The 71,375-nt window shown below is 48.3% G+C and overlaps 2 long non-coding RNA genes across 2 annotated transcripts; one reads left to right on the top strand and one right to left on the bottom strand.

Annotated features, from left to right (window-relative positions):
* The first annotated feature begins 6,073 nt into the window (after window positions 1-6,073).
* LOC136993282 (uncharacterized) lies at window positions 6,074-7,047 on the top strand. The gene is made up of 3 exons (XR_010885538.1): window positions 6,074-6,262; window positions 6,735-6,870; window positions 7,018-7,047. It is a non-coding gene; the product is annotated as an uncharacterized lncRNA (long non-coding RNA).
* Window positions 7,048-36,029: 28,982 nt separating this feature from the next.
* Window positions 36,030-36,989, bottom strand: LOC136993286 (uncharacterized). The gene is made up of 3 exons (XR_010885546.1): window positions 36,815-36,989; window positions 36,207-36,342; window positions 36,030-36,059 (listed from the first exon to the last, which is right to left on the bottom strand). It is a non-coding gene; the product is annotated as an uncharacterized lncRNA (long non-coding RNA).
* Window positions 36,990-71,375: the final 34,386 nt, after the last annotated feature.

Consider the following 71,375-nt stretch of genomic DNA (forward strand, 5'->3'; position numbering starts at 1 on the left):
TTCCAAATCCGACCCCCCAGGTAACGGGCAGTGCATTCGAACTACAGAGCTAACTGCTGCAATATGCTTTTCAACATGAAAAGTATTCTCCTTTTTTTTCCCTTTTTTTTTTGGAGGGGCAATATCTCAAGACGTAATGCTTAGCTTTATATATTCTTGGCCAACAAAGCTTGACTCACTGGATGTTGAAATATGACTTGAAATCCTTCCCTTTCCATACCTTTAAAAGTGTGCAAATCTTCAGATGCTTTGCTGCTTTGTTCACAGGAATTCCCTTTTCTGGCTGATGTTCTAAGTAGGGTGTGGAAACACAGAAGACCTTTTTTGGCCTCCCAGCTTAAGGCTTCCTCCCCAGTGCTTCCAACAAATTCTGGGAGGCACAGTCCAAGAGACTCCAACTGTGGCAGGGAGAAAGACAGGCTTTGCTCTCAAATCTGTCTAAGACGGGAAGTGTTTTGGTTAGGAGGGAAGGCCGCTTTGCTTTCACAACAGGGGCTGTCATGGGCACTTTTCCATGTTTTTGTTGTAGCTACGTAAATCTCTTTTTTTCATGTTGCAGAGGCTGTCTGTTCTATGGCCCACCAGGCACTGGAAAGACACTGGTGGCTCGAGCGCTCGCAAATGAATGTAGGCAGGGAGACAAGAGAATAGCGTTCTTCATGAGAAAAGGTGCCGACTGCCTCAGCCAGTGGGTGGGAGAATCCGAGCGACAGCTGCGCGCATTATTTCAGCAGGTAAGGAGGAAATGCGCAGTAGGCTGGGTCAGAGTTGGACCTCTACTTTTCCGGGGTGGACGTCTTGCAGGAGGACTTGGCCTCTTGGGCAGTTTGGCAGTGTCTCCTGTTGAAAAGGGAACATCAGTGTTTCCTTTTCCCGTGCCGTGCTGCTTTGCCTGAGGGGCTGGAAATCTTGCAGATGTTGGGTCCAGCACAGTGCCAGTGCCTTTGCAGCCATAATGTTTATCCTGCATGTTCTCGCTGCGTGGTGCTCGGTTTCACATACGTCAGTATGCCTGCGTCTGTACTTCCCTTCCAGGCCTATGAGATGCGGCCTTCGATTATTTTCTTCGATGAGATCGACGGTCTCGCTCCTGTGCGCTCCAGTCGCCAAGACCAGATTCACAGGTACTTCCTTTTGCTTCCATTTCCATGTCATCTGCTTCATCTCTAGGAAAAGAAGACCCACCTGCTTCCCTTTATAGGACGCACACGCACACCCACACTCTGAACTCCTCGAGTACAATGACACAGAGCTTCATAGCAGTTTAAAGGCAGGAGTTGAAATCAGGTCACTAAGCTCGGTGTCCAGACAAGGTCTCTCTCGAGACCTTGCCTCGGTTTTTCTGTCTTACCATGAGTCCTTTCGCTAACAACAGCTCATCCAGAAAAGCTTATCCTTTCTGAGCGACGTGACTTTGGAGAAAGTCGTGCCAAAGGTAACAACAGCTACTAACCCAGGGAATCCAAACAACATTTTTTTGGTAGTTCTATTGTCACAACGCTCCTGGCGCTTATGGATGGCTTAGACAGCAGAGGAGAGATCGTGGTCATTGGAGCCACCAACAGGCCAGACTCCCTGGATCCTGCTTTACGAAGGCCTGGACGCTTTGACAGGGAGTTCCTTTTCACCTTGCCAAACAAAGAGGTAAGGCTGTTTTGGCAACCTTCCTGCTACCGGCACAAAGCCTTGCTTGACAAGAAAACCAGCTTGCCCCACAGCATCTCCGAGAGCGAGCAAGGAAACAAGTGGCATACATGCTGCACACCTCCCAGTTCCCCACAAAGAACTGGCAGGAAGGCTGCAAACAGGAGTTTCACTCTGGCTGGAGCACATGGACATTCTTCCTTGCCCAAGGGCTTGCTCTTTGCTTAGTTAGTGAGTCCACCTAGGCTCTTGCCTTCTGAGGTTGCCGCCTTGTTCTCAGTTCTCCAGCTGGGAAAGCCTCGGGGGAAAACTTGGGCTTGAGTGTGGCCGGGCTGGGAATCCTCGGAGCCGCCCAAAAGCATTTAGGGAGCTGACATTGTTACTGGTATTAGCAGGGAGCTCGGGCTCTTTTTCTTTTTCTTTTTTCTTTTTTTTTTCTGCCTACCCCAGATTCTTTTGTCTTTAGTTCGCATTTTGTGGGGAAAAGGAGAAAAAGGTTATTGGATTGAAGGCTAGGAAAAATGCACAACACACTATACTGGACAGAAACAGGAAACACTTCACTGAAGCTCTGGCAAAGAGCAGCGATGAACATAGGCACAGCTTGACATTTGCTCGTTCAAGGATAGCAGCTGGAGTCAGAATTCTTGCTCCTGCTACTCTACTTACTCTTCCTATCTACTTGAAAAGTACTGAGCTTTGAAAAGCAGGCAGTGTGTTACTAGAATGTAAACATTTCTTAATTTTAGCAGAGGAAGACAAGCAATTACGGGAATGTGACGGGGGGAGGGGGACTGCGCATTGCTTATTTTCTTTTTGAGAAAGAGGCTTAAGACAAACCACAGTGTGACCACCTGGTTTGTAGGCTCGAAAAGAGATTTTCAAGATCCACACCAGAGACTGGAGCCCTAAGCCCCTGGACGCATTGCTTGAGGAGCTTGCTGAAAAATGCGTCGGTAAGATGAAAAAACACACCGGGTTCCTGCCTGCGCCTGGCTCCTGACAGCGTCTGAGCTTGTGCCAGGCAGTACCCAAGCTGCTTCTGTCTCCTTGCCTTCCCTTGCCTCTGAGAACATGGAAGGCTCTGGGGGGCGTCTTCCTCAGGAGCTAAGGTTGGCTCAGAGGCCTACTTCCGAAGCACAGGCTGTAGGGCGCTGGGCCTCCCGTAATGCAAGCTCCCCATCAGGGCACTGCTCTGCAGTGCAGGAACTCTTTTGCCATTGCCCATGAAACTCTTCCCCTTTGGGCCACATGCAAAGACTTTGAGAGTGTCCCTTTGCAAAGCCTGTCCTTGACTCCCTTCTGCTGCCTGAGACTGACATCCCTTTGGATTCTGCTCTTGTTGCTCAGGATACTGCGGGGCCGATATTCAAGCCCTCTGCGCTGAAGCTGCCCTCTGTGCTTTGCATCGACACTATCCGCAGATCTACACAAGCAGTCACAAGCTGCACATCGATGTTGCTGCCATTGAAATCACAGCAACAGATTTTCTTGTGGCTATGCAGAAGACTGCACCAGCTTCACAGAGGGCTGTGGCTTCCCCTGGACAACCACTGCCACCTCTTTCCAAGCCACTGCTTCAGAACACGCTACAGAGACTCCTAAGAGGCGTGCAGAGGGTATTTCCCCACGCAGCACTTGCACTCCAGCAGGACCAACAGCCAGGTAGGGCTTCACTGCCTTCACCGCCGTAAAACTCTCCCAAAGCAAACACTGCTAGTTTGCGCAAGCAACAGAAAAAAACCTTTCAGTCAGGATGAGGTGAAACTGAATGGTAGAGAGGGCAGAGCCGGGAACTCCTCCCACTTCACAGTACAGAACTCTATGTTCTCCACTCGAGCATCCAGTTTCTGAAGGCTGTCAGCATCATCTTTCCCGTTTGCAAGGAGAAAAGGAGCTTTCACCGCTAGCAAAACATAGCTTGCGCAAATCCAGACACTTAGGAGAGCTCTGTAGAAACTGAAGGCTTTGGAAAATGGCATTCAGCGTATGCCCCTCAGACGAAGAAATACAAGGCCCCGGGTTTCAGCTCACATTTAGAAGCTGTCTTAGCGCAAGAGAAGGTTGCAGACTCTTCGGGAAAGTTAACAAGCCTCTCTTGCCTTCTCATGGTACCACTCATTTCTTAGAAAATGACTGCATGGACAGTGATGAGGAGTCACCTTCTGGTCCTGAAGATGAGCCGTTTCCTCCAAGGCCTGGCCAGCAAAAGCAAACCTTCCTTAACTGTAACAGGTAACTGGCCGTGTCCTTTCATTGAAATTCTTCTGATTGCTGGGGCTTTCCAAGCTGTCGTGGCTGTTGCAAGTGGGAGGGGCGTTAGATGAGGGAGGACAGAAGAGTTAGTCCAGGGTGCTTTGGTATCAAAAACTGCAAGCAGGAAGCACGGAGATATAACTAGGTGCTACAGTTGTAGGAAAGCAAGTAGCTCCAGCCGATCATCCGGAAGGAGCCAGCCTCCTTTTCCTCCACCAAAGACATCCACAGACAATTAGGGCATGCTGATTTCATGCATGCTGTTCTTCAAGGATTCAAGGCCAAAGAAATGTGTTGTCTCTCCTCTTAGCTAAAAAAATGCAACGTGGGTTTGTGGAGTCACCTAGCTTCCCAGATTGGGAATGCAGGAGTGACTCACTTCGTAGGAAGAAAATTGAGGAATGGCCGGCTAAAAGGGCATAATAAAAACCCTGCAAAAAAGGGCTTCATTTGCGATCTTTAAGCCACTATGCTTACATTCATATTTTGATATTGCAATGTGAAAGTAATTCAATCCCACAGTGGAGAAGTTAGCTTTTGGGGTCCCAGCTGCATCAGTAGTTTTTCTCACTCTCTCTTACTGTGCTGCTCAGGAAGGTTTCTGACCCGCAGAACTTGGTCCAGTCTCTAGGCTCCTTGGCCTGAGCCAGAAAAGGTCCTGCAGTACTGAGATGGCCAAAAAAAAAAAAAAAAAAAGAAAAGAAAAAAAAAGGTGCTATTCACAGACATATTCCATGATAACAGAGCAAAAACCACGAGAAAGTTGTATTTGCAATCTAGGAGACAGCACACAAGGAAAGATGAAACCATCTGAATGAAGGAATCTGATAAATATCCTCCAGTTCTATGGACTCACAGGAATGTTTTGCACTTTGTTAGATACAGCTAAGGCCTTTCAGAGCCCACGGCATTTCTTTTCCCACAAGGTTCTTCTGCTCCTTCCTGACCACCTTCTCCATTTCCAGTGGACCCCTTGCACCTAAACTTGACCAAGGCAGAGGCCTCAAGGCTGCTCAGTCAAGACATAATGAACATAAGAGCCTCACGGCCGGGGGGAAGAGATCCAGACCAGTGTGTGCTGGACAAAGAAAGATACTTTTAACATCTGTGTCTTGATCGATCACTTCCTTTGCAAACTTCTTGTTTTGCAGTTACGCTCCTAGCAATGCTTGTTGCCAGCCAGCATGTCACAGGCCCAGGTTCTTAATCGCTGGAGAGCCCGGGTACGGGCAAAGTTCCCACTTGGCGCCTGCACTAATACACGCGCTGGAGAGGTTTGCGGTTCACGTGCTGGACCTGCCGGCTCTCTTTGCTAGCAGCACCTCACCCGAAGAAAGATGCGCACAGGTACCTCTTCTCTCTGCAGTCTCACAGGATGAATAGACTCAGGGGAAGCAGGCAGACCTCCCGCGGTTAATGGTGGTGGCCTGGCTTTCCTCTGCTTCCTGTGGTGGTTATTTCACGCTGAAAGAACACTTTTCTTGTACGCTGACCAATGGAGAAGAAGGACGTTGTGCATGAGCATCTTTTCCATTCCAGGCTAAACAGTAAGGACGTTGCTAGCAGCTCAGGGAGCTCCAAGATGCTCTCGATAAAGCCCTCTGCATGGCAAGAGCTGCTGCTCATGACAGCGGGCTCTCCAGAGCTGTTTCCCTTGCCTCTTCAGGCTCTGTAGCTCCCAGGAGGCGCCTCTGCCTCAGCCTGACTGCACGTCCTGCCCTTTCTCTAGCCTCCCTCTTTATAACACTGAAATGCAACCCAGGCTTGGGAGGGGGGAAGAAAAGGGTTTCTCTTCTCTCATCGTACCGCAGGGAAGAGGCAAGAACACGCTTGTTGCATTCGAGCGGTGTAGCAGTGGCCCCAGGCTGATGTGGACCCTGCTGAAGGGCTGGGCCTGTTTTTTCAAGCACACTACCACTCGCACCGGGCGTGAGGCTCTGGGCGAGTTACCTGACATCTAAGCAGTTTGGAAATCAGGCAGAGATTCAGGCCTGCCTCTCGCTGTGGAGAGGCTGAAGGAACTGGCTCCAAGCAGCAATGTTACCTTATTCTTGGTGGCTTGTTTGGACACTTTGTGCACTCCCGTTTTGCAGGCAATTTTGATTGATACATTGTTGTTCAGCAGCAGCCTCTGCTGCCCGCTTCAACAGTCTTCTCCAAACTTCCTTTTGACCAGTTGATCCGAGAAGCCCAGAGGACAGCACCGAGCATCCTTTATATTCCACGTATCCATGCCTGGTGGGAGGCTGCTGGACTCACCTTGAGAGCTACGCTCACAACATTGCTAGAGGGCGTTCCAGCATATGCTCCAGTGCTGTTGCTCGCTACGTCGGATGTTTGCCATGCAGATCTCCCGGCAGAGGTATTTCTCTCACTGCCTTCCCGGCTTCTTTCAGTCTCACGTTAATTTATCACTCCATTAAGCACCGAAATACTGTGCTCTCCTAAGCCATTCAACACCGGCATTACTAGGGCACCCTGCTGGCATCTCTTCCCTCTGCAGTTGCCACAAGGCTTCAACCTGAAGGGCAGCAAGGCAAGTAAATCCAAAACAGGCAACCTAGGAGATGCTCAGTGTCCTCCCTTGGAGCACTGGAACCTCGGGTCGCTTCACAGAGCTTTAATCCTAGAGGTGTTCCTTAAAGAAGATGCCCTAAGTTGCCCTGCCGACCCACTACAATCTCGCCTTTAAGGCCAAGAAGCAAACTTGTTCTAGTCTCTCCCTTATTCAAAGCATTCCTCAGCTTCACTGGAAAAGGCATTCATCTTTGTGGAGCAGAACACAAATTTGCGGGGGGCTTACGGCTGCGCTGTCTTTTCTCCTCCCACCTCAGGTACGAGCTTTATTTTCTGAGCTTTACGGAGAAGTTTTCCATGTCCAGTCACCTAGCGAGGAGGAAGGGAGAAAGTTTTTCGAGGACTTGCTTGTCCAGCAAGCTGCTAAGCCTGCTGCACCACAGAAGAAAGCAGGTGAGGCTATTCTACAAACACAGAGTTGCTATCTCTAGCTTAGCAGCCATTCGGCATTTGCTTTGGTAATAGATTTCCTGGCACGAAGGTTTACTCTGCTTGTGTCTGAGTATCATCACTTGGCTAACCTTTTCTGGTTGACTGAAGCTTGTCAGGCACGGGAAGTCCTCCTGCCTGCGGCATCACCACCTGAGCCTCGACTGCTGACAGAGGAGGAAGACAGGCAGCTCGAGGAGCAAGGGGATGAGACATGGCCAGCGGTGCCTGCAGAGTCCAGTACACCCCTCTCTACTGGCAAGTCCTTTCTTCCTTTTTTCTTTTTTCTTTTTTCCTTTTTTGGATAAGGTGCCAATGACATTGATATCTTCCCTCTTGTCATGGCATACCTGGTTTTGGTGATGCCGGTGGCTTTATGCCAAAGGCATTCCATTTCCAAATTAGGCGCAGCATGTGAGGTCAGTCCCCAGGACAGTCACTCAACGTGCTTATGAAATAAAGCCCAGCCACAGAGCTTGGCTCACACTGTAAAACACTGGCCTCGATGGCCCCGCAACGGCTAACTCCTCAAATGTAACATGTTGTTTAGAGCAGTTGCTGAACACTGCACAAGTTCTTATGGTAATAGGAAACAGTGAGGATTTTTCCTTTGCTTTTGCTTCCTTTTTCTCTTCCTCTCCCTCTTGCCTTCCTGCCCGCCACCCCCGCACCAAGTAATTGCCGTCTGTCTGTGAGGCTTAGGCAACCTCTGCTTTTGGAACACAGGAGAAGGAGAGCTTGTCTCCAAAGCCTTTTCTGCTTCTCACCTCTTTTACTTCCTGTGATGAGAGACGAAGCCACCTGAGCTTATGACCTTGCTTTGTGCTCATGCCTTCGGTCTACAGTCTGCTCTGTGCACAAAATCGTCAAGGGCATTCTTTTATGCATGATATAATCTAATAGTTCTTGCGCTTTTTAATTCTAATAACAGTTGGGCCCCCTTCACTTGCTGCCCTCTCTCCTTCAACACATGCATGTAGTGAGCCAGCACAACGGTACTTCAGTCCCTCTCACCACTTCCCTTGTGCACCGAGTAAGACGACGGTGCTAGATTTTGCAGACAGAACTGCTTAGCTAATGCTTTGGCTTGCTTTTTCTCCTATCTCTGTGCAGCTGCCTGCAGACAAAAGCGAAGGAGGAACGCATCTCCCTCAGAGAGCCTAGCAGAGAAGAGGAGGAAATGCTCACCCCCTGCTGAGAAGGAAACCAGCATCTCCCTCAGGGTAGGCTGGAGCTCACTGATCCACCTTTGCTTCCCGCTCTGCTGACAACCCTTGAGCTATCCGTTCTGCCAGCAGAGCTGCAGGCATGGGCAACATTCAGCTAACGGGGAGACAGAAGCACCTGAGGAGGCTCCCACTGCCAGCTGGCAGCCCTCTTTCTAGAGGCTCTGTGGCCTCTCTTCAAAAGATGCATTTCGCAGGGCCCTGCATTGCAGCCACAGAAGCTCATCCAAGGCAAGAGGGGCTTTGCTGTGGCAGCCGCTGTCCTTTACTACAAAACGGGCCATGGCAGTTCCCGCTGTTCTCAGAGAAGTTCACTTGCAGTTAGGATCGTGGAGGTGACTGATAGCCTGAGGAGCAGCACAATGCTAGCTGAAACTGGAGCCTTGCTTTTTCTCGCAAGTCGGACACAGGAGCTCATTTCCTCCATGGAAATCTGCTGCGATATTTAGTCTGTTCTTGGACGTTTCACTCCTTTTTCATTTAGCCATACAAGGAAGGAGGATGCGAGTTGTGTGGGACCATCTTCTTTTGTGTCTGAACACATCGAGAGCCTATTCAAATGATCTGGTGCTAACGTAAACTTGTACTGTCTCCCTTTTTTCTTCAGCAACTGCTGAATGTCGTTGGCGACGCAACAAAGGGCTGCAACATCCGCCACCTCGAAAAACTACACCTGGTGCTCAGCCAGTGTGTTTTCCGCCATCGGCAAGACGATGACAAAACGCAGTTGATAGAGGTACTTTGCTTACACAGCACTTCCTGTCACTGTTCTGCACTTCTTCCTTGCGCACTGTGGATATCCTGCTTATTCGCTATTCCTCTCTTTCCTGCTTAGCAGTCTGTGTTACATACGAGTTGCTGACTTCCACCTGGAAGGCATCTACAGAGACTTTCACTTCATACAAAGCAGCTAGCTACAGGATTTTACATTTCTATTCCAGCTTATAGCAAGTTTGCCTGTGTTTAGTTGGCAATTATTATTCCTTTTTTATCTTTTTTTTATCTTTTTTTAGGAAATGAAGGAAGAAATTGAAAACTTCTCCCGTGCTCAGTAACAGGAAACGTGCTTCTACTCTGCCATTCTTTTTCATTATTTGCTGTTTAGTCCTCAGTGCACAATTCAGTGAAGAGAGCCTGTAGTTATAATATAAAGACATCTGTTTGTATATATATCAAAATATAGCGAGGCTATACCAATAAAGCTCATATAAATCCTTTTAAGCTTTCTTACTGGCTGTTTGTTGCTGTTGGTGTTCCAAACCTATTGCGTATACATACATGATCTGTTGAGATCGAGGCGTTCAGCCTTCCTTTCGCATGTGCATTGCCTGAAAGTCTCGTGCCTGGCTTTTTTAGGAGACCAATGGTCATCAGTGCCTTTGACCTACACACATCTGGACGTCTTCCAAGTAATCTCAGTGCCTCTCTCAAAGCCTCTCTCAAAAGAAAGCAATGGAAAACTCGACCATCTTTGCCCAAACGGTGACAGGCGGTTTTTCTGGCGCCGCCTGTGCTACTGCCTATGCCGTTGTCTATTAGGCAACGTTGCAAGGCAGCGCAGAGGTCATTCTTCTCCGGACCTGCTCGCGCCCCCAGGGATTCTCAGAGAAGGAAAACAAGCCTGCAGCAAGCGTCGGGGAGGAAAACTCTTCCCCAGGCAGCGGCACTTTGCTGTGCTCGGGGCGCCCCGCGCCCGGGCACGTCTCAGCCCGCAGCGCTGCCTGCTGCCCGCCGCCCCCCCCCCCCCCCAGCAGCTCTCCTCCGCCCGCTCGGCGGCAAGCGGCGCTCGCGCTCTCTCGGCCCCTCGCCTCGGCCCCGGCCCCCTTCTCGGCCCGCCAGCGCCCCCGGCAGCCGCTCCGCCGCCGGGCACGGCTCTCCCGGCACAGCTCTCCGCCCGGGCGGCCGAGCCGAGCCGAGCCGAGCCGAGCGGCGCCGAGCCGAGCCGAGCCGAGCGGCGCCGAGCCGAGCCGAGCCGAGCGGCGCCGAGCCGAGCCGAGCCGAGCCGAGCCGAGCCGAGCCGAACCGCGCCCAGCGGCGCCGAGCCGAACCGCGCCGAGCCGAGCCGAGCCGCGCCGTGCCGAGCTGAGCCGAGCCGAGCCGAGCCGAGCCGAGCGGCGCCGAGCCGAGCCGCGCCGCGCCGAGCCGCGCCAGCCCCCGGCTCCCCCGGCGCCCACCCCCGCCCGCAGCGCCCGCCCGGCGCCCACCCGCCGCGACCCCCAGCGCCGCCGGCAGCCGCGCTCCGCGCCGGGAGCCGCCCTGGCGGCGGGAAGCGCCCCCGAGCCCCGCCGAGGCTGCGAGCCTGCCGGGGGCTGCAGCGCCCACGGCGCCGGCTGCCCCCGCACCCTCGCCCCCGCCGCGCCTGTCGCGCTCTCGGCTCCGCGCAGCGGCCCCGCGCCCCGACGCCTCGCCGCCCGGCGCCCGCGCTCTGCCCCGCCGCTGCCCCGGCCCGCCTCGCCCGGCCGCAGCCTGTGCTAGCGCGCCCCGCAGCCGCGGCGCTCCAGCCCAGGGCGCTGCTCTTCCCCAGCGCTCTCCTGCTCGCCCCGCCGAGGCTCAGCGCCCTCGCCACGGATGCGACCAGCGTGTTCGTTGCACTGCTTTAAAGGCTCGCGTCTGGCATTGTAACACAAGAAATCGGCTTGGGGCAATGGTAACTCCCTTGCCAGGCTTGCTTGCCTGGATCGGCAGCGGTAATGGGCCTTCTTCCCGACGGAGAGCTGCCAGAGGCTGGTCACAGCCTGCCCTTCTGAGCGCAGATCCAAAAGCTGCCCTGGCAGATGGCCGTTGGCAGACGTCCATCGCAGAGCAAGCGGCCGTGGGAGCGTCGTCTTTCTTTTCCTGCTTCTGCCCGCTGCAAACAGAAATCAAGCAAACAGCAGGCAAGAAAATCAGGAGGAGAGAGCGCTCCTGCCCTTCCCCTTTGTGCAGTGCAGTGCTGTGCGATGCAGCAGGAAGAGCCGAGAGCGAACAGCTGAAGGCGCCACACACAATTTACCCCAGACTTAGGAGAAGCTCCAAGGCAGCTAAGCGCTTACGAAGGAAACAACCACCCGAGCTGTAAAACTGTGAGCATCCCTCAAGGGACACAACCTTTGCTGATCTGGTTTTACATTTGACTCACTGTGTCCCCTCAGAGAGGGCTGCTGCCCAGGCGCTCCTGCTCCTCTGCATCTTCTACCCTTTCACTTGAAAAGCCCTCCCTCCTGCTCTCTCTCCTTGCTGCTAGCACTGGTGTCGAATGGTAGTGCTCCTACGAGTAGGGCTGCTGCTTGCCTAGGTGCTTGCCCAGCACTCCCTGGCAGGGCAGCGCTACCCAATGCAGTGCACTTGCCCCGGACGACGGGAGCATCAGTGCAGCCCTCTTTGGCTTCAAGAGGTTCAGAAGCCTCTTAGCCTGGGCTTTGCACCTGCATCTTAGGAAGGAGAGTGTGCTGGGAACTGACAAGTATGGACTTGGTGGTGTGGCTGTGTGTTTCCTTCCCCTTCGGAACGAGCAGAAGAAGAGGACGGTGAGCATAATCACGGTGAAGAGCCTGCCTGTTTGGAGGTGCTGGGAGCTGCACTTGACTTTGAGGAAGAGGGTGAGGCTGAATACCAGCATGAGGGGCGTGCAGAAGAGGAAGTCCAGGACTCCAATGGTGATGAGGAGTATGTGGCAGTTGCTAGAGAGGCGAACAGTGCTAGAAACTTACCCCAGCATGTTCAGCAGCAGCAGCGAGAGGCTCCAGAGCAGGCCGGAAATGATGCCGGACAAGTGCTTTCGGCGATGGCTTCGGCACCAGATGGGACAGAGGACAGACGGGCACCTCTCAATGCTGATGGCTGTCAGGAGATACAAGCCAGTCCCGTACGTGAAAAGATCCAGGAAGAGGAATATCCCAAACTGCACTCCCACATTGAACTGCATCAGGTACTGAACTGTTTCGATGGCGATGCAGAGCAGGCAGTCAAAGTCAGCGGCAGCCAGGTTCAGGATGTAGACAGTGAAGCGGTTCCTCCAGATGCAGAAGCCGAGGTACCACAGGACCGTGCCATTTCCCACCATGCCAGAGGCAGAGCTGATGAGGCAGAAGCTCTCCATGAACTTGAGGAGAGCATATGACGGCTCTGCCTTTTGCACAGTCCCACTGTAATTAGTCCCTTCAGCCAGGCTTGAACTGCTTTGAAAGGAGAGCATTATGAACTGATCAGTCACTATGAAATAACCAAAATGGAGAAAGTTTCTTCTTCTCTCTGTTTCTGCAAGAGACAGAGGGGAATTTAGTGACTGATACACTGCTTTTATACTTACAGCCTTGTGGCCTGGGACAGCTATCGCTCACGGAGTATGCATGGCTGATGTCTGGGAAGGTAACAGCAAGGTGCTACATATTGAGGAGAAGGCAAAATCATGCAGAAATTTGGAGAGGTTGAAGCAGGAAGACAGGGTGAGGCAGTTCAACAGAGTTAAAAAAAAAGAAGCAGAAGAAAACATTGCTACTTATAGAGAGGGAGGAGCAGGAGATGGGGAGGGGGTAACTCTACGCAGTGATCGTGTGTGTGTGGATGTCTGTGAGAGAGGACATGAAGATGGAACAGCAGAGACAGAGAACATCCCAAAGCATTAATGATGGCAAGGAAATGCTGAACCTATCCCACAAATGCTTACCTTCCTGCCCCAGTGCATTGGAATTGACTGCTCAGAGAAGCTGGGACCTGGCATCAGCTCTAGTGTCTTTCTCTTGGTTTCTGATTCATCCCATGGATCTTCTGGGAAACATTTTCTGTGAAAAAGACAAGGAAGTTCTTTCAGCCTGCAGATTCAGTTTCTGTCTCCTGTGCGTAATGAAGCAGGTGTTGTCAGGAAGGAGTGTTTTCACTGTACTGAGGAGGCTGGGACGAAGTCAGCAGCAGATGAGAATGGGGCTCTCTCATGTTGTGAGGCAGTTTCCTATTTCTGCTCTACTTCTCTGGTTGCTTTTACAGTAGGTGGGGAGAAAATTACCTGCCAGGGATTCCATTCCCAGGGATGCTGTGGGATTTTGCATGCATCTGTGAAAGGCTCTTGGTGCGTTCGTACTCTGGCCAAATGCTGTTATAAAGGAGATGTACAAATGAGCAGTCAGTAGAGATTGCGGGAAGTTTTCAGAGTAACTGTATTCTGTTTTGTTTTTTCTTTCTTGGAATATGAGAATCAGCTGGAATGGGATTATTCCCGAGGAGGATGTCCCTTCTTCCAATGTTTCCTTCAAAAATCACTTCCTGTGCAATGTCTCGCCCCAAATCCTGCCAAGACCCCCAAAAGAGAAAGGGCTTGTCTGCTGCGCGTGGGGTGTGAAAGGGAGATCAGACATTGAGGCCTTCACAGCCTGGGTGCTAGGCATCAATAATCCTCTTTGGGCATTATCAGCCTTTGCCTGCCTCCCCGAATGCTTCTGGGCCTCCCTTTGACAACATGTGTAAAAAGGTGACTATTTCTTTCTCCTGCAGATAGGAGGAGTCTCCCCAAACTGCACAGGGCTCTAACAGCATTTGATGACCCGTCGTTCACCTCTGGCCCCAGAGAATTAAAGTATTTTAGCAGCTTGACCTGAAAGGGACTTTAGAAAAATAGTAAACACAGCGATTTATTCGCAGTAATACAACAGAAACCCTGCAGACCAGAAGTATGCTTGCTGTGTGCCACTTACTTACAAAACGAAGAGGAAGAAAAGAGTTTTAACAGTGTGATTGTGCAAGCTTCAAAATGGGCAGGTGTTGACTCCAGAGGGACAAATCTCACTCAGACTTTGGGTATCACGTGGTGAAGCAGCAAAGGTCTCTCTCTCTGCCTCTACAGTCAGGAATTGTCTTTGATTAGACAAATTAGACCTATTTTGTGATATTGTGACTTTTGTTTGCTACTTTTGTTTGATGTTTAAGGTAGGCTGAGGTGAGGGAGAGAAGAGGGTTGACCGCAGTAGGAGCTCTTGGAGTTGAGAAGGGGGTAGCTGTGGGAAAGGAAGGGTGGGGATAACTACTGAGGGCAGAGGCTTGGGAAAGGGAAGCAAATCAAGTCTTTTTAGAGTTTTTCTCTGACCCTTCTGCATGTGGTGAAAATTGGACTGCTCTGAAACACGCATATGCACCTACAGATTCCTTCCTCCAGGCCTCAACCACATTGCAGAAATACCAACAGTACTGTGAGTGCCTTATGTTGCAATCAATGAGAAAATAAAGACTATTTCAAACGCTGGTGTCTAGGAGCTCTTGTGATGAGTGGAGTCAGGTTTGCTGCCCTCAGGGTGGCAGGTGTCCCTTGCAGGCACCTCATACCACTGGTACATGGACTATGTTGAGGAACACACTCAGCACTAACATCCTTGGCTGCCTGTCTCCTTTCAACCATCCCCAGGAAAGCAGAAATGTGGTTTTTTTACAGGGTGCTGGTGGCCCCCGAGGAACGCATTCTTCTTAGCCATGACCACTGACCTTCTAGAGTGCTCTGTGTCCTGGCATCTTCCCAGAGAGATACTGAGCAATTCAGAGGACAAACATAGCTCACTTGCTGAGGGCATGCTCCATGGTAGGCTGGGCTGGCTATCTTAATGTTAGTTCAGGGCAGAAAATTCTGCATATGATTCCTATTCCTTGCAGTCATCCTATCACCGACTTCTTTTGGACCACAAGAAATATATTGCAAACATGTGGCAGATGCCACCTCTGAGAATGCTTATCTCTTACTGTCAGTGATTGAGAGGGTCTACGATGGTGGTTTACATCCTCTGGAGGTGCCTCTCTCTCCATTGGGCATTCAGGGAATGTCAGGTGATTAGCTTTCTATCTAAGGCATTTCAAACAGATTTCATAATGTTAAATAGCATCAGCCTGGGCCATTGATATGTACTGTCATGTACTGTCATACTGGTTGTAGTGGACGCCCTGTGGAGATATGCCAAATCATCAAAAACTTTGCATTCCATATAATGCAAGTGAAGTAACCATCCTATGACTTCCATAGACCATGCAAAAGCATGCTGAAAAAGTCCCTCACAGTTCTCGTATATCTATTATAAGGCTTTGGTAAGATTGGTCTCTTGTCTCCAAAGCATAGTCAAAACCTGAGTCTACTTCCTTAATGAAACTAATTAATGAAAGCCTGCATCAAATAGCAGCAGCATAGCTCTAGTTTCACAGACCTTGCAGAAGATGCTCTACTGCTGCTCAGGGTCACACAGATTGAGAAATTGTCAGTCCTCTTCCCTAATGCCTGCTGCTGATTTCACAACCTCCCTCAACACAACTTCTCATTCCCCAAGGGTCCACTGTCACTGCAGAACCTCCCTTAGCACACTCACCACTACCGAGTGTCCTCTTCTGACCTCAAAACCTCTCCCAACACAAGTTGTCACCATACATTGTCCCCTACTATTCACACTACATGTTCTACAGTAGGGTCTCCTTGAACTCTGTAGCCAGCCTTATGACCCCTCAGCAGCCACAATTCTGCAACCTCTCCTAGTGTTACCCTTCAATACACGATGCCCGCTTCTGATGTCACAAGGTCTTTCAACACAGCTTAGCACCCACAGTATTACCTGCCACTTCATACGATCTTTCAGCACAGTCCCTCACCGCACCTCAGGCACTTCTGATTTCACAAACTCCATGAAGACAGCTCCTAGCCATGTAGCATCCATTTCAAGTTTCACAACTTCCCTCTACACCGTGCCTTGTCCCCATCCTGCCCATCATCAAATTCACAACACACATTCACCATGGCTCTATCAGCAAACTCCTTGCCAGTATTCACTATGCAGCTGCAAAACCTCGTTCATCTCACCATGCACAGTCCCTCCTTGTCCAAATCACAGCTCCCCTGAGCATGACCTGCTGCCATAGTGGTGTCCAGAGCCAGGTGCCAAGGTAAGTGGAATGGAAATGGAGAAAAGACCTTTCTCCTTTGCTGGCACTAAGCACAGCCCTACGGGGAATTATTTTGCAGCAGGAGGTAGCAGCAATTCTTCATTTGGACTTGTGCATTAAGTCACCTCTGGTAGTCCATTTGGCTAGGGAAACAAAAGGACATGAATACGATGCTAGCCAAGTTGCTGCCATGTGTGCCACTGGGTACAGAAAGTGGCAGGCTGATTCATACTAGGTTAGCAGGCCAGATGCTATTGGCCTGATCTCTGGCTTCTGTCATCTGTTGTTTCTCTTCCTTTCCCAAAGATTGTAAGACTTTGTTTACCTTCTTACCCAATACTCCTTTCCTGTAGTGACTACTGATAACCCTCATTAAGCTGCCCAAGACTCCAGGTGACAGTAAAAGGATATTTAAGTTAGGGGACTATTTTCACCAAGACATTTCTTTACCAGTATTTATTCTCATTAATTGTAGGATTTCTGTTTTCACTCTGTAGATCGCTGGCATTCTGTGCAGAGGAGATGGAGACATTAACTATGTTGCTATCAGGCCATTCCACATTTCCAGAAATTTCAGCAAAACAAAGTAAAGGACAGTAGCTGAGACAATGTCTTTCCTGACATCCGGGAGGCATAAGCTACAAATACACAGTAGAGTTCAGAGCCATGATGAATTTGACTTGGGCCTTGGTTGAGATGATATGCTGATATAAATCAGCATGTCTATTTGCTTCGTTTGTTTCATTTCATAGGTTCACCTTTGACTGCAGCTGTTCAGGTTAAGAAAGATGGAGCCCATCATGACAGTGAGATTTGTCCGCCCTCAGTTCTGAGGTAGATCAGATGCATCTGCCTACAGAGACATTCATTTTTTTCCGCAGAAGAGCCTAGAGTGACTAAGTCAGGGTTAAATTTGCTGACTTCCATCGGCATTAAATAGGTGACGTCCTCCCTCAGTTTCCCAATTCGTAAATGAAGGATTTTTTTTGACTGACTTTGTAATTCACTGACCTCTGTTAAATCATGCAAATTCTTGCAAAGAGGCTGGATTTCCAGTGATGAAATTTCTGGTGAGATAGGACTTGGAGGGTCATCAAGAGGTCACCCAGGACATCTTCTGTCCCTATAAAAGCTTAATCGTAACCACTCCTGAGAGAAATGAGCCCAACCTGTCCTTAAAAGACTCCTGTGATAGGAACTCTTTACTGTCCCTGGAGGATGGTGACTCTTCCTACAGCTTGAGGTTTCTTTCTTTTTTTTCTTTAATGAAGATTTCTCTTTTACCTGTTTTTTGGAATACACAGAAGTTAAAAAAGGAGAGAAAATATCTAGATTACAAATGGACTGTTTTAGCATTCACAATGCTAGGAAGCCAGAGCAGTGGACCTAATGGCCCTTTACACATGGGAAATCCATAAAACTATCAGCTTGGAGTAAGGAAGAACTCCGAGAAGCGTTAACTGGATAGTTCCATGCATATGCTTGTCCAGTTGAATACTCAGCTACTCCTTTGACTGTTATTTCTTATGGAGAAACCCTGAAATGCCTTTGTGATATCATTATAAAAGCATTGACTGACAACTGTTTCTTTACAATATATTTACTTAAACTTTTCAGTCAAGACAGAACTCATTCTCCTCCTTTGACCCTTTCTTTCACGCCTTCCCTTCACCAAGCCTCCACACCGGCTTCCTGCAGCCCCAAGAGCCCTTCAGGTGGAAGGTTTCCTGGGAGAGGGTTAAAGGTTGGTACTTAAATGGTTTTCTTCTCAGCCCTTTTTGCAGCTGCTGGGGTATGAAAGCATCATTCAGGACACCCAGGCCACATCATCCACACAGCCCATTAAACCACTTCTCACATAGGCAGGAAACATCAAGATACGCTTGTGACACACGAAAGCAAGTAATAAATTAGATGGGATTGGATTATACACTAACAGCCACCTCCTAAGCAAGTTTTGGAAGCTTTCCAGAAGCCATTCTATGTTCTTTAACATACCAGGGAAGAGAGAAGTTGAGGAGATAAAGTTGTACAGCCCTTACACAAAAAATTAGATCTCTAAACACAGGCGAGGTAAGTTTTGCAGCTTCTCTGGCTTCTCGCTTTGCTTTGCTTTGCTTTGTTTTGCTTTGCTTTCCTCTTCCTTTTCCTTTTCCTTTCTTCTTGCACAAATGTGAAAATACAGAAAGAAACTGCCACTGAAGTTATCAACTGTCTCTAGTTATCTTTGGCTAGAATCATATACAGAGCTAGTTCTACAGCCCCAGATTAGATTGCTTCGATATTATTCTTTTGTTTCCCATAACCACCTGAGATTTTAGGGAAGAATGCATGCAGTAAGGAGATGGTGCAATTTCTCACCCTTTTTGAGATGTTAAGAGTACACATGAGACTCATTTTATTTTGCAGCTGATTGCATTATGTCATATACCTCAGGTCTACCCCTGCAAAGGCACTAAGAGATAAGCCATAACTGGTGGGAATCCTCTACTGCATTAGTCATTCTAGTAATCCTCTTGGAGTCAACAGTAAGAAACGGGTACCGGCAGCACATGATTCATCACATCTACAAGTAGACTGGTCAGGTGTAATATGCCTAGCTTAGGTACAGAAGCCTACATGACTTAAGTCGATGAGATGAGATCAGACAGATGGGTAGTTTGTTAAATGCAGTTTGGTGGTGATGGAAAGCAAGATACATGGTCGAGCTGTCTGAATTGTGAATCGGTCCTTTTGTAGATGCACACCTTGTTTTTAGCTCAGGAATTTGCCACCTGCTGGTATTCAGGCATATAGTTTCCCCTGACCATTTCTCTCTTGGTCACTCCTTTCCAGCTGCCTAAATATGGTCCTGGGATTGCTGTGGTATGCTTCCAGTCATGCTCTGGCTTGGATGGAGCCCAGCTATTTCTTTTGGACTGGGTACTGCACAGCCATAAAGGTGTGCCCATTTCATCCCTGTCATTTATTTTGTTGAGAAGTCTACGTCATTGCTCAGTAGAAGGAAGAGGGGTAGAAAGGATCACGACTTGGTAAGACGAGGGAGAAACTGACCTCACGTTGTTCTTACTGATCCTTCTCCTTGTAGAAATATCTGAAAGGGAACCATCCGTGTAAATTTTACCCTTCTGCTTGAAAAACTTTCATCTAGTGTAAGTACAACTGTAAGCATAGGAAAAGTCCCTAACTTTGCCCACTTCCTCTCTCAGCTTCACTTTGTGGGTTTGAAAGTAATCTTGGGTTTTCTCAGTTTCAGTGTTTCCTGTGGATGCTTGATCACTTTGTGCCTGCACGAGAGTTTCTGATTATGCTGCAGATGGAAGTAGTTGGTAGATAACTTGGCTTAACTGAATCATTCCACAGATTTGCTCACAGATCACCAAGACAAATGAGAAGACCTGGTTGTGGTGTAATTCTGCAGGACTTAAAATGGTGCATTTTAACACCAGCTGACTGGGAATGTTTTGATACTAGAAGGAAGCCCATACAGTGGATATTGTTATTAAAAGAGTGCCTGCTTTTGGCTGACCTTAAACTCTCTGTGAAGAGTTTAATCTGGTGGTTCCCAGACTTCTTTGACCAAGGGAATTCTGGTGGTCTGGGTGCATAAAGGCAAGCTAGAAACATTACATTCTTTTTAAAGATGTAGGCTACTCATTTATTAGTGACACGTAATGCTCAATGGGTTATAGCTGGAATACAGGGTGAACCAAAGAAGTCCCATGTTTATGCTGGAATGTGACCTTGTCTCGAGTGAGAAACTGTATGGATGTAGAAATGCCTAGGGACAAGGAGCTCAGCCATAACCTAAAACAGGTGGATGGCATTACAAAAAGCTCTGAGCTACTTTCAGGGACCAAAAGGGATTATTCTCTAAAGTTCATTCTAACCTGGTGGTGCTAATTTACTTAAGCTCCTCATAGTGAATGGGGGAAAAAAGGGTTCTGCAATGGACCCTAATTTAGTCTTTCTGAATCAGCCTATAGAGAGACTTATACTGGCTGTTGAAGGAGTTTAGTTAGATTAGCTTCATTAAGCTAAGTTAACCCTTGAAAGCATCACGCAGAGCGTATCAAAAATCACACTAGGTAAAATCAGTACAATGCTGGGACAGAAGATCTCACAAGAGTCTTTCATTCTTCCTTCCTCTGATAGAAGCAATGCTGAGATTTAGAACAATGTGAAATACTACATTAAGTCATATGTGCAATTTTTTTCCCCTCCATGATAGATAACCTTCCCAGAACTCATTTTTCAGCCCGTGACATTTCATATTTACGTTTCAAAATGTATATACACAAGAGAGTTCTTTTCTCTGCCTGTGGGTACGTTTCCCTTCTAAACAAGAATTCAAAGATCATGTGTACTTATAAAAGAAATCATCATTCTGAGCAATATTTCCAGGTATTCTTAAAGACACCCATTTTACAAAGATTGCTGTCAGGGACTTTGTCTACCCTGAGGGCAAACATGCTGCATTATCTGCCTTGTAGTGCCCAAGGTGAACACTCTGGCCTTGTCCTTAGTGCATGGAAGGCTACCAGCCATGGAGACAATCCTTCAAAATCCTGGAGGACCAGGATTAAGGAACATATCACAGAGTGCACCTATCTCCATGCCACCAAAGCCATGGCAGAAGTTTTGTACTGTGGAGAATTAAATAGCCGTTAAAAAAAAATACATGACAGAAACTAAACACTTCATAAGCTTAATACTAATGCTATATCTTTCTTGGTTTGTATCCACTTCTGATGTAGAACTCATTATTAGTAATGAAAAAAATGCTGATGAATCATGTGTCTGTCTTTGTTTTCCCAGGTGTATAAGCTGTATATTGCATATTGGCACCCGACTGATCAACATGGAGAATGTAAGCAGTGTGAAGGAATTCATTCTCCTGGGCCTTTCAAAGAACCAAGGGGTGCAGAAAATATGTTTTGTGGTGTTTTTGTTCTTCTATATTGTTATTGTGGCAGGAAATCTGCTCATCGTTGTCACTGTAATTAGCAGTCAACATCTGAACTCCCCCATGTATTTCTTTCTCTGCCACCTGTCCATTGCAGATCTTTGCTTCTCTTCTGTCACAGCTCCCAAAATGATTGCTGACTTCCTTGTTGAAAAGAAAACCATTTCCTTTGGGGGTTGCATGGCACAGCTATTCATGGAACATTTCTTTGGCTGCATTGAGATCTTCATCCTCACAGTGATGGCCTATGATCGCTACTTTGCCATATGCAGACCCCTCCACTACACCACCCTCATGACCAGGCGTGTGTGTGGCTGGATGGCGATGGGTTCATGGGTGGGGGGCTTTGTGCACTCCCTGGTGCAGACCCTCATAACCGTTAGCCTCCCTTTTTGTGGTCCCAACAAAATTGACCACTACTTCTGTGATGTCCATCCCCTACTACAACTGGCCTGTACCAACACCTATGTTGCGGGCGTCATTGTCGTTGCCAATAGTGGAATGATTGCTTTGGTTTCTTTCTTCATCCTGGTCATTTCCTACATTGTCATTTTGTTATCCTTGAAAAGGCGAACATCCAAAGGGCGTTACGAAGCCCTCTCCACCTGTGGGTCCCACATTACTGTGGTGATTCTCCTCTTTGGGCCATGCATATTCACCTACATACGCCCATCCAGCAATCTCTCAGAGGACAAGAGGGCAGCTGTGTTTTACACTGTCATCACGCCCCTGCTGAACCCACTCATCTACACGCTGAGAAATGAGGAGATGAAAAGTGCCATGAGAAAACTGTGGAATAGAAAAGTCTGGAGTGAAAAGGGTGAGGTGGAGAACTGTGGTAACATTTTCTCAGGAGCTGAGAAAATCAAGTCTCTCTCACTATAATTCCATTTTGGAAAATTTACTGAAAGCTCCCTTTTGAAGAAAAGCTTGGTTTTAGCTGTTGCAGTAATTAGGAAGACACTGAAAGTTCATGTTTTGATTGGAATGGCATTGCAAACTCTGCGACTAGCAGGGATTCCCTTTATGTTCTCTTTTTGAATAGCACAGGCCCAGGACTGGGGCTTCCAAGCACTGCTGAGACACCAGCAAATAAATAAATGAATGCTATCAAAAATACTAAAATGTGTTCCAGGCAGAGCATCCCGTTAGTCCGAGCTCTCCCAGGTGTAAACTTTCCGTCAGACAAACTCCATCTATTCTGTAATCTACTCAGCTAGGAAACGATGGACCAAGGTGCCTGCAAGACCTGGAAGGTCACCTGCTGCTGGAAGCAATTGTGCCAAAGGCTTCCTTCCCCTTTACTTTGGAGTGAATGCCTTCTTAGGAGTACTGCATTGTCATATGCTGAATCCATGGGTTAGCAATTAAACTGCTGATATTAGATGCTGGCTGAGTCATTTGCTGATGCAGATGATATGAGGAGAAGCTTCTCCCCTTTCCATTCCAGTGCAACTCTCTGCCTTTCTGCAGTAGTTCACCTATTGCTAATGCCCTCCTTCCTAACCGTCCCCTCTGCCCTTCATCTCTGCCTCAGATTTTGCATTTTACTGTTTAGACTAATAGAGAATCAAAGATCCAAGTGGAAGATAAATTGCTCACCGTAGGAAATTGTCGCCACCAAAGAAAGCATTGGGGGGCAAAGAAAGCATTGGGGGGCACAATTTTATGTGTCAATGAAAAAAAAGAGTTATTTGGGAATAATTCCTGTACGCAGGATAACTCCTAGCCCAACAGGGCACATCTACAGGCCCAGGCAAAGGAAGACACGTATTCCAAGGGAATAGCTGGAGCAGCTACTACTGCAGGAAGGAAGAGAAGAAATGTGAAGATGGAAGATTAAATCATCTCAGAGCCAGCCAAAGCTGCCACAGGGAGGTTAGTTCTAGCAGCTAAGGTTCTCCACAAGGCCGAAGGAGCCACGAGGAGCCACAGGACCCTGACTCCTACCTTGCCAGGAGGAAAAGAGCAAATCAGCTGTGTGAGGGAGAAAGACATCTGTGTAATGCACTCCGAAAGTAACTAAAGCACTTTCTTTTTTCTTCCTTCACTTCACGTTCCCTATAAACACTTGCTTGCACTTGTGTTGCACCTTAACATGGCTTAAGTGTGATTCAAGATAAGAAGGTGTTCCCTGCACAGGAGAGCGGCAGATCTACGGACCAAACCCTGGGACAATGTCGGAAATGCTCTGCTTCCCCAAATGTCCTCTGCTCTATGCAGGGGGTGGCAGAGTGGGTTCCCATTTCGCAGGCACGCACCAGCACACTGCGGACGTCTCAGTGTCTTCTCCTCACCATGGTGGGTTATGTGGCTGGCAGCCAGCAGGACGGAACTGGGATAAACCCTGATTCTCAAGGCTTAGAGGGATAGTGTCCCTCAGGCCTGGGCCAGCATGTCCTTCACCCAGCATTCACACTCTGTGGACACAGCTAAAGGTGGGACCATCCCCACCTATTTGTAGCAGTCTAAATTCTTCATGCAATGAAGGACAGTTGTCTAGCTCAGCACCATCGTCAACAGAGAGGGACAGGCGCCTTCAGAGGTTGGTCTGTCTCACCGTAGGTGGGGCAGGTAGAAAGGCAGATGGGGCCCACTGACCCCCTTCGTACTGCAACTGCTGAGGGGTTAGAGCACACGGCCAGTTCAAGCTAAGGCTTATAATTTAAAAACTGTTTGTTTGGGGTTGTTTTTTAATGTTTTGGGGAAGAACGCCATGATTTTTCTGATTTCTCTTCCGGGTGCTGGATGCTAGCAGGCAACAGTGGGACCATAGTTTATGGAAGGCGTCAACAGCAACAACAACATTTGATTCCTCTACGCATTGGCCCAGATTCTTATTATGACTTAATATGAGGACTAAACAGCTGCTTCTGTATTTTGCATTGTCTGAGTAAAAATACCTGGCAAGTAGTGAGGCCTGACCACAAACATTTTTAAAGTCTTGAAATAATTTCCTCGTTTACTTCTTGTTTACCCCAGTGGCATCACAGGTGTGTTTATGGGGATTTCCATAGTCCAGAACTTGGCTGAGGTGTACAAAAACTTTACTAACACATCGTTAATGCAGATTATCTCCAGTATTCACCCACGTACTGTAGGAAAGGTGGTCTGAGGAAATACAAGCCTGCTCTTTTGGAGACTGAGGTCGCAACCCAGAAACTCGTGAGCAATAACTGGAACCAACCCACACAAGATGTAGCCCGGTACAGCACATATAGGACAATGACTCTCCTGCTTCAGGTTTCCTGGCATCCCTTGAACATGGTCTGATTTCACTTAGGGCGCCTTAAAGACAGTTTGTGCCTAAAGGCACATCTCTGCTAAACAGACATGAGGTAGGTGTCCACTTTACCTCCTCCAGAAGGATCTACACTGATAGTTGAAGTGATGTTAATTAGCCAGCTGCCTTGTGTCATGATGTGAATACTGATGGTTGCACAAAAATGCATGGACATTCTACCAGAGTCAGAGAGCAATAGTAAGGACTAGTTCTGTTGAATTCCTTCAGAGGGTTGAAAAAGAAGGTACGTTCACTGCTTGAGCAGAATTCCTTAGGGCATGACTAACGTGTTGAGACTCAAATGGTAACATGCACTATCCTTCTCAGTCAGTTTTTCATTTCCAAATCAACACTTCAAAAGTGGATGTTTAGGCAACCTAGTGACTAGTCTTCCTTTTTAAAAGGGGCAAAGATCAGAAATATGAATCTGGAGGATATTTCCACCAACTCCCTCAAATAAATAAACGGAGCTCACTATTACACACTTCAGTAATACATTCTGAGTTAGATATCAACTGTCACTCCTTGAGAGAAGCATTGACTTTGAAAGGAAACTTTCCCCAAAAGGCATAAAAGGGAATACATTGATATTGAACATACCAGTGATCGTTATGGATGTGTACTGATAACACTGTGTTTCTAATGCCATCACAGGTGGCTTTATTCTGTGCTTCAGGTCCTGTCTACGTGACCTATATGAAGAACAAAAAAAATGTGACGGAGTTTATCTTCCAGGGACTCACACAAGATGATGCATTAGCAAAAGCATGCTTCACATTCTTCTTAGTCTTCTATGCCACTATTATTCTTGGAAACCTGCTTATCATCATCACTATACAGAACGGTCAACAGCTGGACTCTCCCACCCCATACTTCTTCCTGAGCTGCTTCTCCTTTGTAGATATCAGTTACTCTACTGTCACAGTTCCCAAACTCATTTATGACCTTCTTGCTGAAAAGAAGACCATCTCTTTTGTGGGCTGCATAGCACAGCTCTTTGGGGTCCATCTCAACCATGGGGAGGCAAAGAGAAGTGTTCAGGAGGGACTTTTCAGGAATGTTGTTCTATTTTTAGCATGGCTGTTCAGAATAGAACTGAAACTAAATTCAAAGTTATCTGTAGCTCTCATCTTTCTTTGGAAATTGTCAGTCAAAAGGATGTGAGGATATTGTCACCAGTCAAACCCGAGCATTTGGGGTGGTATTGTGGCTTTTACCTTTAGACACCTTAGAGCTGTGTAAGTCTCAGTTCCAGGCTTCTCCTGGCATTAGGAGGAATAACTAAGTATTTTGAGAGGTTATGCTTTCCCACTAGCTCCTACGAGCTTCAGAGAGTGGTGTCTGCTCACATTTCTACACAAAAAAAGTGATGGTGGTGCTAAGCTTCCAAGAGAAAGCAAATCCTTCAGGATGGCACAGCACAAGCAGGTTTCATCTCACATATATTGGTGTGCTGACATGAGGTGCCTCAACTTGAGAGAGCTGCTGAAGACAGCAATAACCTTTGAGGGGACTGAGATTCATTGCATGGTAAAATAGGAGCATGAGAGGAGCAGGATGCTGTACTAGGTCTCTGCCTTACAGTGAAGGGTGACATACACTGTACTAGACTTTCCAAGGCTCCCAGGAACACTGATGGACACAGAGGTCATTCCCCGATGCCAGGCATTAACTCCGATTTTCATCAGTCTGTGCCAACCTGGTGTCTCTGGGAACGCTTCATTTAAAGGAGCTCTGCTAACACCTTTCCAAGGCCTTGACCTTATGTCATAGCTGAGCTTTGTAATCTATCAGAGCAGCAATCCAAGCACGGTTAAATACCATAGTCAATGTTGGAGCCACAATCCAGATCAATTATCGGGACATTTTTCACCGCTTTATTTAGAGATCGGATGAAGTTTCATACTTTGGCCAGTCATCTGGTGCTTTACACTATAAAAGTCTAAGGAATAGGTATCTCAGTGGAAATATGGGGATCCAATATCTCTCCATACTCCATACGATATAACCTAATTCCTAGATGAACACTGAAAATTTCCCTAAAATTCTTAACAGTACTGTTCTTGATTCATTGAGTTTTCCTCAACTGTTTGCAGCAGGGAAAGCCCCAAATGCCCCTAGGACCTCCTGACTCTGGGCAATGCTGTTCTACCACAAAGAGACTTACTTTAGCATTGCTGTCATGACAAGTGATTCAAGGCAGGGATTTTCCCAAATCTCCTCCTGGAACTGAAATTTGGGGAAGGAAAGAAGAGGAACAGGATTCTGGATGGTGGATCAGAAGGCTTTCTTAGAAAAGCAAACTGTAGATTTGAAGAGACAGCAGCTCTTTAACATTTTAAATTCCCTAATTTTGTCTGGGTTTCTCGAGGTGGAGACTAAGGGATAGGTGAATGCAGGGCTTAGATGAATGTGGGGCTTATGAAAATCTGTTCTTTTTGATGATATTTGTCAGAAAGCATATTTAGGTTTGAGACTGTGATTCTTGATTGAAACATGCTGCCGGTTCTGCTGATGCTTAGCTCTAGATGGCTTTGACCATCTTAAACATCAGCACAGAGAGAGGTGTGCAGACATGACTCATTGCTGTGCAGGGAAGCTCTTTGATGACAACCTACCTGTCTTTTTCTGGAAGAGTAGTATTGTACATTGCTCTTCCCAGAGACCTGTAAACATACACAGTAAAGTAAAATGATGCCTGTGATTTCTTTTCAAGCTATTTCTTTCCTTTGAGCTGGGATTCCACTGAAAAAGACAATTTTGGACACCTCAGAAATCTGGTTTAAAATCTCACTTCTCTGTCCAAGATAAGAACAACACAACATTGATACGTGTAAAAACAGTGAACTTCACATATCTGATGATACTTAATAATCAGAAACAAGAGATAAACCTTGAGCTTCAGCCTCTGCAGCAACAGAAAGATGACAACTAGCAGGACCATAAGGCTACATTTTCACATTCTTTTTCCTGCATTTTAGGACCATCAGGCCAGCGGGATAATAGTGCATATAGTCCAAATGCTTTTACTACCCCGTGCATATTCTGATTTTAGCGTTACTGAGATAAACGGCTTCTGAGATAGTGATGGCCTTTAATCATCACTACTTGATCAAAATTCAGACTATAACATACTGAAGATAAGTTTTCTCCCCAGCCGTGTGTCTTTGGGCAAAAATAATGATGTTTCGCAGTCATATTGCCTCTCTGTAAAATATGCTGGCAGCCATTTGAAGAAAAGAGACTTGTAAAATCCTTCTTTAGAATCACAGAATCACAGAATCGCTGAGGTTGGAAGGGACGTCTGGAGATCATCTAGTCCAACACCCCCTGCTCAAACAAGGTCACCTAGAGCACCTTGCACAGGATTGCATCCAGGCGCGTTTTGAATATCTCCAGAAATAGAGACTCCACAACCTCTCTGGGCAACCTGTTCCAGTGCTCTGTCACCCTCACAGTGAAGAAGTTTTTCCTCATGTTCAGATGCAAGTGTCTGTGTTTCAGTTTGTGCCCATTGCCTCGCGTCCTGTCGCTCGGCACCACTGAAAAGAGTCTGGTCCCATCCTCTCGACACCCTCCCTTCAGATACTTGTACACGTTGATAAGATCTCCTCTCAGCCTTCTCTTCTCCAAGCTAAACAGGCCAAGCTCTCTCAGCCTTTCCTCATAAGAGAGATGCTCCAGTCCCCTAATCATCTTTGCAGCCCTTCGCTGGACTTGCTCCAGTAGTGCCACATCCCTCTTGTACTGGGGAGCCCAGAACTGGACACAGTACTCCAGATGTGGCCTCAGCAGGGCTGAGGGGAGGGGGAGAATCACCTCCCTCCACCTGCTGGCAACACTCTTCCTGATGCACCCCAGGAGACCATTGGCCTTCTTGGCCACAAGGGCACATTGCTGCCTCATGCTTAACTTGGTGTCCACCAGCACTCCCAGGTCCTTCTCTGCAGAGCTGCTTTCCAGCAGGTCAACCCCCAACCTGTACTGGTGCATGGGCTTATTCCTCCCTAGGTGCAGGACCCTGCACTTGCCTTTGTTGAACTTCAGGAGGTTCCTCTCTGCCCACCTCTCCAGCCTCTCCAGGCCTCTCTGAATTGCAGCATAGCCCTCCGGTGTATCGGCCACTCCTCCCAGTTTTGTATCGTCAGCTAACTTGCTGAGGGTGCACTCTGTCCCTTCATCCAGGTCATTGATGAAGAAGTTGAACAAGACTGGACCCAGTACTGACCCCTGGGGGACACCGCTAGCTACAGGCCTCCAACTAGACTCTGCGCCACTGATCACAACTCTCTGAGCTCTGCCATTCAGCCAGTTCTCAATCCACCTCCCTGTCCACTCATCTAACCCACACTTCCTGAGCTTGTCTATGAGGATGCTATGGGAGACAGTGTCGAAAGCCTTCCTCAAGTCAAGGGAGACAACATCCACTGCTCTCCCCTCATCTACCCAGCCAGTCATTCCATCACAGAAGGCTATCAGATTGGTTAAGCATGATTTCCCCTTGGGGAAGCCATGCTGACTACTCTTGATCACCTTCTTGTCCTCCACATGCTTGGAGATGGCCTCCAGCATGAGCTGCTCCATCACCTTTCCAGGGATGCAGGGGAGGCTGACTGGCCTGTAGTTCCCTGGGTCCTCCTTCTGGCCCTTTTTGAAGACTGGGGCGACACTGGCTTTCTTCTGGTCTTCAGGCACCTCTCCTGTTCTCCATAACCTTTCAAAGATGATGGAGAGTGGCTTAGCAATAACGTCCGCCAGCTCCCTCAGCGCTCGTGGGTGCATCCCATCAGGGCCCATGGATTTGTGGGTGTCAAGTTTGCTTAAATGATCTCTAACCCGATCCTCCTCCACCAAGGGAAAGTCTTCTTTTCTCCAGACTTTCTCTCTTGTCTCCAGGGTCTGGGGTTCCTGAGGGCCAGCCTGAGCAGTAAAGACTGAAGCAAAGGAGGCATTCAGTAACTCTGCCTTCTCTGCATCCTTCATCAACAGGGCACCCACCCCATTCAGCAAAGGGCCCACATTTTCCCTAGTCTGCCTCTTGCTACCGATGTCTTTGAAAAAGCCCTTCTTGTTGTCCTTGACATCCCTTGCCAGATTTAATTCCAAACAGGCCTTAGCCATCCTCATCGCATCCCTGCATACTCTGACAGTGTTCCTATATTCCTCCCAAGTGGCCTGTCCCCCTTTCCACTTTCTGTATACTTCCTTCTTCTGGTTGAGTTTTGCCAGGAGCTCCTTGCTCATCCATGCAGGTCTCCTGCCTCCTTTGCTTGACTTCCTACTCATAGGGATGCACCGCTCTTGAGCCTGGAGGAAGTGATGTTTGAATATTAACAAGCTCTCTTGAACACCCCTTCCTTCTAGGGCCCTAACCCATGGGATTCCTCCAAGTAGGTCCCTGAAGAGGCCAAAGTTTGCTCTCCTCAAATCCAGGGTTGCGATCCTACTTAGTGCCCTGCCTCCTCCTCGCAGGATCCTCAACTCCACCATCTCATGGTCACTGCAGCCAAGGCTGCCCCCAACCTTCACATCTTCCACCAGTCCTTCTTTGTTTGTTAGTACGAGGTCCAGCAGCACACCTCTCCTTGTTGGCTCCTCCATCACCTGTGTCAAGAAGTTGTCACCAATGCTCTGCAGGAACCTCCAGGACTGTTTGTGCCTAGCTGTGTTGTCTTTCCAGCAGATATCAGGGTGGTTGAAGTCCCCCATGAGAACCAGGGCCTGAGATTGTGAGGCTACTTCCAGCTGTCTGTAGAAGACCTCATCGACTTCCTCTTCCTGATCAGGCGGCCTGTAGTAAACACCCACAACAGTGTCACCCATGCTAGCCTGCCCTTTAATCCTTACCCATAAGCTCTCGACTCGCTCTTCATCCACCCCTAGGCACAGCTCAATACATTCCAGTGCTCTCTCACATAAAGAGCAACTCCACCACCTCGCTTTCCTGGCCTGTCTTTCCTAAAAAGCATGTAGCCATCCATGACGGCACTCCAGTCATGCGAGCTATCCCACCATGTCTCTGTAATGGCAATGAGATCATGGCCCTGCGACCGCACACACACCTCTAGTTCTTCCTGTTTATTCCCCATGCTGCGTGCATTGGTGTACAGGCATTTCAGAGAGGTGATCAAGCATGCAGGTTTCCCAGGAGGGATACAAGAGGATCCCCCATAGCCACATCCCATGCGCACTTCCCTGGCTGCATTCACCTGCTGGAGGTGTCCCGACTTGAGGTGTGTTTTGCCAACTACCCTGTCACTATAACTCTCCCCTTCCCCCGTCTTTCCTAGTTTAAGGCCCTCCTTACCAGGTTGGCCAACCTGTTGGCAAGACACATGTGCCCCACTTAGTGAGGTGGATCCCATCTCTCCCCAGCAGTTGTCGATCTTCAAACAGGGTCCCATGGTCGTAGAAACCAAAACCCTGTTGCCAACACCAGTGGCGCAGCCAGTCGTTAACTTGGAAAGTCCGTCTCCTCCTCCTCTCATCCATCCCCCTCACTGGCAGGATTGAGGAGAAGATGACCTGGGCTCCCAGACCCTTGACCACCAAAATGGATGCAGCACAACCCGTTGGGACAAACCTCCCTGCGGGATATAGAGCCACAGCTTCCTTCCTGGGCCCAGGAGTCTCTCCAGCACATGCTCGGCTCTCTCGTTTTTTCCCTGGAGCCTCTCCCAGATTTCTGAGTTGCTGATGCTGCTCACTGGTGGCCCTTACTGCTGAGAGGCTGCACTGTAAGCATGACAGTTTCTTGCAGGCTGGCAGGTGGAAATGCCCTCCCTTGGTCCCACCGGGCAGTGAAGATGGACTCCAGAGCCAGGAAACCCTCTTGGCAGCAGCACCAGCAGCACCAGAAGCACAAGCAGCAGCAGGACTTGTTTTCTCTGGCTGTGCCAAGTCTCTGCTACAGCCAGCAACTTGGAAGAGACGGTCAGCAAGGCAGGGCCAGATGTGGAGGAAGCTGTCATGGCATACTCACTTCCAGAGCATCAGAAGCAGGAAAAGAAAAATTATTTTACAGACACATGGCTTGGAACCCTTCTCTCTCCAGGGCCTGTGCTGAGCCACAAATAGAGGTGCTGAGAGCTTCTTCTTGGTGTGGGACAATTTCATTCTGGGACAGTGGTGGATGCCTTCTGCGGAGGAGGCAAGTGCTTCTGTAGGCCCTTCAGCAAGAGGATTCATCTGTTGCTCGTTCCGAAGGGGAAGGAAACACACAGCCACACCACCAAGTCCATACTTGTCAGTTCCCAGCACACTCTCCTTCCTAAGATGCAGGTGCAAAGCCCAGGCTAAGAGGCTTCTGAACCTCTTGAAGCCAAAGAGGGCTGCACTGATGCTCCCGTCGTCCGGGGCAAGTGCACTGCATTGGGTAGCGCTGCCCTGCCAGGGAGTGCTGGGCAAGCACCTAGGCAAGCAGCAGCCCTACTCGTAGGAGCACTACCATTCGACACCAGTGCTAGCAGCAAGGAGAGAGAGCAGGAGGGAGGGCTTTTCAAGTGAAAGGGTAGAAGATGCAGAGGAGCAGGAGCGCCTGGGCAGCAGCCCTCTCTGAGGGGACACAGTGAGTCAAATGTAAAACCAGATCAGCAAAGGTTGTGTCCCTTGAGGGATGCTCACAGTTTTACAGCTCGGGTGGTTGTTTCCTTCGTAAGCGCTTAGCTGCCTTGGAGCTTCTCCAAAGTCTGGGGTAAATTGTGTGTGGCGCCTTCAGCTGTTCGCTCTCGGCTCTTCCTGCTGCATCGCACAGCACTGCACTGCACAAAGGGGAAGGGCAGGAGCGCTCTCTCCTCCTGATTTTCTTGCCTGCTGTTTGCTTGATTTCTGTTTGCAGCGGGCAGAAGCAGGAAAAGAAAGACGACGCTCCCACGGCCGCTTGCTCTGCGATGGACGTCTGCCAACGGCCATCTGCCAGGGCAGCTTTTGGATCTGCGCTCAGAAGGGCAGGCTGTGACCAGCCTCTGGCAGCTCTCCGTCGGGAAGAAGGCCCATTACCGCTGCCGATCCAGGCAAGCAAGCCTGGCAAGGGAGTTACCATTGCCCCAAGCCGATTTCTTGTGTTACAATGCCAGACGCGAGCCTTTAAAGCAGTGCAACGAACACGCTGGTCGCATCCGTGGCGAGGGCGCTGAGCCTCGGCGGGGCGAGCAGGAGAGCGCTGGGGAAGAGCAGCGCCCTGGGCTGGAGCGCCGCGGCTGCGGGGCGCGCTAGCACAGGCTGCGGCCGGGCGAGGCGGGCCGGGGCAGCGGCGGGGCAGAGCGCGGGCGCCGGGCGGCGAGGCGTCGGGGCGCGGGGCCGCTGCGCGGAGCCGAGAGCGCGACAGGCGCGGCGGGGGCGAGGGTGCGGGGGCAGCCGGCGCCGTGGGCGCTGCAGCGCCCGGCAGGCTCGCAGCCTCGGCGGGGCTCGGGGGCGCTTCCCGCCGCCAGGGCGGCTCCCGGCGCGGAGCGCGGCTGCCGGCGGCACTGGGGGTCGCGGCGGGTGGGCGCCGGGCGGGCGCTGCGGGCGGGGGTGGGCGCCGGGGGAGCCGGGGGCTGGCGCGGCTCGGCGCGGCGCGGCTCGGCTCGGCGCCGCTCGGCTCGGCTCGGCTCGGCTCGGCTCAGCTCGGCACGGCGCGGCTCGGCTCGGCTCGGCGCGGTTCGGCTCGGCGCCGCTGGGCGCGGTTCGGCTCGGCTCGGCTCGGCTCGGCTCGGCTCGGCTCGGCGCCGCTCGGCTCGGCTCGGCTCGGCGCCGCTCGGCTCGGCTCGGCTCGGCGCCGCTCGGCTCGGCTCGGCTCGGCTCGGCCGCCCGGGCGGAGAGCTGTGCCGGGAGAGCCGTGCCCGGCGGCGGAGCGGCTGCCGGGGGCGCTGGCGGGCCGAGAAGGGGGCCGGGGCCGAGGCGAGGGGCCGAGAGAGCGCGAGCGCCGCTTGCCGCCGAGCGGGCGGAGGAGAGCTGCTGGGGGGGGGGGGCGGCGGGCAGCAGGCAGCGCTGCGGGCTGAGACGTGCCCGGGCGCGGGGCGCCCCGAGCACAGCAAAGTGCCGCTGCCTGGGGAAGAGTTTTCCTCCCCGACGCTTGCTGCAGGCTTGTTTTCCTTCTCTGAGAATCCCTGGGGGCGCGAGCAGGTCCGGAGAAGAATGACCTCTGCGCTGCCTTGCAACGTTGCCTAATAGACAACGGCATAGGCAGTAGCACAGGCGGCGCCAGAAAAACCGCCTGTCACCGTTTGGGCAAAGATGGTCGAGTTTTCCATTGCTTTCTTTTGAGAGAGGCTTTGAGAGAGGCACTGAGATTACTTGGAAGACGTCCAGATGTGTGTAGGTCAAAGGCACTGATGACCATTGGTCTCCTAAAAAAGCCAGGCACGAGACTTTCAGGCAATGCACATGCGAAAGGAAGGCTGAACGCCTCGATCTCAACAGATCATGTATGTATACGCAATAGGTTTGGAACACCAACAGCAACAAACAGCCAGTAAGAAAGCTTAAAAGGATTTATATGAGCTTTATTGGTATAGCCTCGCTATATTTTGATATATATACAAACAGATGTCTTTATATTATAACTACAGGCTCTCTTCACTGAATTGTGCACTGAGGACTAAACAGCAAATAATGAAAAAGAATGGCAGAGTAGAAGCACGTTTCCTGTTACTGAGCACGGGAGAAGTTTTCAATTTCTTCCTTCATTTCCTAAAAAAAGATAAAAAAAAGATAAAAAAGGAATAATAATTGCCAACTAAACACAGGCAAACTTGCTATAAGCTGGAATAGAAATGTAAAATCCTGTAGCTAGCTGCTTTGTATGAAGTGAAAGTCTCTGTAGATGCCTTCCAGGTGGAAGTCAGCAACTCGTATGTAACACAGACTGCTAAGCAGGAAAGAGAGGAATAGCGAATAAGCAGGATATCCACAGTGCGCAAGGAAGAAGTGCAGAACAGTGACAGGAAGTGCTGTGTAAGCAAAGTACCTCTATCAACTGCGTTTTGTCATCGTCTTGCCGATGGCGGAAAACACACTGGCTGAGCACCAGGTGTAGTTTTTCGAGGTGGCGGATGTTGCAGCCCTTTGTTGCGTCGCCAACGACATTCAGCAGTTGCTGAAGAAAAAAGGGAGACAGTACAAGTTTACGTTAGCACCAGATCATTTGAATAGGCTCTCGATGTGTTCAGACACAAAAGAAGATGGTCCCACACAACTCGCATCCTCCTTCCTTGTATGGCTAAATGAAAAAGGAGTGAAACGTCCAAGAACAGACTAAATATCGCAGCAGATTTCCATGGAGGAAATGAGCTCCTGTGTCCGACTTGCGAGAAAAAGCAAGGCTCCAGTTTCAGCTAGCATTGTGCTGCTCCTCAGGCTATCAGTCACCTCCACGATCCTAACTGCAAGTGAACTTCTCTGAGAACAGCGGGAACTGCCATGGCCCGTTTTGTAGTAAAGGACAGCGGCTGCCACAGCAAAGCCCCTCTTGCCTTGGATGAGCTTCTGTGGCTGCAATGCAGGGCCCTGCGAAATGCATCTTTTGAAGAGAGGCCACAGAGCCTCTAGAAAGAGGGCTGCCAGCTGGCAGTGGGAGCCTCCTCAGGTGCTTCTGTCTCCCCGTTAGCTGAATGTTGCCCATGCCTGCAGCTCTGCTGGCAGAACGGATAGCTCAAGGGTTGTCAGCAGAGCGGGAAGCAAAGGTGGATCAGTGAGCTCCAGCCTACCCTGAGGGAGATGCTGGTTTCCTTCTCAGCAGGGGGTGAGCATTTCCTCCTCTTCTCTGCTAGGCTCTCTGAGGGAGATGCGTTCCTCCTTCGCTTTTGTCTGCAGGCAGCTGCACAGAGATAGGAGAAAAAGCAAGCCAAAGCATTAGCTAAGCAGTTCTGTCTGCAAAATCTAGCACCGTCGTCTTACTCGGTGCACAAGGGAAGTGGTGAGAGGGACTGAAGTACCGTTGTGCTGGCTCACTACATGCATGTGTTGAAGGAGAGAGGGCAGCAAGTGAAGGGGGCCCAACTGTTATTAGAATTAAAAAGCGCAAGAACTATTAGATTATATCATGCATAAAAGAATGCCCTTGACGATTTTGTGCACAGAGCAGACTGTAGACCGAAGGCATGAGCACAAAGCAAGGTCATAAGCTCAGGTGGCTTCGTCTCTCATCACAGGAAGTAAAAGAGGTGAGAAGCAGAAAAGGCTTTGGAGACAAGCTCTCCTTCTCCTGTGTTCCAAAAGCAGAGGTTGCCTAAGCCTCACAGACAGACGGCAATTACTTGGTGCGGGGGTGGCGGGCAGGAAGGCAAGAGGGAGAGGAAGAGAAAAAGGAAGCAAAAGCAAAGGAAAAATCCTCACTGTTTCCTATTACCATAAGAACTTGTGCAGTGTTCAGCAACTGCTCTAAACAACATGTTACATTTGAGGAGTTAGCCGTTGCGGGGCCATCGAGGCCAGTGTTTTACAGTGTGAGCCAAGCTCTGTGGCTGGGCTTTATTTCATAAGCACGTTGAGTGACTGTCCTGGGGACTGACCTCACATGCTGCGCCTAATTTGGAAATGGAATGCCTTTGGCATAAAGCCACCGGCATCACCAAAACCAGGTATGCCATGACAAGAGGGAAGATATCAATGTCATTGGCACCTTATCCAAAAAAGGAAAAAAGAAAAAAGAAAAAAGGAAGAAAGGACTTGCCAGTAGAGAGGGGTGTACTGGACTCTGCAGGCACCGCTGGCCATGTCTCATCCCCTTGCTCCTCGAGCTGCCTGTCTTCCTCCTCTGTCAGCAGTCGAGGCTCAGGTGGTGATGCCGCAGGCAGGAGGACTTCCCGTGCCTGACAAGCTTCAGTCAACCAGAAAAGGTTAGCCAAGTGATGATACTCAGACACAAGCAGAGTAAACCTTCGTGCCAGGAAATCTATTACCAAAGCAAATGCCGAATGGCTGCTAAGCTAGAGATAGCAACTCTGTGTTTGTAGAATAGCCTCACCTGCTTTCTTCTGTGGTGCAGCAGGCTTAGCAGCTTGCTGGACAAGCAAGTCCTCGAAAAACTTTCTCCCTTCCTCCTCGCTAGGTGACTGGACATGGAAAACTTCTCCGTAAAGCTCAGAAAATAAAGCTCGTACCTGAGGTGGGAGGAGAAAAGACAGCGCAGCCGTAAGCCCCCCGCAAATTTGTGTTCTGCTCCACAAAGATGAATGCCTTTTCCAGTGAAGCTGAGGAATGCTTTGAATAAGGGAGAGACTAGAACAAGTTTGCTTCTTGGCCTTAAAGGCGAGATTGTAGTGGGTCGGCAGGGCAACTTAGGGCATCTTCTTTAAGGAACACCTCTAGGATTAAAGCTCTGTGAAGCGACCCGAGGTTCCAGTGCTCCAAGGGAGGACACTGAGCATCTCCTAGGTTGCCTGTTTTGGATTTACTTGCCTTGCTGCCCTTCAGGTTGAAGCCTTGTGGCAACTGCAGAGGGAAGAGATGCCAGCAGGGTGCCCTAGTAATGCCGGTGTTGAATGGCTTAGGAGAGCACAGTATTTCGGTGCTTAATGGAGTGATAAATTAACGTGAGACTGAAAGAAGCCGGGAAGGCAGTGAGAGAAATACCTCTGCCGGGAGATCTGCATGGCAAACATCCGACGTAGCGAGCAACAGCACTGGAGCATATGCTGGAACGCCCTCTAGCAATGTTGTGAGCGTAGCTCTCAAGGTGAGTCCAGCAGCCTCCCACCAGGCATGGATACGTGGAATATAAAGGATGCTCGGTGCTGTCCTCTGGGCTTCTCGGATCAACTGGTCAAAAGGAAGTTTGGAGAAGACTGTTGAAGCGGGCAGCAGAGGCTGCTGCTGAACAACAATGTATCAATCAAAATTGCCTGCAAAACGGGAGTGCACAAAGTGTCCAAACAAGCCACCAAGAATAAGGTAACATTGCTGCTTGGAGCCAGTTCCTTCAGCCTCTCCACAGCGAGAGGCAGGCCTGAATCTCTGCCTGATTTCCAAACTGCTTAGATGTCAGGTAACTCGCCCAGAGCCTCACGCCCGGTGCGAGTGGTAGTGTGCTTGAAAAAACAGGCCCAGCCCTTCAGCAGGGTCCACATCAGCCTGGGGCCACTGCTACACCGCTGGAATCCAACAAGCGTGTTCTTGCCTCTTCCCTGCGGTACGATGAGAGAAGAGAAACCCTTTTCTTCCCCCCTCCCAAGCCTGGGTTGCATTTCAGTGTTATAAAGAGGGAGGCTAGAGAAAGGGCAGGACGTGCAGTCAGGCTGAGGCAGAGGCGCCTCCTGGGAGCTACAGAGCCTGAAGAGGCAAGGGAAACAGCTCTGGAGAGCCCGCTGTCATGAGCAGCAGCTCTTGCCATGCAGAGGGCTTTATCGAGAGCATCTTGGAGCTCCCTGAGCTGCTAGCAACGTCCTTACTGTTTAGCCTGGAATGGAAAAGATGCTCATGCACAACGTCCTTCTTCTCCATTGGTCAGCGTACAAGAAAAGTGTTCTTTCAGCGTGAAATAACCACCACAGGAAGCAGAGGAAAGCCAGGCCACCACCATTAACCGCGGGAGGTCTGCCTGCTTCCCCTGAGTCTATTCATCCTGTGAGACTGCAGAGAGAAGAGGTACCTGTGCGCATCTTTCTTCGGGTGAGGTGCTGCTAGCAAAGAGAGCCGGCAGGTCCAGCACGTGAACCGCAAACCTCTCCAGCGCGTGTATTAGTGCAGGCGCCAAGTGGGAACTTTGCCCGTACCCGGGCTCTCCAGCGATTAAGAACCTGGGCCTGTGACATGCTGGCTGGCAACAAGCATTGCTAGGAGCGTAACTGCAAAACAAGAAGTTTGCAAAGGAAGTGATCGATCAAGACACAGATGTTAAAAGTATCTTTCTTTGTCCAGCACACACTGGTCTGGATCTCTTCCCCCCGGCCGTGAGGCTCTTATGTTCATTATGTCTTGACTGAGCAGCCTTGAGGCCTCTGCCTTGGTCAAGTTTAGGTGCAAGGGGTCCACTGGAAATGGAGAAGGTGGTCAGGAAGGAGCAGAAGAACCTTGTGGGAAAAGAAATGCCGTGGGCTCTGAAAGGCCTTAGCTGTATCTAACAAAGTGCAAAACATTCCTGTGAGTCCATAGAACTGGAGGATATTTATCAGATTCCTTCATTCAGATGGTTTCATCTTTCCTTGTGTGCTGTCTCCTAGATTGCAAATACAACTTTCTCGTGGTTTTTGCTCTGTTATCATGGAATATGTCTGTGAATAGCACCTTTTTTTTTCTTTTCTTTTTTTTTTTTTTTTTTTGGCCATCTCAGTACTGCAGGACCTTTTCTGGCTCAGGCCAAGGAGCCTAGAGACTGGACCAAGTTCTGCGGGTCAGAAACCTTCCTGAGCAGCACAGTAAGAGAGAGTGAGAAAAACTACTGATGCAGCTGGGACCCCAAAAGCTAACTTCTCCACTGTGGGATTGAATTACTTTCACATTGCAATATCAAAATATGAATGTAAGCATAGTGGCTTAAAGATCGCAAATGAAGCCCTTTTTTGCAGGGTTTTTATTATGCCCTTTTAGCCGGCCATTCCTCAATTTTCTTCCTACGAAGTGAGTCACTCCTGCATTCCCAATCTGGGAAGCTAGGTGACTCCACAAACCCACGTTGCATTTTTTTAGCTAAGAGGAGAGACAACACATTTCTTTGGCCTTGAATCCTTGAAGAACAGCATGCATGAAATCAGCATGCCCTAATTGTCTGTGGATGTCTTTGGTGGAGGAAAAGGAGGCTGGCTCCTTCCGGATGATCGGCTGGAGCTACTTGCTTTCCTACAACTGTAGCACCTAGTTATATCTCCGTGCTTCCTGCTTGCAGTTTTTGATACCAAAGCACCCTGGACTAACTCTTCTGTCCTCCCTCATCTAACGCCCCTCCCACTTGCAACAGCCACGACAGCTTGGAAAGCCCCAGCAATCAGAAGAATTTCAATGAAAGGACACGGCCAGTTACCTGTTACAGTTAAGGAAGGTTTGCTTTTGCTGGCCAGGCCTTGGAGGAAACGGCTCATCTTCAGGACCAGAAGGTGACTCCTCATCACTGTCCATGCAGTCATTTTCTAAGAAATGAGTGGTACCATGAGAAGGCAAGAGAGGCTTGTTAACTTTCCCGAAGAGTCTGCAACCTTCTCTTGCGCTAAGACAGCTTCTAAATGTGAGCTGAAACCCGGGGCCTTGTATTTCTTCGTCTGAGGGGCATACGCTGAATGCCATTTTCCAAAGCCTTCAGTTTCTACAGAGCTCTCCTAAGTGTCTGGATTTGCGCAAGCTATGTTTTGCTAGCGGTGAAAGCTCCTTTTCTCCTTGCAAACGGGAAAGATGATGCTGACAGCCTTCAGAAACTGGATGCTCGAGTGGAGAACATAGAGTTCTGTACTGTGAAGTGGGAGGAGTTCCCGGCTCTGCCCTCTCTACCATTCAGTTTCACCTCATCCTGACTGAAAGGTTTTTTTCTGTTGCTTGCGCAAACTAGCAGTGTTTGCTTTGGGAGAGTTTTACGGCGGTGAAGGCAGTGAAGCCCTACCTGGCTGTTGGTCCTGCTGGAGTGCAAGTGCTGCGTGGGGAAATACCCTCTGCACGCCTCTTAGGAGTCTCTGTAGCATGTTCTGAAGCAGTGGCTTGGAAAGAGGTGGCAGTGGTTGTCCAGGGGAAGCCACAGCCCTCTGTGAAGCTGGTGCAGTCTTCTGCATAGCCACAAGAAAATCTGTTGCTGTGATTTCAATGGCAGCAACATCGATGTGCAGCTTGTGACTGCTTGTGTAGATCTGCGGATAGTGTCGATGCAAAGCACAGAGGGCAGCTTCAGCGCAGAGGGCTTGAATATCGGCCCCGCAGTATCCTGAGCAACAAGAGCAGAATCCAAAGGGATGTCAGTCTCAGGCAGCAGAAGGGAGTCAAGGACAGGCTTTGCAAAGGGACACTCTCAAAGTCTTTGCATGTGGCCCAAAGGGGAAGAGTTTCATGGGCAATGGCAAAAGAGTTCCTGCACTGCAGAGCAGTGCCCTGATGGGGAGCTTGCATTACGGGAGGCCCAGCGCCCTACAGCCTGTGCTTCGGAAGTAGGCCTCTGAGCCAACCTTAGCTCCTGAGGAAGACGCCCCCCAGAGCCTTCCATGTTCTCAGAGGCAAGGGAAGGCAAGGAGACAGAAGCAGCTTGGGTACTGCCTGGCACAAGCTCAGACGCTGTCAGGAGCCAGGCGCAGGCAGGAACCCGGTGTGTTTTTTCATCTTACCGACGCATTTTTCAGCAAGCTCCTCAAGCAATGCGTCCAGGGGCTTAGGGCTCCAGTCTCTGGTGTGGATCTTGAAAATCTCTTTTCGAGCCTACAAACCAGGTGGTCACACTGTGGTTTGTCTTAAGCCTCTTTCTCAAAAAGAAAATAAGCAATGCGCAGTCCCCCTCCCCCCGTCACATTCCCGTAATTGCTTGTCTTCCTCTGCTAAAATTAAGAAATGTTTACATTCTAGTAACACACTGCCTGCTTTTCAAAGCTCAGTACTTTTCAAGTAGATAGGAAGAGTAAGTAGAGTAGCAGGAGCAAGAATTCTGACTCCAGCTGCTATCCTTGAACGAGCAAATGTCAAGCTGTGCCTATGTTCATCGCTGCTCTTTGCCAGAGCTTCAGTGAAGTGTTTCCTGTTTCTGTCCAGTATAGTGTGTTGTGCATTTTTCCTAGCCTTCAATCCAATAACCTTTTTCTCCTTTTCCCCACAAAATGCGAACTAAAGACAAAAGAATCTGGGGTAGGCAGAAAAAAAAAAGAAAAAAGAAAAAGAAAAAGAGCCCGAGCTCCCTGCTAATACCAGTAACAATGTCAGCTCCCTAAATGCTTTTGGGCGGCTCCGAGGATTCCCAGCCCGGCCACACTCAAGCCCAAGTTTTCCCCCGAGGCTTTCCCAGCTGGAGAACTGAGAACAAGGCGGCAACCTCAGAAGGCAAGAGCCTAGGTGGACTCACTAACTAAGCAAAGAGCAAGCCCTTGGGCAAGGAAGAATGTCCATGTGCTCCAGCCAGAGTGAAACTCCTGTTTGCAGCCTTCCTGCCAGTTCTTTGTGGGGAACTGGGAGGTGTGCAGCATGTATGCCACTTGTTTCCTTGCTCGCTCTCGGAGATGCTGTGGGGCAAGCTGGTTTTCTTGTCAAGCAAGGCTTTGTGCCGGTAGCAGGAAGGTTGCCAAAACAGCCTTACCTCTTTGTTTGGCAAGGTGAAAAGGAACTCCCTGTCAAAGCGTCCAGGCCTTCGTAAAGCAGGATCCAGGGAGTCTGGCCTGTTGGTGGCTCCAATGACCACGATCTCTCCTCTGCTGTCTAAGCCATCCATAAGCGCCAGGAGCGTTGTGACAATAGAACTACCAAAAAAATGTTGTTTGGATTCCCTGGGTTAGTAGCTGTTGTTACCTTTGGCACGACTTTCTCCAAAGTCACGTCGCTCAGAAAGGATAAGCTTTTCTGGATGAGCTGTTGTTAGCGAAAGGACTCATGGTAAGACAGAAAAACCGAGGCAAGGTCTCGAGAGAGACCTTGTCTGGACACCGAGCTTAGTGACCTGATTTCAACTCCTGCCTTTAAACTGCTATGAAGCTCTGTGTCATTGTACTCGAGGAGTTCAGAGTGTGGGTGTGCGTGTGCGTCCTATAAAGGGAAGCAGGTGGGTCTTCTTTTCCTAGAGATGAAGCAGATGACATGGAAATGGAAGCAAAAGGAAGTACCTGTGAATCTGGTCTTGGCGACTGGAGCGCACAGGAGCGAGACCGTCGATCTCATCGAAGAAAATAATCGAAGGCCGCATCTCATAGGCCTGGAAGGGAAGTACAGACGCAGGCATACTGACGTATGTGAAACCGAGCACCACGCAGCGAGAACATGCAGGATAAACATTATGGCTGCAAAGGCACTGGCACTGTGCTGGACCCAACATCTGCAAGATTTCCAGCCCCTCAGGCAAAGCAGCACGGCACGGGAAAAGGAAACACTGATGTTCCCTTTTCAACAGGAGACACTGCCAAACTGCCCAAGAGGCCAAGTCCTCCTGCAAGACGTCCACCCCGGAAAAGTAGAGGTCCAACTCTGACCCAGCCTACTGCGCATTTCCTCCTTACCTGCTGAAATAATGCGCGCAGCTGTCGCTCGGATTCTCCCACCCACTGGCTGAGGCAGTCGGCACCTTTTCTCATGAAGAACGCTATTCTCTTGTCTCCCTGCCTACATTCATTTGCGAGCGCTCGAGCCACCAGTGTCTTTCCAGTGCCTGGTGGGCCATAGAACAGACAGCCTCTGCAACATGAAAAAAAGAGATTTACGTAGCTACAACAAAAACATGGAAAAGTGCCCATGACAGCCCCTGTTGTGAAAGCAAAGCGGCCTTCCCTCCTAACCAAAACACTTCCCGTCTTAGACAGATTTGAGAGCAAAGCCTGTCTTTCTCCCTGCCACAGTTGGAGTCTCTTGGACTGTGCCTCCCAGAATTTGTTGGAAGCACTGGGGAGGAAGCCTTAAGCTGGGAGGCCAAAAAAGGTCTTCTGTGTTTCCACACCCTACTTAGAACATCAGCCAGAAAAGGGAATTCCTGTGAACAAAGCAGCAAAGCATCTGAAGATTTGCACACTTTTAAAGGTATGGAAAGGGAAGGATTTCAAGTCATATTTCAACATCCAGTGAGTCAAGCTTTGTTGGCCAAGAATATATAAAGCTAAGCATTACGTCTTGAGATATTGCCCCTCCAAAAAAAAAAGGGAAAAAAAAGGAGAATACTTTTCATGTTGAAAAGCATATTGCAGCAGTTAGCTCTGTAGTTCGAATGCACTGCCCGTTACCTGGGGGGTCGGATTTGGAATCTCTCAAAGAATTCTGGGTAAAGCAGTGGGAACAGGACCATCTCCTTTAAGGCTGAAATGTGGTGAGAGAGACCACCCACACCATCAAAGCATACCTAAAGAGACATGCAACAGAAGACGTGTCAGAGGTCAGAGAAAGCTGCCACCTGGAAAAAAAAGGCTTCCTCCAAATTTACCCTATGCCAGCACAAAGGAAAGGCTCAGGACGATCTTGAACTTCCCTGAGAGGAAAGTGTAAGGCCCGGGAGCTGTCAGCAGCACAGCAGGGAAGGTTTTCATGACCCCTGGAAAAGTCCCCACTGACACAATGAGTTACCACTGCTTACCGAACTCTGGATTTGCACTGGATCAGCTTCCGGCAGGGTGGTTCCAGTTTTCCTTCCATCCACGTGCTTTCCCTTGAATTCGTCTTTCCCAGAGCTTTGGGGAAGACACCAGATGTGAATGGAGGAGAAAGGGAAAGGGGCTTTCTAACTGAACATGCAGTTAGCGGGATTGCTGTGGTTTTCATGTGGGCAAGTGAGTGCAGAAGCGCTTATACACTGGCATAAACTTCCCAAACCATGAAATATTCCCTAGACTTGATTGGCGCTCACTATGCAAGCGTGAAGAAAGGCAGGTGGGCATTTTTATACTGCACGATGAAATCGTCTAATGACAATTTGTGGAAGGGGATTCTGGCTTCAAGTGCAGAACAGAAGAATTGCAGATCCCCAATCTCAGCCAGGACAATCCGCAATCATCTCATCGCTGACCCCCAAATCCTGCCTTTTTAAAAGCTGTGGGCTAATGAAAGTTATCTTCTCTCCCAAAGGAAAAGCCTTGCTTCCTCTAGACCCTCCAGCTGTCCCAGCTACAATGCTGCGATTTTCCCATCACGGCCATCAATCGGAAAATCTTTTCAAGCATTACTGAGTGATGGGAGTGGCAGCACTCTGGATCCCTGAGAACTATCACTATCCGTACACCAACCTGTTTGTTCTTCTGCAGCATGGGCTTTGCGATGGAGCAGCCCTTTGCCTGTCAGGAGAAGATGGCCCTGAAGAAATGAAAAGCAGCAGTGAGCATGCACACTGGCCAAGAACTGCAGTGTGCGCAGGATACAGGCATCTCGATCCCAAAGGGAGAGTTTTACCTGCAGAATGAAGGCAAGGAATTTAAATGAAAGGTGTGTGTGGGGGGGGGGGGTTGGGTGGGAGGTATATGTCTTTTCATTTAGCAGCCTCTAGCTCACTATCCACAAGAAATCAGCTCTTCCGAGAAACTGTGCATGGAACCTACTTTCCAGTGGATCCTGGAAGTACGTGATGGTCTTCCTGGGTCGAAGGTTATACTCCTTGCAGGGATCTTTGCCATCTTCCCCTTCTCGGCCTTCACCTTCTTGTGTTGCCCCTATGATTATAGAACCTAGCGAGAACTTCTTATTTGTCTGTGCGCGTATAGCTTTTCATTCAACAACGTGTATGCCACTTCTGCACAAGAAATTAGCCCTTCAGAGAGGCTCTGCATATAGCCTACCTTCCAGTGGGGCTTGAGTGTCTTCAGCAGTTTGCCTAAGGTTAGATGGCTTTAGAGTATCTTCGCCGTCATCCTCTTCCTGCTCTTCATCGTCCTCTGAGGACCCTGTCATTACAGTACCAAGTCATCATTTCTTGTTTGTCTCTGCGTATGCACATTTTCATTCAAGAACTTATACCTCCCACCCTTAAGCACAAGGAATCAGCCCTTCTGACAAACTGTGCGCGTAACCCACATTCCAAAGGCTCTTGATACTGGACAACAGTATTCCTGCGCCGAAGGTTATACTCCTTGCGAGCATCTTGGCCATCTTCCCCTTCTTGGTGTCCACCGGCCTTTGATGGCCCTACAATTACAGAACCTAGACATAGTTTCTGATTGCGCTGTGCGTAGCTACATTTTCATTTAACGTCTTCTCTCCCCCTTATACACGAGAGATTAGCCCTTCCGAGAAGCTGTGCCTATAACCTACTTTCCAGTGGAGCTTGATAGCATACAACAGGCTTCCTTTCTCTCACGCTATAGCGTGCCTATAGGGAGCAAAGATACAGGTTCTTTTAGACTGTGGTACACTTTGGAGGAAGTTCTTCTCGGCTGAGCGAAAAGTGCACTGGCATCACTGTGCTGTGTGAAATCCAATACTTACCGAAAAGGAGTAAGGTAAAGTCATTTTGACTTCTGCAAGGACTCGCACAGTCTGCCTGAGGTCCATTCTTCCTCAGAACCTGAACTCAAAGAGCATATGAACCACAAATGAACTTTTGTAAGCACGGAAGTAAAGCTCTTTACTTTTGCAGAAGTTTCTCAGGCAAAGAAAACTGCTGAAGAGGACAAGGTAAATCTCTTGTGAGTGAAGCAAGAGTTTGGTTCACAAGAGAATACGTAAATTACTGAGCCGACAGACATGAGGGGCAGAAGTTGGAAGGTGTGGTTGGAAAGATGATCCAAAACTGAAGACAGCAGCAACAGGGAATACACAGGAGCTGTCTGCAAATTCTTCAGACATGAAGCACCTTTACAAGTCCTCCTCTCATGCACCTTCCCAGTGCTCAAAGACTCCAGTAGCCATGACTGTGCACCTCCAAAACACTCCTGTCAAACCAGGTTGGCTCCACAGTGCCAAGGACCACAGGTGTGACAGCGGCAAAGGAGGAAAGAGTTATTGGAGCGAGGACCAAAGGTCCTATGACCGCAGCTGACAAGGGACTAGTAACACGGGGGTGGACGCGCTGCCGGGGAGCAAAGATTCTAAACGTGCAAGTTCTGCAGCCCTGACAGCGCCATATTATGGAGGGCTCCCGCAGGCAGCAATTCCCAGCAGCACCGAGGACTTCCCTAGGGGCACAGAGGGAATTCCCAGCCTACCGACTTAGTCCAAAGAGCTCTTGTGGCCAGGAAGAAACGCTCCTCTCCAACGACCTGCTGGGAAGGTCACCAAACAGCGTCTCGCACTGTCCCACCACCTCCTCTTGCCTTCTCCTGCTCGCTGCACAGCAGCTGCTCCAGAGCAGAGCAGGGCAGGGCAGAGTCGTGGCGAGAGCAGCCCCAAGCACCTGGGCTCAGCTCAGGCTCCCAGGGCCATATGGGGAGGGCGCAGCTGTTGCTGCGATGCACTGCGTGATGCCCCAGGCCATGTCACAGAGGGGCTGCAGGGTCCCCTTGACCCCCCAGGTGCTGCCAAGGTGGGCCCTGCAAGGGCAAGGGGAGCTGCCTGGGGCACTTTAGGGAGCTGCCCGCACCTCACTGCCCACTCCCCAAGGACAACAAGGGGCACGGGGAGCCACAGGAGGGGTCCCCCAGGCTGGGGCTCACCTCAGGCATGCCACTCCCGCAGTGTCCCCAGATCAGGGTTGCGGGGCTACAACTGCTGGCAGGGAGAGGCTCTGCTCAGGAAGGAAGGCCTAAATGAGCAAGTGAATGAATAAAGAGGAAGACTGTGACTGCACTCTCTCAGCCTCTGGGGAGGAAGGGCCAACTCCTAGCTGTTGCTTCCCTAGGCCACAGGCATGGAGATGGCATGGCCTAGCGAAGGAGCAGAGGGGTTTGCTCTCTCACCCTGAAAACTGTGTTAAGGCAAATCCACCATGAATGCCTCCAAACGGTGTCAAAGCCTGGGGGGAAAAAAAAAAAAAGGCTTATCGGAAAGGTCATTTCTTTCCCTCGGCGCTAAATTCTCTCTGCGTTAGAGACGACGTCTGGGAATCCTGGTCTGGGGGTGGGTTCTAACTGGGGGGGTTTTGAAGATGTGATCCTAACAGGGCAAAACAGAAAGAAGGGTGGCGCCAGGTGGAGATTATCACTGGAGCCCCAAAAGCCCATTTCCATTCTAAAGTCACTCGTTTTGCAGAAGAAAAATGTGATGCTCAGATGGAGCCTGCAACACTCGCAGTGCCATCACACCGCTTGGGTTCCCAGTGGAGGAGACTGAGAGCAGCTTCCCATCTACAGCGTGACAGCGCAGTATCACACACCCGAACGAGGCACGGGAATAATGCCTGCACGCAGTACATTCTGGTGACCCTCTCTGGTTACTTCTCGGTCTGCCCTGAGGGTGGTCCGAGGAGCGGCCGGCCCTCTGGCCTCTTCGGAAGGAAACGATGCCTGAGGTCTTTGCTTTCTCACCTGCTTGGTAAGCACTGCAGGCTGGGAGACCCCTTGCAGAAGCAGAACAGATAGCTGAGATGGCTGCATGGAGAGCAGAATGGCTTTACACCGAGTGCCCGAAAGGCATCCCCTGCACATTATTTTCCGCCCTGCAAATCTGAGGGAGCCTCAAAGGAAGCAACGGAGTGAGCGAGACAGTGGGAGCAGAGCTGAGTTCCTACTGACCCCTGCGCCCCAACTCTGCAGCTGCAGAGGTCTATGGAAGGGGCACGGTGCCTTCGGCAGCAGCACTGCCTGCAGAAGAGAGAAGCTGTAGAGGGGAAGCGAGTGTGAGTGGGGGAAAGGGAGGGGATGCGAGCGCGCCGGGAGGTGAATGGAGGGGACGGGAGCACCGAGGGAAGGGGATGGAGGGGCTGAGGGTGCGCGTGGCGAGCAACGGAGGGGATCAGAGGAAGCCTTGGGGGAAATGGAAGGGAGGAGAGTGCTGCGGGCGGGGAAAGCAGGGGGCTCAGGTGCTCACGGAGGGAAACGGAAGGAACCTGAGGATGCAGGGAGAGGACTGGAGGAGACTTTAGCAGGTGTGAGGGGACCAGAGCATGAGAGCATGCATGGAGAAGGGATCTAAGGTCGCACAAAGGAGCCTGGAGAGTGCCAAGGAGGCGATCGAGGAGGTTGCAAGGCACACGACTGCACGCCCCCGGAAAGCAGACAGCGACGCACTGGCTGCACAGAGCCCATGGCTTTAAGCTGGCAGGAAGGCAGCGCCCTCAGGCTGCCAGCACCTCGGCTCCGCCACACCAGGGCCGGGCTGGCGGCAGCCACCCTCCCAGCATGCCCTGGGGCATCCCCACGGCCTGCTGGGAGCAGGGCTGCTATGGGGCACCACGGCTCCGCCCGGGGAGACGCGGCCCCTGCCCCCGTGGAGCCCCGGGGCCAGCTCTTTCCCCTGCCCCACAGCCCCAGCCCAGACCTGCTGCCCCATGGCCCCCGCTGCCACTCGCTGCCCCAAGGCCCCAGCTCTGCCCCGGTGCCCCACAGAGCCCAGCACAGAGACCTCCTGCCCCACGGCCCCAGCTCGAACCTCCACAGCAGGGGCCCACAGGGGCAGTGACTGTGGCAGATTTCGAGCACCGTGCGCTCTGGCCTCCGTTCCCGAGACTCTGCCGGGGGGATTGCCAGCACGGCCCCCAAGAAAGCAGCCTCCACGTCAGCCCCTGCTGTTCCTCTCTGCAGAGGAGGCAGCACCTTCTGCCTGAAGCACTGGCTGGGGCCCCGGGAGCTGCAGATGCTCTGCGGTGCGAAGGAGGTGCCTGGGCAGGAAGAAGCTGGCGGAGGAGGAATTGTGCCCCAGAAGCAGGAATTCCCTCATCCTCCTCTGGCCCTCCGGCACGTGCGTTGACACTTGCTGGTGAGTCGTGGGGACGTGTCACGTGGCAGGGCTGGACGCCATGGCACAGTGCTCAGGCTTCATGCTTGTCGGGAACGGCAGGCTCCAGCCCGGGGGTGGGAAGTGGAAGGAGAGGCACCCCTCGGTTTTCAGGCATGCCCACATTGCCTGCTGCATTGCCACTGTGGCCTCTGTGAAAAGCCTGTGCAGAGAGTGTGCAGCGTGACATGAGCAAGGGCAGGTTTGCAGGGGGGAGTGGGGCTGAGAGGTGAGCATGCAGACAGCTGGGACCAGATGGCGCCAGTGTGCAGGGGTGCACTTCTGTGTCCTTCAGCCCCCGGTCAAAGTGATGACTTGTGGTCTCCAAAACCAGCAGACTGGCTTTCACCTGGCAGCCTTTACACCCATTTGAGCACCAGCCAGCCCTGGTCCTCTTAGCAGTTCATCGCTCCTGAATAGCAGGCAAGGAGTGTTGTGGGCAAAGGGGGCCGCCCATATGAAATCTGGAGAGCCGCAGTGTTCACAGCAGAGCTTGTCCGTTCATGGGTATCCCCAGAGCTCTGGAGATGCAGGAGCCAAAGGCAGTCCTGGGAGGATGCCTTTTGGCTTAACGAAGCTTTGTGTCAGGCAGCCCCTGCCTCGTTTCATCCTAGCTTTGGATCTCAAAGCAAATAGAAAGCTCGGAAGGAGAGGAGAAGTCTTTTTATGCATGCCATACTGCTGTTGAGATTTGTTTAGGCCTCTTCTTTGCACTGTGCATGCTACTGCATTGTGTAACCCTGCAGACTGGTGCTTCCACCGAGGGTCGTCGGCCTTATAGCTGAGGAGCCGTCACCGTGGGGTTTATGTAGGCAGCAGAGGGGCAAGTGTTTGTCTGGAGAAGGGCTTTGTTCAGCCCTCTCATGCCACACCAGGACTATGTTCCTGGAGTAATGCGATCAAAGCAATCTGATTTTGACTAATAGTGGGATTAATGAGCTTTGTCAGGTCTTGAGCTGTCCAACTAAGGATGCTCGTTATGACCCCAGGCCAATTACAGACTTAGCTGCTGCCTTTAGACATGGGGGTTAGAACAATCCTTTTTTCTTTCGTGGCCATTTGTGTTTCAGGCATAGAGACAAGATGCTCTGAGGTAGTTCTGTTGCAAGGGAATAATCCCTCACTGCATCTGACATTGCAGGTGGGCTCCATCCTCCCTGCTAGGCTCCCTCAGAATGTTCTTTATTCTAAAACTAAATTAAAAATTGTGTTTCTAAGTAATGGCAGCAAAATTGCCAAGACCCCAACAGAGCAGAATCCTGGAAAATTTCAGTGGAGCATAAATGGAGGTGGTCACTGAAGGAGTGGGGCAGGGAAGGAAGAACAGCCCCCTCCCCAAAGTGGCACTTGTGTCTTTGTTTTTTGCTGTATCCTTAGCAGCGGGTAGTAAATTCCAGCTCTTCAGGGCTGTCCCTGCACAACTCTGTGGCCTCCTTTGCAAGGCCATGGCTGAAGAAGGTAGAGTCCAGGGGGTGGGGGAACCTGGATGTGTTGGTGGCCGGACAGGCTACAGCCAACACGGAGGGGGTCTGTGAAGTAAGTGCCAAGGTCTGGCTGAGCTCTTGGAGCAAGGGACTCAGCTGAGGAAGACTCCAGGGGCTGTTTGGGGAAAGAATGGTCCCGCTGTGGTGGCCTGGTTAGGTTGTGCGTGAGGACGCTGACTCTGGATGGAGGGAAGGCAGAGGAAGGGAGGAGAGGACTAAAAGGAGACATGGCTCAGCGTAGCAGGAGGAGAAGAAATGAGTAATTGGAGCAAGTGACAGAAGCGAGCGTGAGAAGCGCAGTTTAGGACACTACCTAGATAAGCTCAAGCAGCTGGAAGTCCAGACTGGCACTCAACCTAGCCTCCACAGGTAACGACACAGACTGTGAATGCTCGTAATGGCAGAACTGAGCTGAGGCCAGGGTTTACCTTGTTTCAAGCAATGACAGGCTGTGAGGCGATCAGAAATTGCAAAAAAGTCATTTGCGCATCCTCTGCAGACATGTCCCTCGTTTGTAGCTGGCTAACTCTGCTCCTAAATTCACTGTTTCCACCATTCTTTTATTTCTCCCTGAAGTCCAGCTGAGCCCCTTCACTTTTGGGCCATAGCCACCTGCTGCTATTTCAGTCTGCCCTCACCCCCATGCATATCTGAAGACCTCTTTCCCAAAAGCTGTTCCTGTGAGGTAATTACATACTCAGTTATTTCCAGCTGATAAACCTCGTGTGCTTAGAGATGCATGCGATGGACACACATGCGGAATTACCACTACCTTAATAGCCCCGGTATTCCTCCACGCATCCCACAGTGCCTCCATCTTCCCACAGGTCGCCTTCCCGCTTCCAGCACAACATCTCCCAAGGAAAAAAAAAAATAGATAAATAAATAAATAACTCATCTCTGTAAGTGCTCCTGTTCCCAGGTTTTTAGCACTTCCTTTTAAACCAACTGCCCAGCTAGTCAGCTCGTATAGTTTGACTTTGATCCATCGTTACATTTGAAATGGAGAAGCACTTCCAGTTTCCAAAGCATTTTTCATACCTACTTTCTTGTCTGGTTTCATTTAATTCAAAACACACTCTGTTATTACATACTATATGACTGTATCGCAATGTCTATGGTATACATTCTGAAATAGCTAATAATTTCTTTATTGAAATTAAATGATTCAAAATGATCAAAGTGAAGCATTTTGATTTTTCTCAATTGAAATTTAGCATAATTGACCCAGAAGACATTTCAATGTTTCAACATTGCTCTCTCATGCAAAAGGAAGATTAGAGAAGTAGGAATTCACCATTGAAGAGAAACACTATTTGCCCAAAGATGGGAGATCTTTGGAGAGCAGCCTCCACCAGGAATATCAGTGACTCCCCCGCTGCTTCTGACCTTCCTTCTCTTTCTGCAGGTGTGGGAGTGAGGGCAAATTTAAGATAGCATTTAAAATACCAGCAGGAAATGAGTGGAAATGGAAAATGTCCCACTTCCCTGTAAGATGAGTTTGCAAGAGAGAGATGATGAATTATCTTCTTGAACGGCCTGTCTCCTTCCTTTACTACAAAGGCAGCTTAGACAACTAGATTAGATTTAGTCACCTAACTTTTAAATAGCTTAACTGCAGGGAGATGAATCCCATCTGCTGTATAGACATGTGGCATGTGCTCAAGATCCATGATGGGTCCGGATCTACTGCACAGCTATGTCCAGGAGATGCATTTCACATTCTCTGAAATATCACACTGAGCTGCACCGTGTGCTGTTCTGCCTGTCTTTATGTGCACAGTAAACTATGCACATCCCAAAATCTGGGATGCATGGAGCCTAATCAACATGACATGGAGAAAGCATGTGTGAAATTGCACGTGCATGTGTTAAAAAAAAAAAAAAAAAATCCTGCCCCGGAAATCCACCAGCCTTACCCTCCCAAGCCTGCAGTTCTGCGCCATGCCATCACACCGTATTTCCATACCACAGCAATGCAGGAGGCCAGGCTCCATGATTACTCTTTCAAATGCTCATAGGTGTGAAACACTTGGGGAAAACATACAGGAAGACTTCCTTACTGAGCTTTAGCTGTATGCAAGTGACCTATTTAAAGCTAATCAGGCTTCCTCTGTGTTCATCAGAGAGAAAGAAGTTAGCATCTTCACAGAGCGCTTCTTCCTTACGGAAGAATCATCTCCAGGAACTGCCTGTCTCTCTCCGTTGAGTACAGAGGGGGTTTAGATGACTAGATTAGATTCAGACAAAGCTTTTACGTGCTTCCTGGTAGATGACATGAGCGTTTTCACCCACAGTCCTCCCTAATTTCTCCCTTTTATCTCTACTGAGAGATCTCCAACCACCCAGGCACTAGCATGAGGTACTTCAGTAGGATGCCTGAATTTAGGTGAGATGAACTGAATCCTAAGAGTCAGTTAGTCTAACACAAACAGATAATGTAACTCCCTGTATTTCTCTTGTTGGCAGATGTTGAACTTTTGACGTATTTGGTGACATAATTAATACATTCATAATGGATAATTTGCTGAAGGAGCACAGTAACTTAATTACTGCAAGGTGGAAGTTTCACAGTTATTCAGTTCACGTCACAGAAGACAATCCTCTTGTCTTCCCTTTACTCTGCTTCCCAAAATACTTGTGCTGCCTCCCCAGCTATAATACTGGATTGTGTCACTTCCTCCTTTACCTATGGATGTCCCCTTGTATGATTTTTCATAATTAACCTGTGCAGGAGAATTATAACAATTTTCAGAAAAGTTTGTTTTTTGTTTTTTGTTTTTTTTAAATAGCGCCCTACTACGGCTAAAGAAAATTCAACAAATAAAATAGCCATCTTCAATTTACCTAAAAACATCAGCACCGGTGTATACGCATTCATACACACTCAGGTTTGTGCCTTCGCCATCTGGTGGCAAAGCACCATCATAGCATGTCAGAGCTGAGAAAGTTTTTGGACCCTATCTATTTGTTTGAAAATGGGGATTCTAAATAAGTAAGATTGTTGAGAAAGCTTCCCTTTTTCAATGTTTATTGATAATACCATCAGTTATATATACACATCATTTGGAGAGCTTCTATTTTGTAAATAGGTGATACTTACTGTTTACTGCTGCTACTTGTTTTAATGTATTATCTTGTATTGTATTGTACTGACCAACATTGTATTGCATCATATCTGAGTGTTGTGGCACAAAAATATCTGACATGCTCTTTTCAGATAGTTGACTATGCATCTAGTCATAGGCTTGAGCAAAAGGCTGTCCCGGCTTATTCCAGTCATAGGTGGGCACATTGATTTATCTTACCCAAATTTAAACCTCTGCAGCAGATTTGAGTCCATCTGACCTCACCAATCTAATCTTCCTTTAAGGTTAATAAAAAAAAAAAGGGGAGGGCACTTCTTGGGCACCATTCATCTTTTCTTAGAAGAGACATCTTCATAGCCCGGGATCCATGAATCTTCTTTGTAAACTATGAAGAACACAAGATGCAGAGCTTAGGTGAAGGCGATTACTTCTGAGATCATATACCTTATATCATAGACAGCCAAAGCACAGACAGCAAAAACCTCACATCTTGTCCTTCCAACTGGGGAATCCAAGTCAGTGAGTGTAATTATAACCCGGTTACTTTCTCATGTATCCTGAAATATTGGAGCTGAGAAAGATATCTGAGCCATATTACATACTAAGATCAAATTTTTAAAAAAAAGTACTTCTCTTTTTCTTTTTTCTAACTCTTACATTGCATAGGAAGGAATTTACTAGTTGCACTGGATAGTATGAAATTTGCATTTTCCTGGCCTTAGAAATTAGTAGCTGAAAGATCTATTTCCCATCTCTAGTTTCTTTGCTATGAAGGATGGCCATTCATTTTCTTACACCCACTGCTTAATCCTGCCTGCTACAACACTGGATTTCAACACAGGTGGAGTTGCTTGCTTTCTCAACTGGGAAGTAACATCTGGGTTCACTTTGGAAGTTCTTGTATGATCCAAGCATAAGTTGCTATGTAATTGCTTGCAAGGTTGTTTTTTTTTTTTTTTTTTCCCAATAAGGACTGGATTATTTACCAGATTTGCTTATAGACCCTTGATCTCCAGATGTCTATACACACATACAGAAGCTCCATCGTTAACCAGATAGATAAAAGCCTGTTCTCCTTATTTTTCAGAGTGCTGGGTATTAGCAAGAGTGGAATAAATCCAGATCTTCTCAACATTTTGGAAAGAGACCATCTCTGTTATACAAAACAGAAATAACAGAGATAAAGTCTGTTTCTATTTAAAAGTAGACTGAAATTTAGCAAAACATCATTTCAGGACAATGTGGAACTAGAATGTTACAGTCTAGGAATCCTAGAATAGCCTCATTTTCACACGTGTTCTTTGTGGCTTGTATGTCCAATTTATTGATAGAATTGATACAGCAGCAGCAGATTGTAGTGATGTATTCTTCCATGCAAACAAATTGCAGTTACTTACCTTTGGTTTAATGAAGTCATGATAAGTGAAAATGGATATGAATTTAACTCTTTTCATAGTCGTGGAGTTTAAGTGCAGTTGACATCTACTCTGGAATATCATTGTAATCCCATGCAGACAAATGCATTTGAAACCTTATTTTCCCCAAAGATGCTGACCATCCATTTCTGTCTTCCCAGGTAACTCTGTATATCCTGCACACCTTCAAAAGTCAGCTCATGAATTCATACGCCCATTTACCTACTAGTCAGACAGTCAGTTTGTTATGAGAGTGAATGGAGCTTGGTTTGGTGCAGGAATGAGCAGAATTAATCAAAGAGTGTTTTCTATCAGACATTTGTCTAGTAGAATGCTATCAAGTTGACTGGAAACAGTTGGAATCCAACCAGTGGACTTTAATATCCTTTTCTGAATTAAACAAATATTAGTATCACAGTTATAAATATGGCAGTGAAGGAATAGTTGGTTTATTTGTAATAAATCTGGAGTAGCTCTACATGCATATGCCTGCTTATGGAATTCATCTCACCTAGAGATATACCTTTAAGCATGCCTTCGATTCTGTCTTCCATCTTAGTTTCTTCTCAATAGGGAGGGGGAGAAAAAAAAAAGTAACAGGTATTTTTACAGAATGGTTCATGTGAGTATCTTAGACATCTGCTACATGATGAGATGAGTGATGCCATAGAAGTGCCCATTTTTTCCTTCCTTTTCCCTATTCAGGATGTGTAGAATGATAAGCTCAGGAGGCTGCAGCCAGGGCCTGTCCCTCTGGCCCTGAGCCAGGTGGGCAGAGAAGACCTAGAGATGGTAGCCAAGTTCAGCCAAGAGTCCGGATGACCAGGAGAGTTCATGGTGATGAAGCAGGTATGAGGTCAAGCTGAGAAGTCAGCCTGCGGGTCAGAGTCAGGATCAGGCCTGGTGAGGGTAACCAGGGACAGAGACAGTCCAGTGCCTACTGGGCAGGCCCAAAGTGACAAGATAGGTCCAGGGTCAAGCTGGGAAGTCAGTCCACAGGGCAGGGTCCAGAGCAATGGAGTCTGCACGCTGAGCTGAGCTGAGCTGAGCTGGAGATCAGTGCTCCTCTAGGGTAGCTCAGAGAGAAACTGAAGGCCCAGGGTTGAGCTTAAATGGGGCTCCTGGGCCCATGGGCAGGAGGTGCAAGTGGCTGCCTCAGGCGAGGATGATCAGGCCCATTAAGGCCTATTAGTGCCCTCAGACCCTGGAAACAGTAGTAACTGAAATGCTCACTAGCATATGTAATTTTGATTTAAGAATTCAAAGAACTGGGAAATGTTACTACCTCTTTAAGATCTGTCAGAGACTATTTCTTCTGTTTCCAGTCTCATTTAGCCTACTTGCCACTAACAGCTCTTGCACATTGATACCTATGTATTTCCCATTATTAGACTGTGACTTGGTGGCATTCATAGTGCTCCAGCTTCACACTGGAACAATCTAGGTAGATAATGTATGTTACAGCTGGTTTGGGATAACACAGACAAGTGATTACATTTCAGAATGGCATGTTGGATGAAATCAGTACTGTCCTCGTTGACCAAAGGAAGTAAGCTGTTCACCGCTAGCGGGAGCATATGATCATGATCGGTTTTTGCCAGTTGTTCTCCAGAGCGTATCAAGACAAGATTGCTTACCTAATGTGAACAAATATCTGAGCAAAACGGCAGGAGAAAATTACACCACAGTAGCTGAGTTCCTCCTCCCAGAGGTCTAGATCTAATCAACAAGGCAGAAGCACAGCCCACTCTCATTGTAATGCTTTTAATTATTTACCTGATGACTGTAGTTGGAAGTCTGGGCTTGACCGCATTAATAAGGATTGTCTCCCCAAACCACCCTCCCAAATAGCTTTTCCTTAGCCATTTGGCAGTCTTAGAGCTCTGCTGCTCAGGCATCACCCCCAGGACGGTGGCCTGTCTCTTAGCAGAGAGCAAAGCTGTCTCATTTGGTGGCTGTGCTACCCAGATGTACTGTTTCTCTACATTTTGCACCAACGAATGTTTCATTCTGGCTGTGATGGCATATGACCAGCTGGAAACCACTGCTATACAAAGCTGTCATGTCATGAAGCCTCAGCATCCAGCTGTGACTTGGTTCTTACTTTTGTGGGTCTCTAATCTCAATGATACACAGCAGCTGTGCCTTTTGGGTGTCCTTCTGCCATTCCAGCATCACCAGTCACTTCTGTGGTGTGGTACCCCTGATGAGCCTCTCCTGCTCTGACATCAGGGTTAACAAGATCATCCTCGCAGCATTTTGCATCTTAGGTGACATCTTCGTCATACTGCAGGTACGCATTTTGCTTCATCTACATCATCTCTGCCATCCTGGAGTGTCACTTCAGCAAGGGAAGGCACAAAGCCTTCTCCACCTGTGCATCCTGTGCACTTGATAGTTTTTGCCATATCCTTTGGCACTCCAGCTACACACCCCACAGCTCTGGCTCCTTGCCTGACCAAGACCAGGTGATATCTGTGTTTTATACAATGGTAAGCCCCACAGTCTACAGCTTGAGGACCAAGGAGGTCCTCAAAATGAGGCACTGAACAGACTGTTACATGGAGAAAATTGTTTGTCAGTCAATAAAACCTCCAAAGGAGTTGGAACAGGTGCTATTGAAGGGTAACACTAGGAGAGGTTGCAGAATTGTGGCTGCTGAGGTGTCATAAGGCTGGCTACAGAGTTCAAGGAGACCCTACTGTAGAACATGTAGTGTGAATAGTAGGGGACAATGTATGGTGACAGCTTGTATTGGGAGAGGTTTTGAGGTCAGAAGAGGACACTCGGTAGTGATGAGTGTGCTAAGGGAGGTTCTGCAGTGACAGTGGACCCTTGGGGAATGAGAAGTTGTGTTGAGGGAGGTTGTGAAATCAGCAGCAGGCATTAGGGAAGAGGACTGACAATTTCTCAATCTGTGTGACCCTGAGCAGCAGTAGAGCATCTTCTGCAAGGTCTGTGAAACTAGAGCTGCTCATGGATGCAGCTGGGAAGCAAAGCATCAGTGCAAGAGTCAAGCTATAACTTTGGACAGACAGTTCTTGTGTTCTTTATATCGCAAGACTGTCTGAAGAAGGGAGAAGTAGTGAAAAAGCATTACCATTGCATGCCAAACATTGGTAAATTCCCATTTTTGATGGTCCCTGGCTCATCTCTCTGGGACAGCAGCACCAACCCAGTCATTTACTTTCTGGTCAGGAGGAACTGTCACCACCGGCTCCATGGCTCTGGGAAAGTCACCTTCCAACAAGCGTTTGCAGAGAAAGCAACATGCGGAGAAGGAAGCCAAGTGCCCGGAGACACTGCTGCAGAGACTGCTGTATAAATCCCTGCTGGCGAGGAGGTGTGGGAGGGTGGGGCAGCCTGCAGAGGGGACTGAGGGGAGGTGGGCAGCAGTGCTCAGCCCCCAGCGGAGCCAGGGCATCTCCACTGTGGTGGGAGCAGCTCAGCTGGTGATGTGCCCCTTCTGAGCAGGGCTGTGCTGGGGACCAGGGAGCTGGGTGAGAGCGATCCTTGTCTGCACGCCATGCCAGTGCCTCTTCTCATTATGTGGTCTCCCCTTGTGGAAGGGGACATGGTGCACAGAGCATGGCTATGCAGAGCATGCAGAATGGAGGGCGGAAGAATGACCCAGGATGCTGGGCATGTCTTTGGGACCCTGAACCTTACAGGGAGTCCTATCCCTCACTTTGACTTGAGGCCAAGCCTGCAGGACTCCAGTGCATTCTGGCAGCTCCTGGGAGGCCATTCTCAGCAGGGATGAGTTCATCCTGGCTATTTTGGGCTTGTATAGAAACATCCTTCAGGTCTGAACACCTAGGGGACCGTTCAGCTGGTGCCACGGCTGCTCTGGTCAACAGACAGGGGTCCTGGAGCGATGCGTGGTGTTTCTGTGTGTGTAGAGAAGAGCACCAATTCCTCACCTACACCCTGAGCCTCTCCATCGCTGTCCCCAGAGGGCTGGAGGGGGAACTCATCTCTCCCAGCTTTCGCCCAAGATGGACATCTCCAGATGAGTTAGTTGCCCTAGGCTGTCTGTACCGGCAGTGGAGAGAAAGGTGCTTGTAAGGAGCTTTTCCCTTCCCTATGTGGCTGCAGCACACAGCTCCTGCTGAGCCATCAGCCCCCCTCCTGTCCCTGTGCCAAATCTCTTCCCCACCACCGTCTCGCCCCACACTGGGGATGCCTCGCTCCCCTTACGCAGTGCCATGCAAGTCCTCTCACCCTAGTGCTTCTGAGAAAGCTTTCAGCTCCCAGCCACAGCACCTTATCTCACTGTCTTCCCAGTAGCTGCTGTGAGGGTCACCTCTCTTCCTGGCACTGGCACTTGCCTGTTGCTGCAGGGCTGAAAGGGCGTTTCTCTGCCTCTCCATCCAGCTCTCCAGACTTTCTATTTTATTTTTTTTTGGCTCCTGCCCTCAATCCTTCCCTCCTTTGTTTCTCCATTACTCTTTCTGGGTTGGCTGGTGCGTGGATCTAATTAACACTAAAACAGTTTGTGAGCAAGTGAAGGGCTGGATTTAAAAGGAATGGATCTAAATCTGATTTTTTGAAATTAAGTTGAAGGCAGAGAAAGAAGGGAAAATGTCTGCACCAGAACATTCAAAGAACTAACAGGTGTCAAAACTTTTCTTTTTTGTTTGTTTTAATTCTATGGAGTAGCAGTATTCCTGAAGCCATTTCATGTCAGTTAACAAGGTTTGGAGAAGCCCTTTAATGGTTGATTACAATATTGCTTTAGCAGAGATTTCACTAGAAACCATGATACCTTTCTGCTGTCTTCCTTTGTTCGTTTCATTTCATAGGTTCACCTTTGACTGCAGCTGCTCAGGTTAAGAAAGATGGGGCCCATCATGACAGTGAGATTTGTCCACCCTAAGTTATTTTGTTTAAAAGCTAGGTGTCTATTTCAGACCTAATCGCATCCTAAAATCAGTTCTGAGGTGGATCAGATGCATCTGCTTCCAGAGACATTCATTTTTTTCCGCAGAAGAGCCTAGAGTGACTAAGTCAGGGTTAAATTTGCTGACTTCCATTGGCATTAAATAGGTGACTTCCTCCCTCAGTTTCCCAATTTGTAAATGAAGGATTTTTTTGACTGACTTTGTAATTCACTGACCTCTGTTAAAACATGCAAATTCTTGCAAAGAGGCTTTATTCACGGGATTTCCAGTGATGAAATTTCTGGTGAGATAGGACTTGGAGGGTCATCAAGAGGTCACCCAGGACATCTTCTGTCCCTATAAAAGCTTAATCGTAACCACTCCTGAGAGAAATGAGCCCAACCTGTCCTTAAAAGACTCCTGTGATATTAATTCTTTACCATCCCTGGAGGATGGTGACTCTTCCTACAGCTTGAGGTTTCTTTCTTTTTTTTCTTTAATGAAGATTTCTCTTTTACATGTTTTTTGGAATACACAGAAGTTAAAAAAGGAGAGAAAATATCTAGATTACAAATGGACTGTTTTAGCATTCACAATGCTAGGAAGCCAGAGCAGTGGACCTAATGGCCCTTTACACATGGGAAATCCATACAACTATCAGCTTGGAGTAAGGAAGACTCCGAGAAGCGTTAACTGGATAGTTCCATGCATATGCTTGTCCAGTTGAATACTCAGCTACTCCTTTGACTGTTATTTCTTATGGAGAAACCCTGAAATGCCTTTGTGATATCATTATAAAAGCATTGACTGACAACTGTTTCTTTACAATATATTTACTTAAACTTTTCAGTCAAGACAGAACTCATTCTCCTCCTTTGACCCTTTCTTTCACGCCTTCCCTTCACCAAGCCTCCACACCGGCTTCCTCCAGCCCCAAGAGCCCTTCAGGTAGAAGATTTCCTGGGAGAGGGTTAAAGGTTGGTACTTAAATGGTTTTCTTCTCAGCCCTTTTTGCAGCTGCTGGGGTATGAAAGCATCATTCAGGACACCCAGGTCACATCATCCACACAGCCCATTAAACCACTTCTCACATAGGCAGGAAACATCAAGATACACTTGTGACACATGAAAGCAAGTAATAAATTAGATGGGATTGGATTATACACTAACAGCCACCTCCTAAGCAAGTTTTGGAAGCTTTCCAGAAGCCATTCTATGTTCTTTAACATACCAGGGAAGACAGAAGTTGAGGAGATAAAGTTGTACAGCCCTTACACAAAAAATTAGATCTCTAAACACAGGTGAGGTAAGTTTTGCAGCTTCTCTGGCTTCTCGCTTTGCTTTGCTTTGCTTTGTTTTACTTTGCTTTCCTCTTCCTTTTCCTTTTCCTTTCTTCTTGCACAAATGTGAAAATACAGAAAGAAACTTCCACTGAAGTTATCAACTGTCTCTAGTTATCTTTGGCTAGAATCACATACAGAGCTAGTTCTACAGCCCCAGATTAGATTGCTTCGATATTATTCTTTTGTTTCCCATAACCACCTGAGATTTTAGGGAAGAATGCATGCAGTAAGGAGATGGTGCAATTTCTCACCCTTTTTGAGATGTTAAGAGTACACATGAGATTCATTTTATTTTGCAGCTGATTGCATTATGTCATATACCTCAGGTCTACCCCTGCAAAGGCACTAAGAGATAAGCCATAACTGGTGGGAATCCTCTACTGCATTAGTCATTCTAGTAATCCTCTTGGAGTCAACAGTAAGAAACGGGTACCTGCAGCACATGATTCATCACATCTACAAGTAGACTGGTCAGGTGTAATATGCCTAGCTTAGGTACAGATGCCTACATGACTTAAGTCGATGAGATGAGATCAGACAGATGGGTAGTTTGTTAAATGCAGTTTGGTGGTGATGGAAAGCAAGATACATGGTCGAGCTGTCTGAATTGTGAATCGGTCCTTTTGTAGATGCACACCTTGTTTTTAGCTCAGGAATTTGCCACCTGCTGGTATTCAGGCATATAGTTTCCCCTGACCATTTCTCTCTTGGTCACTCCTTTCCAGCTGCCTAAATATGGCCCTGGGATTGCTGCGGTATGCTTCCAGTCATGCTCTGGCTTGGATGGAGCCCAGCTATTTCTTTTGGACTGGGTACTGCACAGCCATAAAGGTGTGCTCATTTCATCCCTGTCATTTATTTTGTTGAGAAGTCTACGTCATTGCTCAGTAGAAGGAAGAGAGGTAGAAAGGATCACGACTTGGTAAGACGAGGGAGAAACTGACCTCACGTTGTTCTTACTGATCCTTCTCCTTGTAGAAATATCTGAAAGGGAACCATCCGTGTAAATTTTACCCTTCTGCTTGAAAAACTTTCATCTAGTGTAAGTACAACTGTAAGCATAGGAAAAGTCCCTAACTTTGCCCACTTCCTCTCTCAGCTTCACTTTGTGGGTTTGAAAGTAATCTTGGGTTTTCTCAGTTTCAGTGTTTCCTGTGGATGCTTGATCACTTTGTGCCTGCACGAGAGTTTCTGATTATGCTGCAGATGGAAGTAGTTGGTAGATAACTTGGATTAACTGAATCATTCCACAGATTTGCTCACAGATCACCAAGACAAATGAGAAGACCTGGTTGTGGTGTAATTCTGCAGGACTTAAAATGGTGCATTTTAACACCAGCTGACTGGGAATGTTTTGATACTAGAAGGAAGCCCATACAGTGGATATTGTTATTAAAAGAGTGCCTGCTTTTGGCTGACCTTAAACTCTCTGTGAAGAGTTTAATCTGGTGGTTCCCAGACTTCTTTGACCAAGGGAATTCTGGTGGTCTGGGTGCATAATGGCAAGCTAGAGACGTTACACTCTTTCTAAAGATGTAGGCTACTCATTTATTAGTGACATGTAATGCTCGATGGGTTGTAGCTGGAATACAGGGTGCACCAAAGAAGTCCCATGTTTATGCTGGAATGTGACCTTGTCTCGAATGAGAAACTGTATGGATGTAGAAATGCCTAGGGACAAGGAGCTCAGCCATAACCTAAAACAGGTGGACGGCATTACAAAAAGCTCTGAGCTACTTTCAGGGACCAAAAGGGATTATTCTCTGAGGTTCATTCTAACCTGGTGGTGCTAATTTGCTTAAGCTCCTCATAGTGAATGGAGGAAAAAAGGGTTCTGCAATGGACCCTAATTTAGTCTTTCTGAATCAGCCTATAGAGAGACTTATACTGGCTGTTGAAGGAGTTTAGTTAGATTAGCTTCATTAAGCTAAGTTAACCCTTGAAAGCATCACGCAGAGCGTATCAAAAATCACACTAGGTAAAATCAGTACAATGCTGGGACAGAAGATCTCACAAGAGTCTTTCATTCTTCCTTCCTCTGATAGAAGCAATGCTGAGATTTAGAACAATGTGAAATACTACATTAAGTCATATGTGCAATTTTTTTCCCCTCCATGATAGATAACCTTCCCAGAACTCATTTTTCAGCCCGTGACATTTCATATTTACGTTTCAAAATGTATATACACAAGAGAGTTCTTTTCTCTGCATGTGGTTACATCTCCCTTCTAAACAAGAATTCAAAGATCATGTGTACTTATAAAAGAAATCATCATTCTGAGCAATATTTCCAGGTATTCTTAAAGACACCCATTTTACAAAGATTGCTGTCAGGGACTTTGTCTACCCTGAGGGCAAACATACTGCATTATCTGCCTTGTAGTGCCCGAGGTGAACACTCTGGCCTTGTCCTTAGTCCATGGAAAGCTATCAGCCATGGAGACAATCCTTCAGAATCCTGGAGGATCAGGATTAAGGAACATATCACAGAGTGCACCTATCTCTGTGCCACCAAAGCCATGGCAGAAGTTTTGTACTGTGGAGAATTAAATAGCCGTTAAAAAAAAATACATGACAGAAACTAAACACTACATAAGCTTAATACTAATGCTATATCTTTCTTGGTTTGTATCCACTTCTGATGTAGAACTCATTATTAATAATGAAAAAAATGCTGATGAATCATGTGTCTGTCTTTGTTTTCCCAGGTGTGTAAGCTGTATATTGCATATTGGCACCCGACTGATCAACATGGAGAATGTAAGCAGTGTGAAGGAATTCATTCTCCTGGGCCTTTCAAAGAACCAAGGGGTGCAGAAAATATGTTTTGTGGTGTTTTTGTTCTTCTATATTGTTACTGTGGCAGGAAATCTGCTCATCGTTGTCACTGTAATTAGCAGTCAACGTCTGAACTCCCCCATGTATTTCTTTCTCTGCCACCTGTCCATTGCAGATCTTTGCTTCTCTTCTGTCACAGCTCCCAAAATGATTGCTGACTTCCTTGTTGAAAAGAAAACCATTTCCTTTGGGGGTTGCATGGCACAGCTATTCATGGAACATTTCTTTGGCTGCACTGAGATCTTCATCCTCACAGTGATGGCCTATGATCGCTACTTTGCCATATGCAGACCCCTCCACTACACCACCCTCATGACCAGGCGTGTGTGTGGCTGGATGGCGATGGGTTCATGGGTGGGGGGCTTTGTGCACTCCCTGGTGCAGACCCTCATAACTGTTAGCCTCCCTTTTTGCGGCCCCAACAAAATTGACCACTACTGTTGTGATGTCCACCCCCTACTACAACTGGCCTGTACCGACACCTATGTTGCGGGCATCATTGTCGTTGCCAATAGTGGAATGATTTGTTTGGTCTCTTTCTTCATCCTGGTCACATCCTACATTGTCATTTTGTTATCCTTGAAAAGGCGAACGTCCGAAGGGCGGTACAAAGCCCTCTCCACCTGTGGGTCCCACATTACTGTGGTGACTCTCTTCTTTGGGCCATGCACATTCATCTACGTATGCCCATCCAGCAATCTCTCAGAGGACAAGAGGGTAGCTGTGTTTTACACTGTCATCACGCCCATGCTGAACCCACTCATCTACACGCTGAGAAATGAGGAGATGAAAAGTGCCATGAGAAAACTCTGGAATAGAAAAGTTTGGAGTGAAAAGAGTGAAGTCTAGAACTGTGGTAACCTTTTCTCAGGAGCTGAGAAAATCAAGTCTCTCTCACTATAATTCCATTTTGGAAAATTCACTGAAAGCTCCCTTTTGAAGAAAAGCTTGGTTTTAGCTGTTGCAGTAATTAGGAAGACACTGAAAGTTCATGTTTTGATTGGAATGGCATTGCAAACTCTGCGACTAGCAGGGATTCCCTTTATGTTCTCTTTTTGAATAGCACAGGCCCAGGACTGGGGCTTCCAAGCACTGTGGAGACACCAGCAAATAAATAAATGAATGCTATCAAAAATACTAAAATGTGTTCCAGGCAGAACATCCCGTTAGTCCGAGCTCTCCCAGGTGTAAACTTTCCGTCAGACAAACTCCATCTACTCTGCAGTCTACTCAGCTAGGAAACGATGGCCCAAGGTCTCTGCAAGACCTGGAAGGTCACCTGCTGCTGGAAGCAATTGTGCCAAAGGCTTCCTTCCCCTTTACTTTGGAGTAAATGCCTTCTTATGAGCACTGCATTGTCATATGCTGAATCCATGGGTTAGCAAGTAAACTGCTGATATTAGATGCTGGCTGGGTCATTTGCTGATGCAGATGATATGAGGAGAAGCTTCTCCCCTTCCCATTCCAGTGCAACTCTCTGCCTTTCTGCAGTAGTTCACCTATTGCTAATGCCCTCCTTCCTAACCATCCCCTCTGCCCTTCATCTCTGCCTCAGATTTTGCATTTTACTGTTTAGACTAATAGAGAATCAAAGATCCAAGTGGAAGATAAATTGCTCACTGTAGGAAATTGTCACCACCAAAGCAAGCATTGGGGGGCAAAGCAAGCATTGGGGGGCACAATTTTATGTGTCAATGAAAAAAAAGAGTTATTTGGGAATAATTCCTGTATGCAGGATAACTCCTAGCCCAACAGGGCACATCTACAGGCCCAGGCAAAGGAAGACACGTATTCCAAGGGAATAGCTGGAGCAGCTACTACTGCAGGAGGGAAGAGAAGAAATGTGAAGATGGAAGATTAAATCATCTCAGAGGCAGCCACAGCTGCCACAGGGAGGTTAGTTGTAGCAGCTAAGGTTCTCCACAAGGACGAAGGAGCCACGAGGAGCCACGGGACCCTGACTCCTACCTTGCCAGGAGGAAAAGAGCAAATCAGCTGCGTGAGGGAGAAAGACATCTGTGTAATGCACTCTGAAAGTAACTAAAGCACTTTCTTTTTTCTTCCTTCACTTCACGTTCCCTATAAACACTTGCTTGCACTTGTGTTGCACCTTAACACGGCTTAAGTGTGATTCAAGATAAGAAGGTGTTGCCTGCACAGGAGAGCAGCAGATCTACGGACCAAACCCTGGGACAATGTCGGAAATGCTCTGCTTCCCTGAATGTCCTCTGCTCTATGCAGGGGGTGGCAGAGTGGGTTCCCATTTCGCAGGCACGCACCAGCACACTGCGGACGTCTCAGTGTCTTCTCCTCACCATGGTGGGTTATGTGGCTGGCAGCCAGCAGGACGGAACTGGGATAAACCCTGATTCTCAAGGCTTAGAGGGATAGTGTCCCTCAGGCCTGGGCCAGCATGTCCTTCACCCAGCATTCACACTCTGTGGACACAGCTAAAGGTGGGATCATCCCCACCTATTTGTAGCAGTCTAAATTCTTCATGCAATGAAGGACAGTTGTCTAGCTCAGCACCATCGTCAACAGAGAGGGACAGGCGCCTTCAGAGGTTGGTCTGTCTCACCGTAGGTGGGGCAGGTAGAAAGACAGATGGGGCCCACTGACCCCCTTCGTACTGAAACTGCTGAGGGGTTAGGGCACACGGCCAGTTCAAGCTAAGGCTTATAATTTAAAAACTGTTTGTTTGTTTGTTTTTTAATGTTTTGGGGAAGAACGCCATGATTTTTCTGATTTCTCTTCCGGGTGCTGGATGCTAGCAGGCAACAGTGGGACCATAGCTTATGGAAGGCGTCAACAACAACAACAACATTCGATTCCTCTACACATTGGCGCATGAGCTTCAGCCTCTGCAGCAACAGAAAGATGACAACTAGCAGGACCAAAAGGCTACATTTTCCTGAGACTTGTAAAATCCTTCTTTAGGGTGCCATAGATGATCACAGGGACACAATCTTTGCTATAGTTATGCACAGCTTTAAGGAGAGGAAGTCAGGGGAAATAACAGCCCTAACAGACTTGCGAAGGGAATCCGCAAGACATCTTTCCATCCCACTTTGACTGTAAACCTTATGCAGATGCAGGAACCTCTCAGCTGTCTGAGATTAATTCTGTCACTTTCAGCTCAATAAAGATTTCAACTCCTTCTGCCAACTGAGGGACAGTATTTGTAAACTCAGCCAGAAGGAATGAAACATCTATTAGCGCTAGAACACCTATCCTTAGAGCTAGCTTAGTTGAATCGATAGAAGGATTCCAAAGCCTTTCCCAGCTTTCTCATCTCCCAGAAATGATTGGTTGTTTATTCTCAAAATCACATTGATGACAGACATGTAGTTGGTAAGTCACCATCTTATTCCAGCATTCTTTTAAGTGAAAGAATACTTTAGCTTGATTAACTTTCAGATTATGTCCAATGTCCTTAAAATAACTACCAGTTCACTCAGTTGCCTCAAGTGGATTGCTGATATGTGGAGATGAAAAGCAGGAATAAGTTCTTGTTACTTCATAATGGTAGCAAAATTAGAAGTCAATCTTTTTTGCATTTCTGTAGTTTTTTCATGTTTCCAGGCAGAAGGGGAAAAAGGAGGTAGCAATGAGTGACAGAAGAGGGAGATTTAACAGAAGAGGGACAGTTACTTTCCCTAGTGTTTGGGGGGCAAAAACACGGGTGTCTGTTCTCCAAGATTTCCTTTCCAGAACTTCAGGTTCTGTGTGTTGCACTGGAAGAGGCTACGCCTTTCAAATACTGAAGACGTAGCAGAAATGGCATCACATTGCTTTTCTCCTCTTGAATATCTCTGAAAGCTTTTTCTCATCTTGACGGACCAGTGGTTTTCCTACATGAGCAAACGTTCCTAATAGAACAGAGAACTGCAATTCTGTGCCACGCACTCCTCAGGCAGGAGTCCTGTTTGTGCTTGGAACTTGCAAGTTAAAAGTCAGGATTCCTCCAGCTTTCAGCAGCAGAGGAACACAGTCTTTCAAGATAGAAGTTGCAGATACAACCAGTTAAAAGTCCACCTAAAACCACTTCTAACAATTAAGTACCTTTCTGAATCTCACCCTTGGAAGCTGATCAAAGCTTCCTTGGAAGTCCTACTCTTTGTATCAAGGTTTTGATAAATTTTCCCCAAACAAAGTTCTCTTTCTAACAAGTCTGCTGAAGTTTCTCTAATATGACCTAAAACTCTCCTCAGAGCATCCTTCACCTCCTTATTCCTTAGGCTGTAGCTGATAAGATTCAGCACTGGAGTCACCACTGTAGAGAACAGAGAGGCCCATTTATCTCAGTCCAATGAGTAGCTGCATATTGGGCTACCGCACATAAAAACGGTGCTCCCATAAAACAAGAAGAGAGCTCTCAGATGGGAAGCACAGGTGGAGAAGGCTTTGCATCTGCCCTTGGAGGAGTGTATCCTCAGGGTGGTGGAGATGAGGTAGATGGAGGAGATTAGAATTGCCAGAGGTGTGAAGGTGCCACGAAACACACCAAAAATGTGAAGTACCAATTCTTTGCTATAGGTGTCAGAGCATGAAAGCTGGATCCTAGGGGGATGTCACAGAAATAATGACCGATAACACTGAAGTCACAGAAAGAGAATGTGAAGGTGGAGATAGTTTGCGCAAGTGCGTGGACAAAGCCAATGAAATAGGAGATGATTACCATCTGTGTACAGGCTTTTGAGGACATGACAGTTGCATAAAGGAGAGGGTTACAGAGAGCCACATGTAGTCATATGCCATTACTGCCAGCAGGAGACACTTAACGCTAGCCATGAGGAAAAAAGTGAATAGCTGTGCCACACAGGCACTGACTGAAGTGGCTCTCCTCACTGCTGAAGAGTTCACCAGCCACCTTGGGAGATAGCTGAGGAGTAACAGAAATCCACGGAAGCCAAGTTACTGAGGGAAAGGTACACAGTGTGTGAAGCCGGGCGATCAACCTTCATCTACATGATCATTCCAAGATTCCTTATTAATGTGCTTAAAAAAAAGCGGGCCACCTTCACCTCTTGGCTTTCTGTTAGTCCAGCGAGGATAAACTCAATGGCCACACAGTGATTCCTCTCAGGCATGTTGCTAGCACACTCATATTATCTCCCGACAGGAAACTGGTTCAACACCTAGAAGCAATGGGAAACTGGCAACACACAATGGATTGTCTCAGTAGCCACAAGGAAGTACGGCGCATTTTCATCATAGCTTCTGACTAGACTTCTTTAATTACGCATTGAAATGACTTGTGATACAAGGGAGTACTGTTCCTGTTTTTCAGGTCAGATAAGAAAGCACAGAAAGATAAAATAATTTATTCAAAAGGCAACAGCAGCACTGTGAAACACAAGTCCTAGTCTGGCACTACAATGGTTTTCGTGTGCCCTCTTTCTCCTTTTTTAAGGAAAAAAAGTCTGCTTTTCTTGAGGACATCTATGGAGCACTCTTCTCCCCTCACTCGTGGCCAGGGTTGGGTGCACAGTATCATCCAAATGGCCCACTCCAAGGGCAATGGCCCGCTTGTTCCTGAAGATACATGGTCTTGACACTAGTTCAGACATCATTCTTTCTGTATTGCAATCACCAATACATTTTTTGCCTATTAGCTAACTCCCCCGGGCATTGGTAGCAGGGTAGTTAGAGCTCAGTATTGGCCACAAAGTCTGTTAACAGGGCAAAGCAGCCCCCGTTCAGCCTTGCTGAAATAGGAATATAATGGTTAGGCTGCAGCTGTGCCAACTTGGTAAGACCTGCCTTAATTACATGGACCTCCACCAGCCTGACCTTTGGGACTGCAACTTGTAAACATACAAATAACAAATCCACATCCTGGCAGAAGAAAGTAAGAGTTTCCTCTCTTGAATGAAAGGTGCCAAGCACTAAATGGCAACAGCAGCGGGAAAACCCAGCTTTGCATCTTCCCAAAGAGGAGGAGATACCACAAGATCCTCCAGGTTTGGCTGAGAAAGGATTTCTCATTTGCTTGCATCCCTGTTGTCAAGGAAAAGTGGCCATTTTCTGCTCAGGAATAAATTGGGAAGAGTCACCAAATGAAATACTTTCCATTTAGAGGGTGAAAAATCTCATGCTAAAAGGGAAGGAATCCTGAACAAAAAGGGAATCAGTCATCCCTGTAAAGGTTCTACCAGCTTCACCTCACATGAAAAATTATTGTTAATCTATTGGAGGTTAAAAGTAACCTGGCTGACGCTCTCAAAGCGGAGTTCTTATCATGTGGGTGACTGAATGGAGGTTTCAATTCTTGCTGAGGTCTGTTTCTAGCATAGGCTTCAAGGTATTGCATATGTACAAAACTATTCTCTTACTGACCTGTTTCATCCAGAAAGGCAAGAGAAGATACTGTAGATACTGTATCCTAGCAAATTCAGTGAACCCTGGTCATGTCTGTCCCTATCAACTCACAAACAAAGCTTATCAAAGCTTTAGACTGCAAACTTTAATATAAATTCTTTTAATAATAATAAGACCATATTCATGTAAATAGCAGTACAGTGTAAGATATCAGAGGAATCAGTTCTGCTTATCTGACTCTGAAGAACTGCAGTGCAACTCCGTGGAGTTTAAGTATGCCATCTGAATGTGAATCCACCTCTGTTATTAATTATGATCAAACTTGATAATTCTTCCTCTCATTAAAATGCACAGTCCTGATACACAGTTAGCTGGTTTTTCCACAGAAGACTCCTGTTGTCTCTAATAACACATCCACCCTTGGACTCGTGTCCTTTTGTTAGATAACCTCTTTGTCTCATGGACCATCTAGTTTCAGGCAGCCTGCTCACCGGTGGAGCATATATTTTGCTGTGATAACCTGTTCATCTGTGGACCATCCAGGCTCAGATTATGTGTCCATCCATCGGGGTAGATTTTTCTTCAAATGCAGATAGAAAATTCTTCAAGTAGGTAATCGCTGGTGATTTGCTTAGAGTTCTGGTGCCTCTGCCTTAACACTGCCTTTGCACTTGCACCTAATCCCACATATATTTTTCTTCTAAGATCCTTGAATAATTAACTCTTTTGAAGAAAAGAAAAATAATGGTCTATTGGAAGATGTTGACATAGATATCATGCTTTAGTAAACAGTTTGCCATTAACCTCTCTCTGTTCTTGCAATATCACTGGACACTTATTGAAATTGCTTTACGATAAGATGATGAAGAAAGCTGTTCTGGGAAGCTGAGGAGCCTTTGAGACATATGAACAAAGACCCTTCCCCTGATTCTGGCGTGAGTTTAAGGACATCTCTACCTGCCAGAAAAGCTAGCTTACTTGTGCTACTTCAAGGGCTTAGAGGTTGTTCGACAAACTGGTGGCCTTCAGAGCAGAGAGCTGAATTGTGTTACTCAGCTGAAGAGTGATCTGCTCTGACTGTCCCTAGCAGGGAAAGTCATCAGTGGGGCTTAGGCAGGCAGAAATGTCCCAGGTAACGCAGCCCCGGTTAGACTGTGCTTACAGTGGCTGCTCGTGTTGTGGAGTGGGGGCGACTCCTGGGACAATGAATGTGCAGTGCCATGTGTAAGATGATGAGTGAGGGAAGCTCGTCTCTTTGGGCTGCACCATGAGGTCTGCAATGTATTTGCATTGGACCGAGTCCTCTTCCAGACTGGATTAGACTGGCAATGTAATGGCTTCCGGCATTCTCGTCTAGACTACGTGAAAGCCGTGGTG

The sequence above is a fragment of the Apteryx mantelli genome, chromosome 13 (genome assembly GCF_036417845.1).
Source record: "Apteryx mantelli isolate bAptMan1 chromosome 13, bAptMan1.hap1, whole genome shotgun sequence".
Taxonomy (NCBI): Eukaryota; Metazoa; Chordata; class Aves; order Apterygiformes; family Apterygidae; genus Apteryx; species Apteryx mantelli.